The 67,569-nt window shown below is 42.5% G+C and overlaps 3 protein-coding genes across 4 annotated transcripts; 2 read left to right on the top strand and 1 right to left on the bottom strand.

Annotated features, from left to right (window-relative positions):
• The first annotated feature begins 4,720 nt into the window (after positions 1-4,720).
• SH3BGRL (SH3 domain binding glutamate rich protein like) lies at positions 4,721-35,797 on the top strand. Its single transcript, XM_033137953.1, has 4 exons — positions 4,721-4,955; positions 28,016-28,201; positions 33,051-33,131; positions 35,497-35,797. Exons 1-4 carry the CDS (start codon positions 4,911-4,913, stop codon positions 35,527-35,529), a joined length of 345 nt encoding a protein of 114 aa, XP_032993844.1. The 5' UTR covers positions 4,721-4,910; the 3' UTR covers positions 35,530-35,797.
• Positions 35,798-42,653: 6,856 nt separating this feature from the next.
• On the bottom strand, positions 42,654-45,528 carry LOC117040076 (SH3 domain-binding glutamic acid-rich-like protein 3). The gene is made up of 3 exons (XM_033137622.1): positions 45,390-45,528; positions 43,292-43,459; positions 42,654-42,795 (listed from the first exon to the last, which is right to left on the bottom strand). Exons 1-3 carry the CDS (start codon positions 45,435-45,437, stop codon positions 42,694-42,696), a joined length of 318 nt encoding a protein of 105 aa, XP_032993513.1. The 5' UTR covers positions 45,438-45,528; the 3' UTR covers positions 42,654-42,693.
• Positions 45,529-52,164: 6,636 nt separating this feature from the next.
• Positions 52,165-57,506, top strand: LOC117040378 (protein CXorf21 homolog). 2 transcript variants are annotated; one of them, XM_033138111.1, is made up of 2 exons: positions 52,165-52,182; positions 56,447-57,506. In XM_033138111.1, exon 2 carries the CDS (start codon positions 56,498-56,500, stop codon positions 57,410-57,412), a length of 915 nt encoding a protein of 304 aa, XP_032994002.1. In that variant the 5' UTR covers positions 52,165-52,182; positions 56,447-56,497; the 3' UTR covers positions 57,413-57,506. The 2 variants fall into 2 exon arrangements, with proteins under 2 accessions (XP_032994002.1, XP_032994001.1); XM_033138110.1 differs by lacking the exon at positions 52,165-52,182 and adding an exon at positions 53,514-53,870.
• Positions 57,507-67,569: the final 10,063 nt, after the last annotated feature.

Below are 67,569 nucleotides of genomic sequence, written 5' to 3' on the forward strand. Positions count from 1 at the left end.
TGCAGTGCGTTTTCCTACCACTTTCCTTATTGCAAAGTTTCTGATCTTTCAGGGAAGAGGACTTATTTTGCACAAGATTTTCCAATCAACTGTAATTGTACAACCTGAATTTGCCAGTACAAAAGTGAATATCTGGCAGCACCCCTCAATCCTCCTTACAAATTTCTCTCGAGATAAGACATCTGCTTTCCACTTGGAAGCCATTTCAGTCTTTGCTATAATCAACATATTTATTACTGGTCTCCATCTTTTTTTAATCCAATGAGTAACTTTACCTTCCATTTAAGAATATTTTATATATAATGAATATATCACAAGAAGCATGCAAATAAAGTAATGCACGGCATTGCCATAATTATTAGCAATAGGTCATCCATGAAAAAGATGAATTGCATGTGAGGGGTAATTAGGGAAGGGATTAAACTGCCAATATCATAGCACTTTTATGCAAACAGATCATACAACTACACTTGAAATACTGTGTACATTTCTTGGGCACCACTTCTCAATATCGTAGAGATATTGTAGAGCTGGGAAAAGTGGAAAGGAGATCACAGCCAAATTGATCAAGGGCTGGAGTAACTGCTATGAAAGGGGTTATTTGGGTCTAGTTTGGGGGGGGGAGTGATAAGCAGGAAGGCATGACAGAGGTGATATAATTATGCATGGTGCAGAGAAGGTGGGCAAGGGAGAAATTTTCCTCCCTCTCTCATATTAGAACCCTGCATCAATGAAGTGGAATTGTGGGATTCAGGTCAGGCAAAAGGAAGTACTTCATACAGCACATAGTTACTGCAAGGTGTGTGATGGCCACTGACTTAAGATGAATTTAAAAGGAGTTTAGACAGATTCACGGAGGATAAGGCTGTCAAAAATCTGTTAAGTCATGGTGGCTAGTTTATTTGCTGCGTCAAGGATTAGAAGCACCATCAAGGATGAGGGCAGCTGGCATCACATCATGTTTGTGCACTTCTAATCTTCTGGTTGGTCCATTGTGGGAAGCAGGATGCTGAACTAGACAAGCCAGGGCTATCCTAAATATCACCAGGTCTAATAATACCCTGAAAGTTTATGAAACTTAGGTTAATGGCAGCAATGCTTGCCACTGGACAACGAATGCATTGTGCTTAACAAGGCTGGGCTTAGGTTTTTTTAAACTGAATTATCTAAAAAATAGTAGCAACATAAATTGGAGATTTTAAATTTAAACTGGGTTTTGGGATTTCAGTTGTATTAAGTGCCCCCCCCATTAAACCTGATTTATATTCACATAAAGATGCAATATAAGCTTAAGAAATTCTGCAGCTGAATCCATGGTCCTCTGCCAGCTACATCATTAGTGTGCTTTTCCGTGTAAAAAATAATAATGAACCAAGGCAAAAAAAAATGTGACTTTTTAGGTCAAGCATAAATCACCACGTGTTATGTTATAAACATAACACGTGGTGATTTATTGTGTAAACTCTGAGTAAGACTTTGTCAACTAAACAACATGGAAACTTCCTTTCCTTGTCATGAAGAAACGATGTTCCACCCACTAACAACTAATCTTTGCTTCAGGAAAGTTTTAGGAATTTGAGTCTTTTTCGTGTCCTGTTTGGAGACTGAATTCCTTAATTACACAATTGATATAAGTTCTGCAGCACATAATGTAGGTGTTGGCCAGAGGTTTTGCTTGAGGTTTCTTCCCTTTCCCTTTTGTTTTGTTTCTGTTCTGCTCCTTTCCTTTTCTCCTTTACTCACATTATTCACTACAAACTTTATAACAGAGTCAAAGGTACCAAGTGTTTAACTTCAGGGATTGCCCTAATCTCTCTGCAAGTTATCCCGATTAGGGAGGTGATAAGACCTCTATGGAGGAGGTTTGGGCGGCTGTCCAAGTAGAAATTTTAATTATGCTAGGCCAAAAGAGCAGCTGCACTGCAAGATTCTGATTACTAGCTTTGCAAATCTGGAGCACAGTAACCTTAAGGCAAAAGCAGCTGTTCCAAAATGTGTATGACCAGCCCTGTGTCAACATGTGGCATCTTTGGGCAGTTGCTGTAGCCCCAGTATCTGGGGAGGACCTGCTGCTGATGCATCCAGATCCCAGGTTCAAAGCCCAGCATCTCCAGGTTGGGCTGAGAGAAAACCCTGCCTCAAATCCTGGAAAGTTGGTGGCTGTCAGTGTAAGGCTGTAAGCAATACTGAGCTAAATGGACTAAGTGGTGTGGCGCTGTGGTCTAAACCACTGAGCCTCTTGGGCTAGCCAACAGGGGTTGGCATTGGCAAGGCTTACCTTGCCTGAGCCGGTTCACTGCTGAGGAGCCCCCTTCATGGGCTGGATTGTGTGCGTGTGTGAGAGTGCACACCCGCGATTTCCGGCGTCTGCGTCCACGCGATTTCCCTGCGCCGGTTTAGCACAGTGCACGGGGACTTGCCGAGCGGGCAGCTCAGTTTGGGGGCGGCTCACGGGCCGGTAAAACAACCCCCATGGGCCACTTGTGGCCCATGGGCCTTAGGTTGCCAACCCCTGAATTGGAAGTTCAGCAGTTTGAATCCCCGCAACGGAGTGAGCTCCTGTTGCTCTGTCCCAGCTTCTGCCCACCTAGCAGTTTGAAAGCATACCAACGCGAGTAGATAAATAGGTACTGCTGCTGGTATCTAAAATGTTGCTGTGTGTGTGTTTTAACTTGTTTTAAGTTTATTCGTAACTTTTTGGACAATTTCAATTGTTGTTTTTAACAGCTTTTACCAATAATTTTACTGCTAGTAATTTTACTTTTGTTAACTGATTTGAAGGTTAATAATAATAATAATAATAATAATAATAATTTATTATTTATACCCCGCCCATCTGGCTGGGTTTCCCCAGCCACTCTGGGCGGCTTCCAACAGAATATTAAAATGCAATAATCTATTAAACATTAAAGGCTTCCCTAAACAGGGCTGCCTTCAGATGTCTTCTCAAAGTCTGGTAGTTGTTTCTCTCTTTGACATCTGGTGGGAGGGGGCTCCACAGGCCCTCTGCCTGGTTCCCTGTAACTTGGCTTCTCGTAGCGAGGGAACCGCCAGAAGGCCCTCGGCACTGGACCTCAAACCATAAAGCAGTATATGCATTTTATTAAATTAAATTAAATTAAATGACTGTAATTATGTTATTGAATGAGGCATTTTTTATATTTTGTATTGTATATTGTTTTACATTTTCTGATTGTGATTGTTTTCATCTGTTTTATCTTAAGCCACTCTGAGAACATAAGGAGAGCCTACTGGAAATGGAATAATAATAATAAGAAGAAGAAGAAGAAGAGGAAGAGGAAGAAAAGAAGAAGAAGAAGCGGATAGTGGAAAGCGAGATGCACTATGTCAGTCACATCATTGCAGCACCTATTATGAACAAAATTGGGCCAAAAAGACAATGATCTGTTACAGCCCTTAAGCCTCGTCACAGCTCACTGTGCCCTTGGCAAACTGTATCTCTTAGTTCAGAAACATCCAATTGGGATAATGGAGGTGAAGAGTCTATGCTATAAAACACCAAGACCCTGGTTTAAATCTGCCATGAGACACTTTCTCTCTGCTTCAGCTCCTCTTTTGCATCAGGGCAGTAATAATATTTACCCAGCTTTCTGGGCCATTGTAAGGGCTTTTTGATCAGTTTCTTGAGTGCTGCTTTCTGGCCCATCAGGAGTAGACTTGAGTTGCAATGGCCTCACTTACGTACTCACTGTTAAGACTGTGTTCTTGATTGGCTACGAGTGATCACCAAAGAAGAAGAAAGAAGGTACCAGGAACAGGGCCTTCTTGGTGATGGCTCCACATTTGTGTAATTCCTTCCCACAGGAAATGCACATGTAGCCTTTTTAAATTTTTGGTACAAACTAGAAAACGCTTGCTTGACTTTTTTGCGTTCTTTTTTTGTATTTTTATGTAGAGCACTGCCCTGTGCTCTTTGGATGAAAAGTGCTGTACAAATTTAATAATAATAATAATAATAATAATACAACTCTTTTAAAATGAGGTTTAATACTGTATTTTATAAATCAGAATATTTTGTTATACATTTCTTGCACAGTCTTGTTGGTGTGCCCTTTATTCAGGCATTTAAAAACTGTATTTAAACAAGGCATTTGAAACCAAGAGCCAAGCATTATTACTCCAGACCAGGCTTTCTCAACCTTGGTCCCCAGACGTTGTTGGACTACAACTCCCATCATCGCTGACTGCTGGTCCTACTAGCTAGGGATGATGGGAGTTGTAGTCTAACGATATACGGGGACCCAAGATTGAAATAGGCTGCCCGCGACCTAATGCGAACTTTCCCGATTGTAAGCGCCCCGAAGCAGGGGCATCTCTTGCGTTAAGTCGCATTCACGTTGATCGGTGCGGTTTTTGAACGCAAGCCATTTCATTTTACAAATGCCTCGGAGCGGCTTTGAAGGTTCTGGGGCTTGAGGATTTGTAGCCGAAAGTGAACAAAATAGCTTCCCCGTTCCCGAAAAGAGAGCTTTACCACTAAATCAGCAGCAATGCGTTCCCCGCCCCCCATTAATGACCCAGGCCCAGCATATCCGGCGCGGTTAATAAGCGAGCCCAGAAGCCTTCGCATTTCTGCTTCGGATTGTATCTCCACTGCAATTTCCCCTACTTCCTTTCGATTCTGCGATACAAACATGCTCTCCCTCTCAGCTTCGTCCGGGGTTTGGATGATCAGCGAGCGAGTCCCCTGCGTAGCAATAGCAGCAGCTGCATCTCGTAGGAGGAGGCGGAGCATTCCGTGTTTCCACACTGCACGGCGCTGCGCCTCTTCGCCTGCGCGCTTTCTCTCTCTCTCCCCATCCTCCTGCGCTCGCTTTTGGCTGAGCTACTGTTCCCAGCCTCTGCGCTCGTTCTGCCATCGCAAAGAAGCGCCTGCCCCCTTCTTCAGGATGGTGATCAAAGTCTACATCGCTTCTTCATCGGGTTCCACAGCGGTAAGGAGAAGCCAGCGGCCCCTGCTCCCCTCCCTCGCCCAGAAGCTGTTCTCTTTCCTAAGTTTTCCCCACCCCTTTGTACTGAAGGAAAGTTGCAGCAGCAGACTCCTTCCCTTCCTTCTTTCCCGTTTCCCCCTACAGTTACTGCGATCTCTTACATTCAGGGCATTCCCCCATTTTTCTTCCTTATTTCTTTTATTTCCTCAGCTTGGTTACAAAAAATATGGGCTGGGTGGCTTTTGCAAATTGTAGCGCGCAATTCAGGACAATCTTTAGCAGGGTTTATTTTATATGCCATTTTATGATGGGGGGGGGGGCAACCCTACGTATTATCTGCATCTTCCAGGCTGACAAGATTGTGATCCTAAGCAAGCTCCGATGTGCTCAGTGCGACTTCCTGCCTTGCAAGTGTGCGTGCAAAGAGCTTGCAGTCTCGGCTTCTCATACTATGAACTAGCCTAAGAAAGCTGATGCCACAGTAAGGCAACTGTCTCTGTGCTTGATTTACCTGGTGGGTAATTTCCCACTGAAAACAACTGGATCAATTCATGAGAAAACATGCAGTAGGATTGTTTTTCTCTTCAGTTGCCACAAAACTCTGACAGTGCAATCCTTATGTACATGTTTATAGACATCTCAGAAGTAAGTTCCGTTAATTTCATTTTGTCTTGCTCCCAGGTAAATGGGTATGCAGCTGTTGTCTATAGCTGCCAAAGCAACACATGGATCCCCTTCTGGAATTTAACTCCCCATTGACTTTAATAGGATTTGCTTCCAGTGAAGCATACATTGGATAGTGCTCTTTAGTCTTCGAAGTTCTTTGCAAATACCCTTGAGGAAGGAGTACTCTAATCTGTACCGATTACTTTGCATGCTCCAGTACTGAATCCTAGTATTCAAGACTGCTTCTGCTTGCTTAGGGTGATCCTTCCAGCCCCCAAGTTTTTTTTTTTAATTTTAATTGTATTGATTTGTCACAGATAAATGTACAAACACGTAACCATGTAAGTTCTTTTTTGAGATAACCTGTTTGCAACCTAGCAAGATTTTCACTAATAACTCTAGGAAAAGCTTAAAAGTGGAGTAAACAGGGTAAACTTCTGCTGCGTTTGGTGATTCATGGGTTGCAGCAGCAAGTCATCTTTTGCTTACTTTAACTAGAAACGGCTTAATCTGAACCTTCAGACCTTCTGCTTACAAAACTATTTAGCTGGAATGCATGAAGGCATAATGTGAGTGCATCTTAGCATGTACAGAGTGCATTTCCCTTACATTCAAGTAGCAACCACCAACTTCCATGTTTCTGGGGTTAGGCGAAACTTTATCTAGGGAAGGAATGGGTTTCAGTTCTTATTCTTTTCCCTTTTTGGCAAAAGCACTTTTATTTCATGGAGATTATCCAGGAGGTAAGCATCCGTTTAATCCACTTAACGCCACTCTTCGGGCTTGTCCTGCTGTTCAGAATACAAAGGCTTGGATTTCCCCCTCTGGTATAGAAATTAAGCATTAACCTCCCTCATGCTCGTTTCCTGTTTCGTTTATTCCCCATTTAGCATCCAGTCCCACAATCTTGGATGCTCTTGTTCTTATTACATTTCTGTATGACCTCACTTCAAAGGGTGTGTTTGTGTGTGCATGTGCAAATCTTGTTATTCTCCAGACACGGCCTGTGTAACTTCAGAAATAGAGCTAAATCAGGTGCCTGATTGTCAGGTGTGTAAATCAGGTGTAGCCCCTGTGGCTTTGTTTGGACAAGGAATTGGAGGGTCCTTTAAGAAGTAAATTTGGTACCAATATAATTTAGAACACAAGATACCTTAGTTCTAAGCTCTGCTTGGCCACTAAGTTCAATGGGTAGCTTTGTACCAGTCTCTGCCTACCTCACAGGGTTGTTAGGAGGATAAAGTGGGGAAATCCCATATATGTCCCCACTCCCACTCTTTGAAGGAAGGATGGAATTCAGATGTGATTAATAATATGACAAAGAACCTGAATATAACTATGATTAAATAAAGCCTGCAACAAAATGTTGCAGTGTGGAATGATTCTGCTTAGGATGTTCAATTTCATCCTTTCTCTGTTTACTGAAGATGTTTGTACTAGCTCAAACCTTGGGGTTTCCTGAACCTGCTTATAACCTCTTCCTAATGCATGGATTCTGTTATTTCGGGTGCATAAGGACCCAGCGCTTGGAAAATTGAGAACATTATTAGTGTATGATTATAACACTCGGGCTCCAGAACAAGCTGGCTTTTAAAAAGAAAGAAATTCCCAACTTGAAATGTACTTGTGGCAGATCTGCCATGTGAGTGGCCCATTCTAACCACAAAGCACAATTTTGTATGCCAGTAAAGGCTTTTTTAAAGTGCATCCTAGGAGCTGCTTTGTAAAAAAAAAAAAAAAAAAAAGTCAGACTGTTGGTTCATCTTGCCCAGTAGGGTCAACTTCTGTGATAGACAGCAATTAAGGTGCTTCCCATATTATTTCCCACTGATCTTTTAAACAATAGACGCTGGGGACTGAATTTTGTGCTGTCACTGGACAATGGCCTAATCAATGCAGATCCACAGAAATTTGAACTCAAGACATCATCAGCTGCATGCAGTTGACTAGAGGCACCTGGTTTTGTAGTATGCAATCCCAAGCCGGAGGTAATATTGCCTGAAGAAATATCAACAACCTCAGATATGCTGATGACACAACCTCGATGGCAGAAAGTGAGGAGGAATTAAAGAACCTTTTAATGAGGGTGAAAGAGGAGTGTGCAAAATATGGTCTGAAGCTCAACATAAAAAAAACTAAGATCATGGCCACTGGTCCCATCACCTCCTGGCAAATAGAAGGGGAAGAAATGGAGGCAGTGAGAGATTTTACTTTCTTGGGTTCCATGATCACTGCAGGTGGGGACAGCAGTCACGAAATTAATAGACACCTGCTTCTTGGAAGAAAAGCAATGACAAACCTAGCCAGCATCTTAAAAAGCAGAGACATCATCTTGCCGACAAAGGTCTGTATAGTTAAAGCTATGGTTTTCCCAGTAGTGATGTATGGAAGTGAGAGCTGGAACATAAAGAAGGCTGATGCTTTTGAATTATGGTGCTGGAGGAGACTCTTGAGAGTCCCATGGACTGCAAGAAGATCAAACCGATCCATTCTGAAGGAAAACAGCCTTGAGTGTTCACTAGAAGGACAGATCCTGAAGCTGAGGCTCCAATACTTTGGCCACCTCATGAGAAAAAAAGACCCTGATGTTGGGAAAGATTGTGGGCACAAGGAGAAGGGGATGACAGAGGATGAGATGGTTGGACAGTGTTCTCAAAGCTACCAACATGAGTTTGACCAAACTGCGGGAGGCAATGGAAGACAGGAGTGCCTGGGGTCACAAAGAGTCGGACACGACTAAACAACAACACCAAACAAAATGCCACCTCTAACAACTGGACAATGTGCAAAGAATACTTTTTCTGAACAGCGAGGCATGGCGCAAACCAAATAAACAAATGTGAAGCAATTGAGGATAAATGAGCACACTTTTTTTGGAGGGGGTTATTGTCTAGTTCAGGCACCACCAACTTTTTTGTGCCTATGGACACATTTGAAAAATTGAGAACATTCCATGGACAGCACATAATGACTGCCATGGGAAGGGTGGTGGCGGTGGCAGCATTGAGCAAAGCAGCCACTGTAGGGGTGACCAAAAAAAAAAAAATGGCCGCCATTGGATTTTGGCGTAATGCAAAATGATTGCTTGCATCTAAAATAGTGGGGAACTCCAAGCACAAAATGGTGTAGCCATGACACAGCTGTCCCATCAATAGGGTTAAAAGGTCACCAGTGCAGTCACTCACAGAGCGAAGTTCTTTGCACCTCTCCTCTGGATAGGGAGGGTAGGCACTCAGTCTTGGCACCAAGTGCGATGTGGGCATTTTTAAGGAGATGTGTTCAATGTAGGAGAGGCTGAGGCAGTACAAAGCACTGATTCTTGTGCTCTGTGGATTTAGAGGGGATATAGACCTTTCAGGGTTTCACAGAAGTACCAGCAGGCAACATTTCCCCTCAGTTAGCAGTCTCTAGTGTAGTTTCTGCTCATTTGAACATGGTATTTACTACTGGCGGTGATCTCTCCCCCTGATCCCGCCCCCATACTTTAAAAATATTCTCTGGAAGTAGTCCTGATATTCTGACTAGATGAATGTTTTGCCCAGTGAAATGACCCAGCAGAACAATGACTTAACAAAAAAACAACAACCCTAACAAATGATTAGCTAAGGCATTTGGCACAGCTTGCAGTTTTCCTTCTGGGAGGCAATCTCCCAGTCACACCTTTTAAATATGACTTCTGTCCCTTCCCCTTTCTTCTGTTGGGTGTGGTCACCCATGTTTCCTCAGTCCTTTACAAGGCATGGCTTAATCCTGCGGGGTACAGTCTCCTTGTAAAGTTGCCACAGGTTATTAGGGTCCAGAAGAGCAATTTTAAAACACACCAATAAATATTTACAGACTTAAACCCATAATCTTTATTGTTCTTGAGATGCGGAGGGGCAATATAATGTGATCAGTCTGGTACTAAATCTCATTTGACAAACTCACTCAGGCTTAAGGGCTAATGCCACAACATTCAGAGTTCTGTTTCCCATGCACAGCAGGTGAGGCTGTGCACCACATTGTGTTTCCAGGGAAGATTAAGGATGATAAAGGAAACTTAAAGGCATTTCCTTTCTGGAGAAGCAAACTCCCCCTCCTCTGCCCCTGGTCAAGGGTTACAGTACTCAGTACTGGTCAAGTTATTTATTTCTATGCACCCCACCTTTTCAGTTCAGGAATTCAAAGCAGCAAATACAACCCCCTTTCTACAAATATTTTTTTTTAATCATTGCAACAACCCTGCAAGGTAGCTTGAGCAAAGTTGTAGCAGCTGACCTAAGGCAAGCTAATGAGCTTTGTGGCTGAATGGGAATTTGAACCTGAGAAATCCCACAGGTACTTCTCACTGCAAGTAAAAAAAATTAATCAGTAACCTTTTGTTGCCCTTTCATGGTACTCAAAACCACCAGCTGCACTGGCTTCCTCACTCTGCCAAAGGATAGGAACAGCTCTAAGTTACACCCCCCTACTTCACTATATATATATATATATATATATATATATATATATATATATATTTGCAGGGCAATGTTAACAATGGCTAAACAATGAAGCTATTGTTTTGTCATAGATTTGTTTAAACTGTGTGATAGACCCTGCTAATCCTTTAATTAGCATGTGTGACGGCTAATTAAGTCGGACCCTGTGTGCTGGACAGCTATCCTTAGTTCTGTGAAATCAACATGGGTTCAAATGTAATGGAGTCAGCCTAATTTCCTTCGAGGTGAGAGCCTGGGGGGGTATGAGCACAACAAAACATCAAGTAACTAGGTGTGAGAATACAGATGAGCAGGGCTTCTATCCTAAAACCAGGGCTTAGGATAGCAAGGTGAGAACAGGTGAGAGGTGGCTTTTCTTGGGCTGGGCTCTGGGGTTGGGGAGGCAAGCTGCAAGGCAGGGATGCTACTTACTGCCTTTGGAAGAAGCTGGTGCTGCTTGGGATGAGATGCTTGGAACCACCCTCCTACAGGAGGCTACGGTTGTAAATGTGTGTAAACAAACCATATATCAAAGACACCCATAAAGACTGTGTCCCATTGTCCAAAAGTGAACACAGACTCTGGGTTAAGGCACACCTGCAACCCTTGGAATCTCGCACCGCTTGGAGATTGAGGTGGCGCAAAGCAGTGTTGTGCTAGGGAAAGTAAAGCAGCAGGTGCTGGGAACCTTGCAGAATGGCCGAGACCTTGATCAAGGCTTGGTGTGAAGGGCGATGTCTGTTTCCTCAGGTCCAGAAGGCTGGTGCCCCTTCCTTTTTTAATATATATATACTGTATATGTATGTATGTGTATGTGTATGTGTATGTGTATGTATATATACATTTCATTTTATGGGATGTGTATGTGTATGTATATATACATTTCATTTTATGGGATATAAAACACATAAAACAATTACAAAAACAAACATAACACAAACAACACTTATATCAACTTTCCCTTTAACATCTTAGGGCGACTTCCCCCGACCTCCCCTTTCTGGGTATCATTACCATTCTTATTTTAGCAGTTTTATAATTGTAACATAAATTTGCCAGTGTGGTGTAGTGGTTAAGAGCGGTAGACTCCTTATCTGGGGAACCGGGTTCATGTCTCCTCTCCTCCACATGCAGCTGCTGGGTGACCTTGGGCTAGTCACACTTCTCTGAAGTCTCTCAGCCCCACTCACTTCACAGAGTGTTTGTTGTGGGGGAGGAAGGGAAAGGAGAATGTTAGCTGCTTTGAGACTCCTTCAGGTAGTGATAAAGCAGGATATCAAATCCAAACTCTTCTTCTTCTTACCATATTTAAATACTTATTAATTTGCTATCCATTGTATTTTCCTTTAATCATTTATTTAACTCATTTTTACCCAATTTAATACCAGAAACCTTTAATTACTTCCCTAGGATTTCAAAAGATTTAAACATTACAATATTTTTCCATGTAGATTTTGAATTTCTTCCAATCTTCCTGCACCGTTTCCTCCCTCTGGTCATGCAGTCTCGCTGTCAGCTCAGCAAGTTCCATAAAGTCTATCATTTTCATTTGCCATTCTTCCACTATTGGTATAGCCTGGTTCTTCCAGTTCTTTGCAGTTAGTAGTCTTGCTGCTGTCATGGCATACAAAAATAAAATATTGTCCTTTTTGGGGATTTCCTCCCCTATAATTCCCAAAAGAAAGGCTTCTGGTTTCTTTAGAAATGTGTTTTTTAACACCTTTTTCATTTCATTATAAATCCTTTCCCAGAAGTCCTTTATTTTGGGGCACGTCCACCACATATGGAAAAAGGTTCCTTCCTTCTCTTTACACTTACAACATTTATTATCTGGTGTATGATACATGGCTGGTGCCCCTTCCTGGCTTAATCAGCCCTTGATCTGCCTGGCCCATTGTCTTCTCTGCTCCTGCTATGGCCCTAGGACTGGGATGGGGAATCTCTTGTCCCGGAGCCAGATTTGGCCCTCCAGGTGTCTCTGTCTGGCTCTTGGGAAATGTCCCCAGACCACACCACTCACTGGCCCTGATTTGCACCGTGAGTGTTTTTGTCGGCTAGAATGTGTTTGTACTCTGAGGGGGCAGTGCAAGAGTCAGCTAGAAGCCCAGGCAGATGGTGTGGGGACCTCCATTCCTGGGGTAGGGAAACCCAGATCCCATGGCTTCAGAGTTATTGGCAGAGTCTTCTGGGCAGATCTTGCTCCTCATCATGTTTGAGGTCTGGGCATAGGTGAACCATGGCAGGCCACAGCTGCATTCACCCTAGATCTGCAAATACAGTACAGACGAGCCTCCTCTGTTGTGTTTTGGTTCTGAAATCCTTTCATGACAAGTGTTAAGGACCTTTTGGTTCTGAAAATTGGGCCACATCTGCACCATACATTTAAAGTACTGCAATACCTTTTTAACATTTAGTCCCTCTTTGCCTGGAACTCTGGAAATGGCATCTCCGTGAGGGGAATAAGAGACTTCTAACAACTCTTGGCACCCTTACAAAACAACATTTCCCTGGATTCTTTGGGGGAAGCTGTAACCATTAAAGTGATATCACTTTTGTAAATGTGAGACTTTTTAGATCTCCACCTCTGATGTTGTGGTTAGATATTAGAGGTTCTTGACATTGCTGCTTATTTCTTCCATTCTACTGCTGCTGTTTAGTTTGAATTTGGGTGCTACTTTAGGTGCTATCATTTAAGCTTCAAGAGCTACCATTTAATAGAAATGTACATGCATTGTTTAAATCTTCCTTAAGCATTTTCTTAAAGAAAGCTCAGGAAAGGTGGACTAATCGTGAGATTTTGGTAATACTGGGTAGCATTACTACCTATTACTGAGATACAGCTGTGCCTGAACAATATCTATATATGTGGGTTAGGTCAGTAGGCCTATATTTTTTTATTTTTATGAAAGGCATTCATTGTTCAAGTAACAGCACAGAAATGCACAGCAACCAGCCTTTGGGGAAACACAGTTATTTTAATATTTCTGACAGTTTCCTGGCAGACCTAAGCAACCAGCTGTGTTAAAATCCCGGCTTTTAGATACCTTAAAATGCCATTTTCTATATCTGTTGTCGTGAGCTCTTGATTTTGGTGTAATGACAGTTGTACAACACTACTCAGGACAGTGTGGAAATGGATATACAGTACTGTATTTGCTTCTACAAAACTATAAGAAACTCTTTTTTAATTTCAGTTGTCTTACCAGGTTCTGGGACTCTTAAAAAAATAACCAACCCTCAAGGAATTTTCACTACACAATAACCGTCTCTCTCCCACTGCATATACACCCAGTCCTCATTCTAAAGTTCCCCAGGTTCACTGGGAAATCCCAGTAGCAAGTAGGCTACAAATGTGGAAATCTGTGGCTCTCCAGATGTTGTTGGATTTCAGCTCCCATCAGCATCAGCTAGGGTGGCCAATGATTGCAGTTGATGGGAATTGTCCCCTAGCAACATCTGCAGCGCCACAAATTCCACAGGCCTGCCTAGAGGGGAGGTTAAATCAAGGGTTCATAGTCTGACTACTCTGTCCATAAGTTGCCTTGTGTGAGAGTTATACCTAGGTCCCCAGCAGTCAAAGTTCTGCACTACCAGTTGCTCCTTTGGGAAAGCTCCAACCTTCATTTTTAAATGTTAAGGTCCTAGGTCAGGGGTTGGCAACCTAAGGCCAATGGGCCACAAGCAGCCCACGGGGGTCATTTAACCGGCCCACAAGCCGTCCCTGAACCAAGCCGCCCGCTCGGCGAGTCCCCGCACGCTGCGCTAAACCAGCGTGGCACGGGGACTCACTTCCGCTGCGCCGGAAATCACGTCTGCGCAGACACCGGAAATCGTGCGTGCGCCTGTGATCCGGCCCAGGGAGAGATCTCCGCTGGAGTGAACCAGCCCAGGCAAGGTAAACCTTCCCAGCCCCTGCTCTAGGTGGATGCCATGGCTTTTTAAAAAAGTGGTAACCAAATGGCCTGGGCCAAGCCAGAATCCCCAGAACACAATGGGGATGTAGTAGACAATGTGAAGGCAAACTTATAGCTGTGTTCATATTCCTTTGGTGAACTTTTAAAGCAGTGGATGGATCATGTTCTGTGAATGCCCTCCAGCAATTGTTGAGGTTTTATGTGGTGTTTATTTTGGACTAGGCAAAAAGCCGTTTCCAGGCATGTAAAAGTCAAACATGGTTTGGCTGATTTCAGAGACTGCCGAAGGGCAGACTCTTTTCGCATTGAAAAGCAGTAATTGGGGTTATGGCTAGGATGATTTGGGAGGTGCTCAGTGCTTTAAAAAGAAGCAGGAGGCTCTGGAAGGCATCCTTTTGAAACCTGATAACTTTTTGCCACATTGCATTGCAGACAGAAGTTAGTTGTTTTGACCCAAGCGTATGCTTGTTTTATTTCTTCTTTTTTTAAAAAAGTGCTTTGTTTCCAAGCATATGTTTTAAGGAGAGGAACAATGGCGTGTCTGATGCTGGGTTCTGCAATGGCAACATGCAAACTCAAAAGGCACATCCATTAAAAAAGAGAGAGAGAGAGAGAGAGAGAGAGAGAGATTAATCAGGTTTTCTAGATATTATGATTTCAAAGTCAGGCATAAAGTGAGCAATTCAGCTTGAAATTGCGGGGGGGGGGGAATGGAAACGGGTAAGTGGTCTAAACCACTGAGCCTAGTACTTGCCGATTGGAAGGTCAGTGGTTCGTATCCCCCGTTGTTTGGTCCCAGCTCCTGCCCACCTAGCAGTTCGAAAGCACGACAAGTGCAAGTAGATAAATAGGTACCACTCCAGCAGGAAGGTGTTTTCATGCGCTGCTCTGGTTTCGCCAGAAGCGGCTTAGTTATGCTGGCCACATGACCCGGAAGCTGTACGCCGGCTCCCTTGGCCAGTAAAGCGAGATGAGTGCCGCAACCCCAGAGTAGTCCACGACTGGACCTAATGGTCAGGGGTCCTTTTACCTTTACCTTAAGATGACCAAGCAGGGCACTTGGCCCCACCTAACCAGATGGAAAGCATTATTAAAGGTAGAATTATAGCACATAGAGAGGAACTAAAATTTGGCATCCCCCCCCAGTCCTTGCACTACTTTCCCAGAGGTGGGTAAGGAGGTACCTGGCTTTGTGCAGGAGGCACAAAGACTCTGGCAGGGACCTAGAGCCCTCCCATCTCCTTCCCAAAGCTGGGAAAGTGCTAGTTAGGCTTTGGAACAGAAGCAGAAGGACTCTAGGACCCTGTCAGAGAAAGTGCTAGTTAGGCTTTGGAACAGAAGCAGAAGGACTCTAGGACCCTGTCAGAGCCTCATGCCTCCTACCTAAACCCCAGCACCTAGCTCAGTGACCACGGTTTTTTGTTGTTGTTCAGTCGTTCAGTCGTGTCCGACTCTTCGTGACCCCATGGACCAGAGTACGCCAGGCACGCCTATCCTTCACTGCCTCTCGCAGTTTGGCCAAACTCATGCTAGTAGCTTCGAGAACACTGTCCAACCATCTCATCCTCTGTCGTCCCCTTCTCCTTGTGCCCTCCATCTTTCCCAACATCAGGGTCTTTTCTAGGGATTCTTCTCTTCTCATGAGGTGGCCAAAGTACTGGAGCCTCAACTTCAGGATCTGTCCTTCTAGTGAGTACTCAGGGCTGATTTCTTTGAGAATGGATAGGTTTGATCTTCTTGCAGTCCACGGGACTCTCAAGAGTCTCCTCCAGCACCATAATTCAAAAGCATCAATTCTACGGCGATCAGCCTTCTTTATGGTCCAGCTCTCACTTCCGTACATTACTACTGGGAAAACCATAGCTTTAACTATACGGACCTTTGTCGGCAAGGTGATGTCTTTGCTTTTTAAGATGCTGTCTAGGTTTGTCATTGCTTTTCTCCCAAGAAGCAGGCGTCTTCTGATTTCGTGACTGCTGTCACCATCTGCAGTGATCATGGAACCCAAGAAAGTGAAATCTCTCACTGCCTCCATTTCTTCCCCTTCTATTTGCCAGGAGGTGATGGGACCAGTGGCCATGATCTTAGTTTTTTTGATGTTGAGCTTCAGACCATATTTTGCGCTCTCTTCTTTCACCCTCATTAAAAGGTTCTTCAATTCTTCCTCACTTTCTGCCATCAAGGTAGTATCATCAGCATATCTGAGGTTGTTGGTTCCGTCTAACTAACAAGTGTTTCTCAAACTTGGGTTTCCAGCTTTTGTTGGAGTATAACCATCATCCGTTGCTAGCTGGACCAGTGGTCAGGGATGGTGGGAATTGTAGTCATAACAATAGCTGGAGACTTGAGTTTGAGAAACACTGAACACTTCTTTTGAGAGTGTCAACAAGCCTCTAAGTAGAGGTGATTCAGTCAATACTGTGTTTTTAAACTTTGAAAAAACTGTTGATTAATCACCACCCTGAAAGACTCCTGATAAGCTTAGCAGTGATTGGGTGGGTGGGTGGGTGAGAATAGTTCCTCTTATACATCAGTAATTTTAACCACTAACTTGTTTAAGAAAAAGTAGAGAGTAGGGATCAATGGGCAGTTCTCACAGTGGAGGCTTTTAAGAAGTGAGGTCCCTCAAGGATTCATATTGGCACCAGTGCTTTTTTATGTTGTTCATAAATTAGTTTGGGTTGAGCTACTTGGCAGCCAAGTTTACTGATGACACTCAGTTGTTACTGGAGGTAAGAACAGAAGGGCATTGCAAAGAGCTCTGAAAGAATCTTTTCACAGTGCATGAATGGCAATTAAATTAGCAAATGTTATTCAATGCAAGCAAGTGCAAAGTGACACATACTATTGCAGAAAATAAAATCCACATACAGTATACGCCCATGGAGTCTGAACTCCCAGTGTGTGGCAGCTGCGAAAAAGGTGAATCTCAGGTAAGGAATAATTAGGAAACAGATTGATAATAAAACTGCCAGTATCACAATGTTGTTAAACAAATCTGGACAGCACAAACGCTCAATTTAATTTTGCAGAGCCTGTGTTGCCTCCCACCTACTCAAAGGAATACTGGCTTCCTCATGTTAAATACACATGCATCTTGAAATGGTGTCAACTGAGAGGCCCATCTGACAATCTCTCTCCCTGGAGTAAAACCAGCTGCTTTTAGTTTACTTTCTTGTCAAGTTATCGGAAGCAATGTGATCTTCTGGGTTTTTTTAAAGCAGAACACAACTCTGCTGTTCTTCCCCTACACTTTTCTTTTTCTAAGACAATAAGAGGTTGTGCTCGTATCATACCAAATTAACTATTTGACTTTAGGTAGTGTATATATTTTTATTTGTGTTTTTTAAAACACAAAAATACATGTTTTCAAGACGTGAAAGGTTCTTTGCTTTCCTTAAGAATAAAATTAAAATATGCACATTTTAGTAGTATAATTATTGAATATAAAACTGAAGCCTGAATGCATCTATCTGCAGATAAACAAATGTTTTATGAATATTAAATGCACAAATATTAAATGTTCAGAGAAATTCAGCATTATTCAATGCAAGCTGCTCGTTCATTCCAATTTAATTTGTAATCTAATCACAGCACTAAAAAGAAATTACTCAGACCAAGCACAATTTGTAGACAACTTGAGCTTGGATATATTTAAGTCTTTATCTCCCCGAATAACTTATATAGATCTGTTGTCTCCTTCCTGTATCCTTTCATTCCAGTTGATATGAAATATGTTCCACTTTTCTGTAAATCTATCATCTTGCTGCCTGCCTTCTCTAATCCTTATTATATTTGTAATTTGATCATCTGAATACAATACAATACAATAGCACTGTGATACTGCTTTAAACAGTCATAGCCTCACCCAAAGAATCCTTGGAACAGTGTTGTTTTTTGCTGCTGCTGCTAATTTATACCCTGCCTTTTTCTTGACATGACTCAAGGCAGCTTACTGATAAAAACAAGAATCTTTAAAAACATAGAAAAATCAATCATTAAATTACAATTAAATACTGATAGAATTAAAACTATATTCAAATATAAAATTTGTTTAAAACATGCCAGTAAGTACAGGTGGAGACCATTTTAGGCTTGTCAAATTGTGACGTGCTATTACCGCCATGTGGGTCCTTTTGGACCCAGAAGAAGGCAGAATGGTGTGGGGAGGGGTGGGCCGGGATGGAGGATGCTTCTATATGCATGGGGGCTAGGAATGGAACCCTTGTGTGAAATGGTCACTGCCTGTACAATAAAACCAGCACACCAGTAGCGCTTTAATTGGAACAAGATAATCTTCACCTGCCGGCGGAAGTACAACAAGGAGGGAGTCAGTCTAGCTTCTCTAGGGAGGGAGTTCAAAATTTGGGAGCACCCACCAAGAAGGCTCTTGGTAGCTTGTTAAGGGTGCTGAGAGTTGTTAGAAGGCAACCCACCCCCAATTCCCCCGACAGAGCCACAGTTACCAGGGTACTTTAACAAGCAATCTTTTCTTCCCAGGGAACCAATGTATATGCTGTGATTTATAGGAAGTAGACCTATTAAAACTAATGAACATGATTAAGGTAGTTCATTAATTTTGTGACTCTGTTCTTAGTTGAATGCCACCCGCCGTCTCCATGGAAATTTCCCACATGTGTTTAGCTCTTCAGAGAATAGCTCCTCCGAACTGGCCTGCTGAAATTGCAGCATGTCTCAGCATGTGGAAATAGGTATGTCCGTATCATTTAAATCACCAGAAACAAAATAGCTGGGTGAGGAGCAAGTGCTCAAGTGAGGAGCAAATGGATGCAAAGGCGAAGTGACAGAGACTGCCCACGAAATGCCACAACAGGTAAGACAGACTCTGTCCTCTCCCCCAAACGCACTAGCAAGCTTCCACGCCAGCAGTGACTACAGATGTAGAACACATTTTTTATTATTGATGGATTCTCTGTGATGAAACACAAACCCATATTATTATTATTATTATTATGTTTAAATGCCGCACACTGGCATTTTGTTGAGAATTATGTCATGTGGTGCAATAAATCTCTGGAAGCACCCCAAGTGGTTTTATGCAAGTAGAGCCTGTTTCATCACCTGGTGACTGCAGGATGCACCTGATGCCATCTCCCCTTGATTCTGGCCTTTTTGCAGCCTGGCAGATACTCCTCCACCAGTTCTCCCACTGGACCCTCCTCTGGCTTAGCTCATGAGGAGAAGGAGAGTGAAGATAAAGATTCTGGATCCTTTGGAGCTTGTCCTTTGGAGCTTGTACAGGCTTGTCCAATGCCCATGGTGAAATGTCTGGGCAAGCTGGGTTGCTTAACATGGTTCTTCAAGTGTACTGGGGTTTTCTGCAGGCCCAAAGCCTCTTTTTTGGATGAAGTTCTCCAAGCGTCTGGGTCTGAGGGAAGCACTGTAGCTTAGCAGTGGCTTTGTTACAGAAGGTCCCAGATCCCAGTTCTGTACTATCCTATCTATGGTAGGATGAGAACTTTACAGAGGCTGATGCTCATGTAGCTTAAATGTGCCATGCCCATTACCATTTGTGATATTCCCTGTATGCACCTTCAAGGCACACACATGAAGGGAAATGGCTTGGTGACCTTGAAGCTAGTCCACTGCTTGCATCATCAGTCCTGAATGTATCCAGTCTTAGCAATTCACACTTGGTGAGGTGTGTTTAGTCTTCAATAAAAATGTTCATCATCTGAAACCATGACAGCTTTCTTTCTTTCTTTCTTTCTTTCTTTCTTTCTTTCTTTCTTTCTTATTTGTATTTTCTTATTCTCTCAGTACAACTCCTACCTGAACATTTTGGTGCATTGCATATGCATTTCAAAGCCACCATCAAACACATATACTGTATACATGTGCTTTTTTGATTGTCCACTAGTTGCCCAGAATGTTTTGTCGCCAGCTGCACAAGCTGTTGCAGGTAACATGACTTCATGTGTGATTCTTGGCTCAAAAAAGCCCCAGTGCCTGAGACAGCAGAAGCAGCAAGAGTTCAGCAGTAATTATCCATTTCTAAAAATAGTCATGTTTTATCAGACCTCATGCAATGCAGAGCAACAGGGAAAGCGCTTGGAGCTCTTTGCTGCAAATGTCCTAATGGTGCTTGAATGCCCTATGGTCTTAAGAGATGTCAGCACCAGCTGAGGGTACTCAGCACCCTATTAGCAGGATTGCTAGAAGTCTTTGGGAGAGTTTTCTTCAAGTGGTGACATCAGTGGTGTAGTAGTAAATTTTGAAATGCTGGCACTCTTTGTGACAACCATAGCCACACCCCTTCATGAATTTTGTTTGTCCAGTGCATACTATGGCTTCAACACCAAGCTAGAGCTTTTTGCACATTTTTAGCATTTTTCGCTCAAATCCTGCTTTGCTTAACATGTAGCCTGATGAAGACTACTGGTGGACTCAAAAGCTTGTTCACTGTTTTGTGTCATTTTGCTTGTGACTTTGGAAATCCTTCTCCACCCCCTCCCTTTTATTCATGCATGCCATGCCAATCTACCTCTTTTTCTGCCTAGCTTCCTTGATGGGTTTCTCTCAGAATAAAGCCTATTTATTTGGCATGCTGAAGATTAGCAAATAGCACCCCAGGAGCTGGCCTTGTTCCCCTGTTGTTAAATAAGTGACAGAACCTCATCCCTACCTGCCTCTGCACCACTGAGTGGCATTTTCTCAATTTAGACTTCACACTAAACCATGGATTCCAATAATCATAACTTAGAACCCGGACTATAGTTTCAGCTTCCAAATATACAACACAAACCACAGTTTAGAAATTCTTGCCTGCTTTTGTTTTCCAAACAATGTGTACTCCTTCTCACAGGCTATTCCACAGAGCTCCAACCATAGTAAGTTGGTTCAAAAGGAGGTGTAAGCCAAGCTGTGACTTAGCCCGAAAGCACTGGCTCCTGGAGCAGAGATTGACATCTCTTTGCTTCTCTTCCAGCCCTGTTGCTGCTGCTAGTGGAGCAAGACAAACCATAAACCCAAGTTCAGATGACAGGCTAAACCAAATCATGGCTTAGCACAGCAGCAGCGGGAAGATTAGGGGAGGAGCACAGTGATCATGATCTCCTCTTGAGGAACCTACTTGTTTGTGCATTCTCCTGAAGCCATAGTTTGGTTTAGCATTAGGTGTGAACTGGCTGTATGTCGGGTTGGCAACGTTTTTTGAGGCCAGTCTGGTCCACTCCCCGGCAGACCTCTCGGTGGGCCGGAGCGTGCATGCCCATGCGTGCACTCAAGCTATTTCCGGCGCTCTTCCGACTTGGAAGTCGGTCCCCGTGGCGAGATAAAAAATGGCACTGCGAAGAAAAAGAATCACGGAATCCCCACGCTGATCCACGGAACAGCCGTGGGCCGGTTCCAGGATGCTCATGGGCTGGAAACAGCCCATGGGCCTTAGGTTGCCGACCTCTGCTCTATGCCTTTCCTTCTGCACATTCAAAAGACAGAAAACTTGGCCACAAGCTTTTAAAGTTTTCTTTGGCAGATTAATAAACTAAAGCATTAAATGATTGATAGATTTGGTGAAGAGGTTAATCTGTAGGGTTGATAATTGAAGAGCACCATTGTTCTGCTTTTGAATCAGTTTTCACTCTGGTTTGCTACTGGAATAGAAAGTGAAAAAAGTCAAAGCCAAGATGGCATTTTGCTTCAAGCAATGAGTGCTGTCTCTTGATTTATTGCAAGTTTACCTCTTGCTTCTCTCAGTGGAATGTTGTGAAGGTCTGTGCAACCTGAGTATCTGTAAATGGAAATGGCAGAAGAAAAAAACAACTTGTATTTATTAATGTTCTCTTTAAGGAAGGAGAGTGAGCTGTAATATTCCAGGGTGTTATGTTTATGGAGCCTTCAGGAAACTCTAAATCTAAATACTCTAAATCTTGTGGCACCGGTTGGCACTTAAAGGTTGCCAAACTTCTTGTGAGATGAGCTTGTTTACTAATGCATCATAATATACATCTGCTGAAGTAGTCTGTAGCTAACAAAAGTTTCTGCAGCAGTAAATCTGGTAGTCTTTAAGGCAGGAGTGGGGAGCCTGTGACACTCCCCCCCCCATAGTGTTGGACTCCCAACTGCCACAATCCCTAGTCAGCATAACCAGTAACAGGGGATGTTGGGGAATCTAGTCAAGCAACATTCAGAGGGGCTCAGCTTCACCAGCCCTTGCATTATTATCTTGTCCACACTATAGCTAAACAATGACTTTTCTATAACCATCAGGTTATGCACTTACCTTGTTTGAACCATCTCTTCCAACAGCTCTAACTGAAGGGTTGGTCGCTTTACAAAAAAAAATCCCTAAGGGCAAATTGGGTATATTCATGTCCTCCACAAACTATGTCTGAACCCAAGCCCTTTATGTTTCATTGAGGACAAAAGGAGGCAACTGTCTCAGCTGAATGACTTTATAGGCTTGGAATACCTTGGCTGGTCTTTTTTTGGTTCAATAGGCTAACATGGCTAGTCTTCTGGATGATTTGTTTATGTGCCCCACATCATTTTTACAGGGTCAGTTTCTTTGTAAGGAGAAAGTTTTGGAGGTTTGTGCCATGTTTATCTCATTTGATTTACAAATATACAAGTTGATGGGAAGGGAGGAGCAGGCATGCACACAGGCTAGCAAAATTTTCCAAAAGCAGCTATAGAGAAGCTCAGCCCTCTAGATCTCTCTTTCCAGCCTTTGGGATTCTTACCAGGTCACTCTGGTCCCCAGCCACCCCTCCTTTCTCTGGGTCACACTCTCACTCGCCCTGCTTTGCATCCTTCTTGTGTGCCTTTGCCAGGCAGGATGGGTCTTTGAACTCTGAAACTGCCTCTTGCTTCCCTGGAGAGAGATGGGTTTGTGAGTGTTTATAGGCTACTGTAGGAAGCCAAGCCTACAGTACAAAGCTAAAATTTGCATGTGTTACTCTGCCCACTTCTGTCTTGAACCCTGCACACTATAAGCATGTGAGCCCCAGAAGGTTTCCCAGAAGAGAATGTGGCCCTTGGCTTGATAAAGGTTCCTGACTTTTCCAGAAAGTGAAAAAGTTGCCTTTTCAAAAAGTGAAAAGCCCAGCTAGACTCAAGCAGCCACATCAAATTCCAGTTGCTACAGAGTTTCCTTTTATTTTGTTTACAGTAATGCTAGGAAATTCTGTGCCCTTTAGAAATAAAAGTTCTTGGTTTTCTTTGTTGCATGCAGGTTAACTTCTTGGCTGGTTTTGTGTTCGTTTTAGACTCTGAAAGCACAACTGTTGTTCTCAGCTGGGCACTTTCGTAGGGTGCTCTTTCAACTTGGAACGGTATGCGCATTCCTGGTGTTCTCTGGAATGTCAAAACGACATGCAGTTAGGACCTCCAGACTGGCTCAGTTCCCTGTGGATAAATTAATTTGACTTGGCAGCAGCCCATCTCTCCCTTGTTATCGCTCCACTGAAAAGCGGCTCTCTTCTTCTGAGTTTTATCAACAGCAATTCAGGCAATTTGAATGGACAGATCCTGTGGGCTGGCACCAAGGATGCACTGTACAACTTAGTGGTATGCCAGAAACAATGAGTGTCTTTCCTGGTTGTTGTTGTTGTTGTTTTTAAAATACACCTTTGGTACAGCTCATATTGAAAACTAATCCATGGTTACTGCTGTAACCCTCTCCAAGGAAACCTTGGGAATTGTAGTTCTGTGAGGGTGCTGGGTGGGCTTACCTTCAGTTGGGTAATGAACCCATATACTGTACAGTATTTGTTTCCAAAGTGTGGGTTTTCTTTTGCTGCAGGATGTGAGACAGGAGGAAGACATTCACCTTTGAGTAACACACAAAGGATCTGTACTAGCTATCTATAGGCTACAAAGTCAAATTATTCCTCTTAATACACAGTCTGGGACCAGCTTACCTTATCCCTAGCCAATATTTGTCTTCAACCAGAGAGGCACTATTGAGGGTGCCTTGCTCCTGCAAGAAACAGGATGTTTAGTGCATCTGTGCCTTGGTTGGGGAATTTGTTGCCTAATTAATAAAATATCAAGCCAGCACTTTGTTTCAAATGCCTGCTTCTGATGTGTCTGGCTCAGTTGCCCAGAGGTTAAATTACTTTTGTGTTGTTTTTATGGATGTGTTATGATTAGCTCCAAGATACTTTGTTTGTTTGTTTGTGGTATTTAGGTATATAAAGCAAGCAGAACAAATGATAACTTGTAGCTGGGACAGGTTGAGCTAGCCCTAGGCAGAGTAGGCCCAGCAGAGACCTGGCTGCACTTGATCCTGAACCCTTCCCCGCTGATCTGAAATGAGGGCAAAGCTGGGGCGAATTTATTTGTTCTGGCTTCTCAGTCTGCAGCTCTCCTAAGCATTCCTCAGGAAACAGGGCTGCTGATAGGCCTACCCAAAATAGCTTCATTCTGCTTCATGGCTTTTCAGACCCTTTTGTTACTGCACACTTCTGTGACTCTTACCTGAGCCGTGGACACCTCGTTTTAGGGCAGATGGGGTGCCAACCTGCTGTCTTATATCCAGTCCAAGAGATGGTACTGGTTGCCAGCTTATTATTCCCCCTTATCCTCAGTGTCACCCTCAGTAGGTAGGAGAATGGAGACATAACTAGAGTTAGCTGGCTCTGTCGGTCATTGTCTCTGGTTCCCCCTACTACCGGGCTCCTTGCCTTTTGCCCTACCTACCACCACTATTCCCGAGTTCACTGTGTGACATAAATTTCTTTTTCCACTCTGTCTTGCTGTTGGTCTGACTGTGTTCAAGAATCATTCTGTCTTGTGCCTGCTCTATAGCTGATTGGCACTCTAGAAGCGATCATGCCGAGACTTAAAGCCCTCCTTTCCCCCACTCCCACTGGAAGGACATTTTGCCAAATACAGATTTTTAAAAAGCACACAGCAAGTTGAAGTGGGCTGTTGTGTGGGTTTTCCCTGTGCTCTAGAGAGTGATCTCATTTTAGCATGTTTATTACTCTTGCATTTAGTAAGCCAAGCTAAAAAAAAAACCTTTGAAATTGTCAAGCATTCCCATTATTTTATTTGTAATTGTCATCTATTTGTTGTTACTAATAAGCTTATGATACAGAAAGCACTGGAAAATAATTCAGAAAATTTTCGGCTCTGTACTGCCGGCTTGCTGCTTTATTAATTAGAGAAGAGTGTGAGCTAGGGTATTGACTACACAGTGTTTCTATAAAACACAGAGCAGTTCCTAGCTTGAGGCAAGCTTATTCCAGAGAGCAGAATCATTTCTGGATTGTTTAATTCTGAAAGTATTCCACAGTGTGACTGGCCATCCACACAGACCCTTGACAAAAGGTGTGTTTTTTGTTTTTGTTTTCTCTTTAAAGGTCTGTTTCAATTTTCTCCTCTATGTCTATTCTTTGACAGTGCAAGTTACATTCCCTTGCTTGCATGACCCTGTACATTCGTATTTCCTTTCTGCAAAAAAATAATAATAAAAATCTGAGGATTAGTCAAGGCAGCCTTGCAGCCTCCTAGCAGAGAGAAAACTAGGACATCAGAGAGGTCATTCTAGCCAAGCCCTTTGCCTGTTGTGCTGGTTTTCTATTTGCAAGGAGCTGTAATGCCAAGGCAGCATTCAGACTTGCAGTCTCAATTAGTCCAGTCCATTTCCCCATCTTGTTCTGCTGCATGTGCAGACCATGCCTCTGCCTTCATCCTTCATGTCACTGCAGTGTACATAGCTCAATGAGCATCCTACCAGAAGCTTCAGACATGAGAATCAACTTGCATTTCTCCCTCTTGCTTCCCCTTTCAGCCTCTATACTCCAGCATGCCAAGGAGCTCAGCTACCATATTTGGAGCTTGTCTGCCTATCTTCTGACCTCACATCTGCTCAGTGGAGGATTTGGGTGTTTTTACTTGTCCAAATATGGGAAAGCTGCTTGAAGAGTCCAGCATCTGGCCTGAATCGGAAGTACCACAGTGTTTGTAGTGCTGCTTTTCTTAACAGTAGTCTCATTAGCTTAAAGCCAGCCTCTTTTTTTAGCTTATTTTCTAGTGACAGGAGTTATCTGGAGATGGGACAGATGTGCTGTCTGAATCCTACAGTTTCATTATACCAACATAGGAAGCTGTCTTTATACTAAGACCACTAATCCATCTTGCCCGTATTGTTTACACTGACAGGCAGCAGCTCTCCTGTCCCTACCTGGAGATTCCAGAGACTGAGTCTGGGATCTTTTGCAAGCAGAGTAGATGTTCAACAACTGAGCTTTTGCCCCTTCCTGTAAAGGAGTGTGTCCTCTATTGTCTCTCAAGACAGATGGATGCCAACAACCCAGGATATTATCCAGTCATGATTGAATAAATAATGTAGGTTACATTTGGGTGAGAAATGGTAGTAACCATGGTTAGATACTCCTGTAGGCCAGGAGTAGTTCACTTTGTTTATTTGTATGACAGCCTATCCTTAGAAACCTGCCTGTGCATTATGATTGACCTTGGAGAACCTCCTCCCATAAGAGCAATTTGGTTGCTGGTCACCAGCTTAGGTTGGTATGCCAAATGTGCCCTTTCCTGGACAGGGATAGCTTGGCCACCGGGATTCATGCACTGATAACTTCACAATTAGACTGCTTCGGGTGGCGCTGTGGGTTAAACCACTGAGCCTAGGGCTTGCTGATCAGAAGGTTAGCGGTTCGAATCCTTGCGACGGGGTGAGCTCCTGCCCACCTAGCAGTTTGAAAGCACGTCAGAGTGCAAGTAGATAAATAGGTACCGCTCCAGCAGGAAGGTAAATGGCATTTCCATGTGCTGCTCTGGTTCGCCATAAGCGTCTTTGTCGTGCTGGCCACATGACCCAGAAGCTGTACACCGGCTCCCTCGGCCATTAACGCGAGATGAGCGCTGCAACCCCAGAGTCGGACAAGGCTGGACCTAATGGTCAGGGGTCCCTTTACCTTTACCTTAATGCCTTCTTTGGGGGGCTTCCCTTGAGACTGGTCTATAAGGTGTAGCTAGTGAGAACCTTGTGGCCATGATGTTGATTGTAGCACCCAGTCACATACATTATTGCACCTGTGCTGAGGGAACTTCACTGCCTGACAATCAGTTACAGGGACATGTTCAATATATTGTTACTAATATATCAAGCCCTGAATGACTTGAGACCAGGTTACCTGAAAGACTGCCTTTCCTTCTGTATAGACTTGCAAAATCACTGGGGAGTTTTTACTCATGGTACCTCTCACTACTGTACAGAGTATTACAGGGCGGTATTATTAAAAAGGTCCACCAGAGGCTGTATTTCCTGCGTCAACTAAGGAAATTTAAATTGTCCCAGGAAGTGTTGTTCCAATTCTACAGAGGCATCATTGAAACTGTTCTCTGTAATTCTATAACAGCTTGGTACGGTACAGCCTCCAAGAGAGACAAGAAAAGGCTCCAACGAGCTGTAAGAATTGCAGAAAGGGTAATTGGTGTTAGCTTGCCTTCAATAGAGACAATTTATGCTACCCGAGTTAGGAAGAGAGCAGAGAGAATTGTAGCAGATCCTTTACATCCCGGTCATCATCTGCTTGATTTACTTCCATCTGGACGTCGCTACAGGAGTTCATATACAAAATCGGCCAGGCACAAGAATAGTTTTTCCCTTGTGCCATTAAATTGTTAAATTCATAGTTGTATAGCTGAAGGGGGGGGGGTAAATTATGGGTGGGGTTTCCTTGCTTCTTTGTATTGTGAGAGGAACAGTGTCTGTATGTTTACATTGCAATGTAGCTGAAACAAATTCCAAGTATGTTGGAAAATGTACTTGGCCAATAATAAATTATTCCTATTATTCCTATTCCTATTCCTAAACCAAAAATGGGCACTTCCCACCATTGCTCCTGGACTGTGAGGCACTTCCTTCCATTGCATATGAAACATCATCCATCAATTGCTTCAGAATGTCTTGTAAAGACGTACTGTATCTCTCCCGCCCCCCCGGCTTTCCCTGATCTACGAGATTTGATCCTGTTATTACTAAATTTCTATTCCTGCCTGATTCATATATATATGTATATATATATTGTTCCAGATTAAAAAGCAACAGCAGGATGTGTGTGGCTTTTTGGAAGTCAACAAGATAGAGTTCGAGGAGAAGGACATCGCGGCCAATGAAGAGAATCGCAAATGGATGCGGGAGAACATCCCCGAAAACTGCCGGCCAACCAGTGGGAATCCTTTGCCACCACGAATCTTTAATGACAGCCGGTACCTTGGGGTGAGAACCAGGCCTCTCTTACCTGATTTTTGGAAGGATACAGTGGGAAATTCTCCTGTGCAAGCCCTCAAATTAGGGCTGAGAAGAAATCCTCCATCCTAGTCCAAAAGTGCACATCCCATTTTCAGGAGCCAAATTTCGGTTGGGGGAGGGTATTTTGACAGGGGGCAGCGGTTTCTTTTTCTTGTCCTCCTTTTTTGTACTTTGTATTAAAAGTTTGGCGAAGGGCTGTAGCTCTGTCGTACAGCATCTGCTTTGCACACAGAAAGCCCCAGGTTCAATCCCTGGCATCTCTAGGTAGTCAGTGTAAACAGTGCTGAGCTACATGGATCAATGATCTGACACAGCATAAAACAGCTTCATATATAAATAGTTACAAATATAATAGTTACAAACAGGTTAAAAAGCCTGTCAATCTCCCTAGACCCCCGAAGTTTTTCTGATTTAATTTAAAACCATGTCTTCTTCTTCTTAGACAATCACTCATAGCCAAGTAAGATTGTCTTCCATGAACACGGTCTTAACAATGAGTCCGTAAGTGACTGTGGAGGCCAATTCTGGGTCCACACATCCTTCCACAGTGGGGACATGGGTTTCTGGGCAGGAGTTGATCACGGTAAGGGTTTACCAAATGTGCCTTCATCTTAGCTCATTTCTCCCTTTCGTCCTGAGTTTGAGCGTCTTCAAAGCCCATGACACCTTTAGTAAAGGCTGTTCTCCATTTGGAGCGCTCGCAGGCCAGTGTTTCTCAATTGTTGGTGCTTATAGTACATTTTTAAAGATTTGCCTTGAGGGAGTCTTTAAACCTCTTTTGTTGTCCACTGGTATTTCACTTTCCATTTTTAAGTTGGGAATAGAGTAGTTGCTTTGGAAGACGATAATCAGGCATCCGCACAACATGTCCAGTCCAACGAAGTTGAAGAATCATTGCTTCAACACTGGTGATCTTTGCTTCATCCAGTATACTGGCATTAGTTTGCCTGTCTTCCCAAATGATGTGTCAAAATTTTCAGAGACACTGTTGATGGAATCTTTTGAGGAGTTGGAACCTTTTATATGTTGTTTAACTTTTATATGTTGATATTATTTTATATTACTCTAATAATTGTTGAATGTTACTTTTTGATGTAGGTTGCTTATTTTAAAGTTTTGTTTTATTATCACATTTTTGTATTGCATTAGATTGTTATAAGATGTACATTTTTTGTTTCTTCTGCTTGTAAATAAGTTGTAATGTAATAAGTTGCCCAGTGTGTAAAAACCCTGCAGTATGCTCATATACGGACACCTTTCTCCTGTTTCCTTGTGGCTGATCTGGAGCTTTCTGTGTTATTCCCTTGGTACTCATAAGAGGAGACTTTGCTTTAGGTGCCTGGCCTTTCTGACTTGAGGACATGCAAAATGTTTTGCCCTTAATGGCAGCTCCTTGGCTAACTTCACTTTGGTTCTCCCATGTGACCTGCCCGAGATTTGTGATCTTTGGTGGGGGAGACTTTGCATTAAAGAGCTAGGCTGATTACATCGCAGAGGGAATTGAAAAACCTCCCGCTGGCTCTGTTAAACACTAGTATTTTCTCAACTGCAGTTGCAAAATTACTGGTTGACTCTGTCACACTTGGCAGTATAGAGTCAACCTGACTGAATCCAGCAATGTGTTGTGTGTTGCTGATGATGCTTAATTAATAATAATAATTGAAAGGAAATGGTGTATCTGGGTGGTCTATTTTTCATTATCCTTTCCCTTTCAGGGGTCGGAGCACCAGCTGTCACTTGAAAACAGCAACTCTGCCTTACCAAAATACGTTATACTGTATTTGCTTAAGCAGTGTACAGGCTTGAACTTTCCCTGGCTCAAATTGGATCCAGTCTCACTAAAATGTGGAAATGTGTAGCTTCCCCTTTTGCTTTTGGCTTCCTGTTTGCGTTAACTTAGATTTTCATCATTCAACACACAGAAAGCTTTGGGATTTACCAGTGTAATCCTATGCAATGCCTACTCAGAAATAATTTCCATTCACTCCAGGCAAATCTGTACAGGACTGCAGCATCAATCTCCTCCCATGTTTTTATTCTAGTTTTTCGTTTTTAAATAGGATGCTGATTATTATCATTTTAAAGAAAAAGAGTACTGCTCCAAAAGCTAAGATAGTGATTTGACTGGTTTTGTTGTTGTTGTTTTTTTAAAAAAAGATTTATACACCACCTAATTTTTTTTTTTAAAGAAACCAAATCCTTTAACTGGTTTGCAGTTTTAAAAACTGGCAGTTTTAAAAACAAATATTGGGTAGCTTTCAGAAGGTGTTGAAAACAGTACAGTGAAGGTGCCTACCCAGAGAATAGGGGAGTGTGCCACACTAAAAGACTGATTCATTACAAGCGCAGAAAAATTATGGAAAGATGCATGGCCTCTCCTTTGTGTAGTACAACTTGATGACAAGAAATGAGATGCTTACGGTTGGCATCTTCCAGAGTGTCAGTTGGGCGGTGGCGGGGGGACGGGACACATCTGTGTCTTCTGCAAGTATCAGATGTTGTGCCTCTTTGGTCCGAATGTCAGTGGAGCCTAGCGGGCAATTATCCAAACCTTTTAGCACCTGGAGGAGGAAGAAACAGAGTAGGAGTTTAAAGATGCATGTATTGCTGTTGCCATGGATACTGAGACCTACTGTCTTGGCACCATGTTCAAGTTATACACTGTTAATGTTAGAAATTTTGGAGCTTAATGCTGTATTTGGGAACCAGACATTCTAATTCCCAGCCCGCACTAGATATGACAACTTTTCAAGGAGGCTCTTCTCATGAAGGGTGGGTAAGAAATAGAATATAATTATAATAACTATTACACACACACACACACACACACATTTTTTTAAAACTGTCCTGCCTTTTTATACACTCAAGGTAGTTTATAAAAATGCAGCTTAGCAATTAAAAAAGGGGGGATCCTAAAAAAAGTAAGATATTATCTGCACTTTATTTGTATGCTGTCTTTCCACAAAACATAATTATGCTTACAATAGCGGTGTGTAGCTTTTATCAATGAAAATAGCAATACATCATAACATCAACAATTGCCAGAACAATTTCATAATAACACCAATAATAAAAGAGTAGTGTAGGCTATATGTTACAATAAAAAAACTGTTCATTCACATCCAAAAAAACAAAACAAAACCATATCCCAAGTTTTTTTTTAAAAAAAATTAGCTGGCCCGACCACGCGTTGCTGTGGGGTTTTTTGCTTTTTAAAACTCTGACCCCGAAAGTATTCTGGAAGCTCCTGTTTTCGTTCTTCCCTGTCCCTCTAGAGCAGTGTTTTTCAACCACTGTTCCACGGCACACTAGTGTGCCGCGAGATGTTGCCTGGTGTGCCGTGGGGAAAATTGAAAAATTACTTTATATATAGTCAATATAGGCACAAAGTTAATTTTTTAAACATTTTCTAATGGTGGTGTGCCTCGTGATTTTTTTCATGAAACAAGTGTGCCTTTGCCCAAAAAAGGTTGAAAAACACTGCTCTAGAGCAGGGGTCTGCAACCTTTAAGACAAAAAGAGCCACTTGGACCCGTTTCCAAAGGAAAAAACAACAACTGGGAGCCGCAAAACCACTGCGACATTTAAAACAAATATAACGCTGCATATATTGTTTCTTACCTTAATGCAATAATAATAAATAACATATAGGAGCCAATGCAAAGTATAATTAGTAAAAACAACAAGAATAAGTTCTTACTTTTTTGCATTGAGTCAGGGGCGTACCCAGGATCAAAACTAGGGGGGGGGGAGCCATGGTCGTTCAGGTTGTGACATTTCAGCACGGAAAGGCGAATGAAACCAAAATTTTAGGGAAATTATATATAATTATAGCAGTGCTTTATTACAGTAGTTATTACAATTATTTGCTTGGTTTTTTTTTTTTATTTTTGAACTACATGTCTTATACCAGAGGTGGCTAACTCCCAAGAAACTGTGATCTACTTTCAGCAGTGATCTACCCCCGTTTTTTGGGGTTCAGCTCAAAGTTGTTTTGGGGGGGGTGTGGTGGGTGGGAGAGAGGGCTTCCCCCTCTAAGATAGGTTGGCAAGCGAACTAAGAAAGAAAGAAAAAGGGGGGGAATTTGGTTTAGAAAGGGAGACTCCCGGACACAAAGGGAAAGAGAGAAAGGAAGAGACGGTAGAAAACAGATGGGGGTGGGAATGGAAAAGTGGGGTGGAAAAATATAAATTGGGGGTGGGATGGGGTGGGGTGGGGAAAATATCTATTAAAATATGTAGTAGTTTAAAAAATAAAAATAAAGGGGGCCAACTGCTTGCTTGGGGGAGCCAACTGCATCCTGCTTGGGGGGGCCAACTGCATCCTGAATAGCATCAATAAAGCCCAGAATACGCCCCTTGCATATCTCAAAGACTATTCCAGGGTTCACCAGCCTTTTTAGATTTTGGGGTGAGTGCCTTCTGATTACTCCCTGCTCCTCCAGATCAGCCACTCCCTGAGAGAGTGGGGGGGGGGGATAAGCAATTAGGCAAGCATTTTGCTTTTCCAAAGTGTAAACGTTGGAACCAGTAGAATTAATCTGAGTCTTGAAAAGGATGTAGAGTTGAAAAAGGAAGTGGGAAGGAGTGTGGCTTTTCCAACTTCTTAAACTTTTCAATGGAGAAGAAGGTAACCATCTTCACAACCAAGGGGGCATTGAGTGAGAATGGTTTTTGTGAGTGCCAAGGGAAGACTTCAGTGGGCTCTACTGTGCCCAAGGGTGCCGTGTTGCTGACTCTTGGATTAGCCATTCTAACTGGATTGTTATTGCTGGAATGTTGATTCTCTTTCTGCTTTTTTTTTTTTAATCTGAAAGAACTATGAAGATTTCTTTGAAGCTAGAGAGAATAATGCGGTATACGCCTTTTTAGGCTTGACTGCCCCACCTGGTTCCAAGGTACGTATAATTTCATCTTAATGCCTGCTTTTTTCCAGACAGGTATTTGCATAAATATTTTCACTTCTTTAGTAAGACATCATAGTAGTTCTAAAGGAAGATTTCTACTTGCTTTCAGAAAGTCAAGCTATGTGCTTTTGCAGGAAGCATCTATGAAGGATCACTATCCAGATAATGATTGCAGCATTGGGGGCACCTAACCCTCTGCACCATTGTCCCACTGGAAATCATCCCACCTACAACACACACACACACAAAGAGAGAGAGAGAGATGCTGCTAATTGCCCCAATGGTGCTGTGTATTGCTGGTATACCCTTGATGGGGCAGTATTGCAGGGAGGAAAGGGTTAAACCTCTTTTTCTCCCCCCACCTTAGCCCTGATCCAGGTTGGCTGCTTTTTCTGGCAGAAAGTAGACTGCTTAAATCCTGTGCTTACCATAATGTGTGGGAAAGAGAGGAGGTAGGTAGGGAAACAATCCACAAGAGGGAATAGGAGAGGGAATCCTTAAAAATCAGAACTTGCTAAAGCGTTTGTTATAAAGGTGAATGTTAGCCATGAAATATCTGAACATTCTTGGAACGTGCTATCTCTTTGTAATAGACTTTTGCCTTAGGTACTTTACAGATTTGTTTTCCGTAGCTGTCTAGGTTAGTTAAGCACTGGATTCCTGTGAGAGGACTTGAAATGGGAAAATTCTTTTCTGATTTCAATCAGATGAGATAGGACTAGCTTGCCTGCTAGCATTCTTATGTAAACAGGTTAGAAGACTCATTGATTCGCTATCAAGTGTTCACAGTGCTATATTTTCTCTCCAGCCCACCTTTTGATCTGATAAGTTGGTTCTTAAGGTTATTGTTCTTAAGGTTATAAGCTGTCGTGCTTATTGACTTCTTGAATTTAAAAGGGGGAGGATTTGAAAATATTTGTATTGTGAATCATTGCTTTTTGTGTATGTGTGTGTTTTGGTTATATCTCTTGCACACAGAGACACACACACCAGTTTCCCTGAAAAGAAACCGTGGGGGATATACCTTGACTTTTCAAAACCTAGCTACTGAATTGCTGATTACAGGATTTGAGTATACACAAAAAATGTTCATGTGATGTCATTGCAAACACACCTGAGAGCCAGGATTGGGCCTGCCAAGTACATATCTGCTGAAAACCTGGGTGGTTGTTTTTTATACACACACACACACACAAATTTGTTTAAAACATACCAAAAGCATACCCAACAACTTAGTGCAAAATAAAAAATCAAGGTTTCTAAAATGGAAACATCTAGAAATGTGCTGGTTTAAAAACTTATCCCCAACAACAGCAAAAAATGGAGCTCACAATCCAGGAAACACATAAGAATGGAGCCTAGGAATGTAGCTGTTGAGCATCTCTAGGGAGGACATTCTGGGTTTGCTGTTGCACAAATTAGAATGCAACTTAAGACTTTTGACAGATGTAGGATAAAGAGACATTGGAACAGGTTCTTCCAGGGGTGCTGGTTCCTATTGGGACTAGTAGGGCAGTAGAAAGGTAGGTAGAGCTAGAACCAATGATAGTCAGAGCCCACTAATTTTAGCTTTGTACCCATCCTCTTCCTTCCTGCTGAGCTCTCCAAGGGGAAGACCAAGACTAAGGAGGAGGAAGCTGGCAGGCAAGGCCAGCCCTGGCTTGGCCTATAAGTAAGAAGGCAGGCAGGCAAGTGGGGGTAGCTGAGGACGGACTGCAGTTGGTGGGGCAGTGTCCTGTCCACCATAAAGGATCAGCCTCTATTCAGATATGCTCTGAGCCCACCTTGAAAGATGAACTTTCAGGCATTTAAGTGACTTAGGCTGCGATCCTAACCCCACATCTCTGGGTGTAAGCCCAATTGAATTCAGTGGGACTTGCTTCTGAGCACACATGGTTAGGATTGCACGGCCAAGTACTAGCTGAAGCCCTGCCATCTTGCCCTTTTCCACTGGTTCCGTGGCCTCCTACTGCCAGCCATTCCCTGCCCGCTATTGTTGCAGAAGGCAGAAGCAGCAATGAGCAACAGAGCCAGTGTGAAAGGGGCAAGACTATGCAGTTCTAGCCGGTGTTTGAGCTCGTCTGCCTTTCATGTCCTATACACCTCCTGGCTAGCAATGTGCTAGCACAAAGTGTCTCCTTGGGACTGTGAGTGATAAGCTGAGATCAGTGGGAATTCTGCCATTTACACAATGTGGCTTTGTTATTTGCCCAAGTTGTGCCACAATTTTTCCTTTATTGTCCGTCATCAAAACAAACACACGTGTCCAAGTTGTCATTGTTTTGTTTTAATAGTAATAACACCGTTGTTGTTGTTGTTGTTGTTGTTGTTGTTGTTGTTGTTGTTGTTGTTCTAGGAGGCAGAAGCCTTGGCGAAGCAAGAAGCATGAATATTTTCCCCTGTGCCTGAAGCCTTAAATGTTCTGCGAAGGGAAGTTTCAACAGCTTTTTGATACGATAGCAAAATTATCTATGCTTCAAGAATTCCGCCCCACCCCCACCCCCTGTGCTGATTGCTGCACACTGCATCCCACTATACATGAATATAAAATGGAAAATGCCAAGTGAAAACTCAAACTTGCCATGAAGACAAAGGATGTCATTAAAGGAAGTGTTTAGAAATCATAAATCCCCCCCCCCACTTGTTCACCCAAGTGGTGCAATTTTCTTTTTTGGCAATTGTGTAATTATTATTATTTTACTATTAGTAATGCAAATCTGTAGTTATACTTGTAGATCCAACAGCTGAAACAGCAGCAAATAATTCCATTAATCAACGCCAGTGCCTCAAAAACATTACTGAAAAATAATGTTGGTGTCTCTTTAAATGTGATTTTTGAAATAAAAAAAGTTAATGTGTAGTGTAGTAATAGTTGTAGTTGCTTGCTGAGGTTAGGGTATTTCTTCATTTGTAGGATGCATTTTGAAATTGTCTACTGTAATTTTTCAGCACACAGCTAGACCTTTATTAAAAATGCCTTATGATTCTCATTGGAGTGACCAATGTGAGGAATGCTCACAAACTCGAGGTTTGATTACATTATATTATATCTGCTTCTCAAGGACCTGAAAATGCCTACTTGGGCAAGATTTTAGTGCAGTCATGGTGAAAGGGGCATAACAAACCGTATTACAAATAAGCCAGGGGGGAAACCCCTACAAGAAACAAATATGCTCTGGTCCTCATCTTCTGTAAAATTTGAAGCCTTTCGTGTGACATTTTGAAGGAAAAAAAAATCCATTCCACTATGCTCATGTATGTTTTAGAACTTGAAAAGCATAATCAAGTTATTGCTATTTGGAATAATAGTCATTCTGAGTAAATCTTCGCTGCTTTGTAGAATGAGAGATACAGAGAAAAAAATGCCACATCTACAGATTTGTCAGCGTGGATTTGCAATGCCATGAAGCTGCTTTTCAGCAATCTTTGCTCATCGTGTTGATTTTCATTTAGTGCAATATTGAGCTGTTATCATGCAACAGGCAATAACCTCACTCAGAAAGCATTCTGGGGAAGTGATTCATCAAGGCCTCTTAAGTTAGAAAGTAATCTTGAAGACTGTGTGCCAAAGCTCTGATCCAGTGATACCTTGCCACACACGTTTGGTCTACTGGCCACAATTTATCTGTTGTCCCCTTGTATGTTGAATAAAGATGCTTTCTAAACTGTTGATTTTGACCTTAATAAATAGTCTACTTGATGCTTGTTACCAAGTATCTTCTTTTCAAGGTTCTCCCCCCCCCCTCCATTTAATTGGTGTATTTATGACTGGGATTCCTTCCAATTTGCAGGACTGTCTACTGTATGCAAGCGCTCTGAGAATCAGGCTTCCTTTTTAGACATAGTGTAGCTTGTCACCATCTTATCATTTGTTAGACCTGGTTGGTGAGCTTGAGGAGTAAAGTCTCCATACTCCAGAATATTTGAGAAGACGGTGGAGTTTAAGAGAGAAAGCAGTTATGTGACTTCCTTCACTGACCTTTGTTTCCCCCCAATAGAAAATGTTGAATGCAGTGTTTGAAGAAAAGGGTGCATTCCAAAAGCAGCTGCTGCCTTATTTTACAAGCTCTGTAATGTAAAAGAGTTGGAAGCACAGCAGTATATGGAGTAGCTTTCACTATTTGCTTTAGCCCAAATGCTGTTTCTGAGCAGCTTTCTTAGTATGAGCTCTGTTTGGATTGGAAAATATGTTTCTTTCTCCCCTCTTCTGCATGGATTCTCCTTTCTGTCTTTTGGGATGTGATATGGGTTGCAAACCTACGTCAATCCATAGTCTCAAATCATTGCTTAGAGGGTCTTGCTGTCCATTCTTTTCCTAATTATTCATACCAATGAAACAAGAAACCAGGACCACTTCCAGACAACTGCAGTTGGGATTCAGTTGCATGCCAGCAAATCTAGGCTACACCTTTAATGTGGATTTGGCACTCCTGAACAATAAACCTACTTCCCCCACTCCAAATGATTTTCTTTTGAAAGGATGTGATTGGAAAGTGCACTGTAAAGTGTAGCATAACAGATGTTTGATGTTTGATACTCCCCCCCAAAAAAAAACCCCAGAATGAATGCTTGACAACAGTGCACACCATATATCTTGCCCACAAACTTTGTGCAAACAAATCAGGTTGAACGCCCAATAGGTCACTTGTCTGGAAGTGAGCTAGGAAATGGAAGCACAACCAGTGCACAGGATAGAAGGAGGATTACAGAAATCCAAAGCATGTTCTTCATTCTCTGGGACTTAATCAGGGGATGAGGAACCTCAGGCCTGGGAAGCAAATGTACCTAACCTGTGGGACTCTTCTCGAGTCACATCTATTTAGTGTTTTTGCCAGGATATAATCTGCTCTTAAGCTCTGATCATGCTTCTTGCTTTCCTAGATGAAAGATACAGAGGGATATGTGAGCAATTTAGCATTTGTTGTTCTACTTTTGCTTCTGTCATCACCCACCACTGGCATGCGGCCCCCAGAAGGTTGTCTAGAAGGTCATGTGGCCCTTTGGCTGAAGTAGGTTCCCCACTCCAGATTAATCATTCATGTTTCAACCAGATTAGGGATATATAGGCTGCAGTTTTAGTAACTGAAACAGGTGGCCTACACCCATGGGGACCTGATTCACACATTGTATTTGCCCATGTGTGCCCAAAGTGATGCAAGACTGCAGAAAGTAAGGTGAACCAATGCTTTGTTTCCATGTTTTGCCATACAATAGGAAGCTATCTCTTTTTGCCTGTCTCTTTCTTTGTCCTCCAGTGAATTAGCATCTGGAGACGCTTCAGCTCTAACTGCACTCTGTAGTAAATTGAGTAAAGGGTGGGATAAGATAATTCCTGTTGGAAGGACAAAAGCATGAACACCTTGCATAAGAAAGAACTGGTGGCCTATTGGAGTTGTGGTCCATGTATTGAGCTTGAATGGAGTTTAAGTTTCCTGCATGCATTTTAGAAATTTTGGACTGTGTTGTGGATGTTGTTTTTCAGGTGCTCACTTTTACAAGTGGGATAAAAAAAATTGCTTTCCTTAAAAATGTGGCTGTTTTAGGACTTGTAAATATAACTTGCATGGAGTCAGCATTGGGGAAATAGTGCTTCTAAATTGGAATTTAAGTCCCCACTTCTCTCTGTGTTGAATGGTGTGCAGTGGTACAAGATCTTGGGTTCATGAGTCCCCTTACCACTGTAACTCTCCTTCCCAGGAATGTGGCTTCTTCCAAACACAGTATGGGAGGGTGGGAACAAATATCCTTATGTGAATCATCATAATTTGGCAGTCTTGGGGGTATCACAGCAGGTGATATCACAGCCAATTTCAGGAAGCAGTTTAGACATTTCCTTTTTAATGTCATTTCTACAACCAGTAAGGCAACGAAACATCTTAGATTGTCATATTGACTCATGCTATAGTGCTGCAATAAAGCAATTCCAAACAGCCTGCAAATTTAGAATTGTTTGTGTTTGTTTTTTAAAAAAAGAATTTGCAAACCCATCAGAACCCCTGCAAAAACAGCACCTGTGAATGTTGGGTTAATGTATTCATAGAATATTGAGACTTTTCCAGTAAGAAGCAATGGCTAGTAGTTGGTACCATCACATTATAATGGAATTCTCTGTCTTAGGGTATAGTTACGATTGCATCTTAAATGAATTCAACTGCCAATTAGATAAATTCACAGAAGGCAGACCTATCCATGCCTGTTAGCTACAGTTGCTAAAATGGAATCTCCAGCTGATCTCTTGAGTATCAGTGGCTGGGAGCCGAAGTTGGGCAGGATAGCTGCCTACACTTCCTGGAAGCTTCCAACCAATCACTATTTGGAAATCAGATGCTAGAAGAGGTCTTATGTTCATATCAAAGGTCAATAATGTAAAGTAATACAGGCTTTTATCCGTGCTGTGACCCGAACCCTGCTGTTGCTGCTAGGATTCAGTTTTGTTCAGTCACAGCCATTGTGCCCAGTTTTGATCTTGGTCCTACTGTGAATCCCAGTTCAGGTCAACTTTATCATCTGTTCTGGGAAGAAAATGTTCAATTCTGAATGCTAGTGTGCCATTTATTATCCCTGGACTGCTTTGCAGGTTCAAGTAGCAAGCACTGATTCGAGGAGATCTGGTGATACATCTATAACAAGCATTATTGCTAGCTTGTTAAAGAAAAGAAAAAAAGATTGAGTAGCTTAGGCTGCATTGATGGCAATCTTAGGGCACAATAATCCAGCAAGAGGCTAATTCTCATTGAGGAATACCCCTTTAGGTGATTCATTGTTGTCCCATTCTAAAATGCTAGTACTACTACAGTGGTACCTCGGTTTTCGAATGTAATCCCTTCCAGAAGACCGTTTGAGTTCCGAAATGTTCGAAAAGCGAGGACTCAATAGCCGACAGCTATCTTGCACTCAACGGAAGCCACGTAGCATGTTCGACTTCCAAGGTTTGTTCGAAAACCGAAACATTCGACTTCCGAGATGTTTGAAAACCGAGTACTACTATATAATTCATTCTGCGACCATAGGCCATAAGTAAAGTAAAGGTAAAGGGACCCCTGACCATTAGTTCCAGTCGTGTCCGACTCTGGGGTTGTGGTGCTCATCTCACTCTATAGGCCAAGGGAGCCGGCGTTTGTCCTCAGACAGCTTCTGGGTCATGTGGCCAGCATGACAAATCTGGTTCTAGCGAACCAGAGCAGTGCACGGAAACGCCGTTTACCTTCCTGCAGGAGCGGTCCCTATTTATCTGCTTGCACTTTGATGTGCTTTCGAACTGCTAGGTGGGCAGGAGCTGGGACCGAGCAAAGGGAACTCACCCCGTTGAGGGGATTCGAACCACCGACCTTCTGATCGGCAAGAAAATTCCCTGTTTACATGGAGGGTGTGGTTTGTATGGAGTGGCATTCAGTCATGCATGGCACACCTGCATCTTGAAAAAGTAGGCAACTCCAGATGTGCATTCAGCACCATGATGAGAGCTAAGCCAAAATCTCATTTGTAAGCATTTGCCTTTAAACTGCTTTTTGAGACTTGGTAAAAATGAATTCTTGTGCTTTATACTTAAAACCTGAGATAATGTACTCTTTCCTCAAGTAAGGACTTACTTGTTTTTATTAATAATCAGGCTTGTCATTTTTAACAATCTTGGGGTTGTTTTTTTAAGGGTTTTTAAAATAATGACTGCCTTTCCTGTTTTTAATGGGGTTTAAAAAATCCTTCTGTCCCCTTCTGTGATCATTCTGGGTCCTGGATTAGGAAATCAAGTCACAAGATGTTCTGGTTCTCTCTCAGTATATATATTTTTCACAAGAATTGCTGATTTCTTTGAAAGGTATTTTGGCTTTCTGCTAAGTTAGTCTTAATATTGGTAATCAGCACACAGCAATGAAAAACGATTTAAAAAAACACCTGTAGTAACAGTTGTACTTCTGCATCTTTCCGTTCACTCTGTTTTGTTACAGTAGTATGAATTTCATAATAAAGATTTCTACTTGACACACAAACATACACAAGCTTTACTGGTGTCTTGTTTATTTGTAATATGCAACATGCTTCCATGTTAGACTGTGGTCTTCAGCTTTTCTCTTTCCCTTTGCTCCAGCCTACAACAGGGACCCCACTTCTACTCTGTTCTCTTATATTTAATCATGTATTCTAAAAGCAAACAGAAATGAAGCCCACATGGGCCACTGAAAAACAAGAGGGAAATATTGGCAAGTACTGAAAAACCCTGAGATCTGCTAAAGTGTCCACCAAAAGAGTCACAAAATCTTAGATGATGTTGGGAGGAGAATGGCTTGCAGTAACTGCACAAGAGAGTTCTGGTTTAGGAAGTGGTGATGAACAGCAGCATTTTGGTCTAAACTGTGTGACATTGCATACATATTTTTGCATTCAATACACATTAAAAAACAATAATTCACAGAGCAGCCCCAGGGTAGTGCTGATAATTACTAGGGTCAAATTAGCTGAGGAGGGGAGATTTGACCCTTTCATAGGCACAAAGCTTTCTTATACCAAGTCACACAAATGGTCCATCAAGTTCAACATTGTCTACACTGGCCAGCAGTGGCTCTTCAAAGTTTCAGGCAGGGAACATCCCCACCTGGAGATGGAACCAGGGACCTTCTCCATGCATGCAAGCCAACCCACACCTGCAGCCTACTTTCCTCGTATCTAAAATGAAATGCCACAAATAAATGACAAAGGAGGAAGGACACATACCCAGGCTCCTTTTCATCTGAACCCCAAACCATCCTGAAGCTCTTGTCTTAATTCTGTGAGCTATATCGTGTTGTATATCATGCAATCTTCCATAAAATAATGGTTCTTTCGGTTTGTTTGAAATAGTTCTATGAACTGCCACGTTGGGCATATTTGAATAGTTAAAACTATGAAATTCGCTTACACAAGAAGCAGCAATGTCTATCAATTTGGTTGGCTTTAAAAGAGAATTAGACACATTCATGGAGGGTATGGCTATCATGGCTACTGAGCATGGTAGCTATGCTCTGCCTCCATAGTCAGAGGCAGGATGCTTCTAAATACTGTTTCTGGAAACCACAGGAGATTGCATTCAGATCCTACTTGTGGGCTTCCCACAGTATCAAATGGACTACTGAGAAGAGGATGCTGAACTATAAAGGCCACTGGCCTGATCCAGTGGGCTCCCATGTTCGTAATGGGCATGAGACATTAATGGACTACTACCCATAAGACAAAGGACTGTTAACAGATCAGTTGATTTTGTATAAACTTTGGCTGCCGTTTTAATTTAATAATCCATCCAGATGAGCAATATTTTCCAGTACCTATACTCAAATGTTTTTTTCATAGTTGAAAACGATGTGTTTCCAGTTAGCTTCTGAAGAAAGTAGTGCTGAACATTGTTTCAGAGAAGACGGCGTGGCACTTGAAGCAAAAGTTATCCAAAAAGCTGATTTGTCATTTGTGCAACTAAGGTATTTATGTCTTGGAATTTTTTTGACACGCAGAATTCACAAATTTCAGCTAACTCAAAAACACAACAGTATTTTAATATCATTTGAAGTCTATGTGGAGCCACATCTCAGATGGAAATCCCTTCTCTTGCAACATTGTCTACCCTTCCTATCTTCAGGAACTTCCTAACTTCTTCATTTTCAGTTGCTTCATACAGCATCTCAAAATCCTAAAAACAAATGCAAACAGCCCATTATATAGATTCAAGAAACCAACAAATCTGCTGTTTGGTATGCGTAATGGTTACAGCCACCTTACCCAAGATAGTGTTCTCCAGATGTTGCTGAACTACAACTCCCATCATTGCTCACCATTGTCTAGAACTTACAGGATTTGTAGTCCCCAAACAGCTGGAGAACATCAGGTTGGGAAAAGCTTGGATTCAAATCTCCACTCAATTATAAGGCTTGCTGGACCAGTCACTATCTCTCAACCCAACTTGCCCTCCAGGATTGTTGTAAGAATCATTGATGGAGGACAATGGTGCTCAGACAAAATGCAATAAACAATAGTTCAAATGGATAAAATATAATTGTGGGTTAGCTACTGTGAGAACAGAGTGCAGGACTACATGGAGCTTTGGCCCAATCCAGCAGGTTGTCTCTTACGTATCTTGGCAGCTTTGTGTGTGTGTCTTTGTGTTTGTGTAGAGTCTGATCTCTTACCCCACAATACTCCTCTCCATTAAATATTTGAGGTGGAATCGCATCTGGCTTCCCAGCTTTGTCCCTCATCTCTTGCAGCAAGCTTTCACTGATGGACACATCCACTAACTGGTACTTCATACGGTTTCCATCCAGAATGCGAATGACATCAGACTGCCTTTGCTTCACCTAGGCAGAAACAAACATTCCTGTTGAAGATGGTAGCCCTGAATCATGGGGCCTCTCTTACATGAAGGACATTCGGCCACTACCCCATACAGACCTCTAGGACCAGTTAGAATCTATTTTCACAGTTCAGAGACACATTTCAGCCACAAACAAAAGCACTCTAGGAGGGTGAGGAGTAGAGCAGATGAGGGAGTGTGGCCTGAGGAGAGGGGAAAGTGGTCTGGGGGATGTGCTGAGAGCCAACTTAGATCATCCAGGGAAACATGATGATGCCACAACCTACAGGATATCTTAGAATGGTGACTCGTTAATTGTTGTTTCCCACTGTTGCTTTGGAATGCCATTCCCTGTGCCATTTGTGAAGCATTGTCAATTATTTGCTTCAGTTTCGTAAAGACTTTTTGCCCAGTTTTCCATGGATCCCTAAAACTGGATCCTCTATCATTTGACCGTTTTTAATTATGCTGTTTTAGTGTTTTATGTTAAGCGGTGCTTCCTCACAGGTAAGTGGGGTTAGCATGACAGTCTTAGTTAGAAGTGCAAGGTAGCTTTGTCATCATCATAATACCCTAATATCTGTTGGAAGCCTCCCAGAGTGGCTGGGGAAACCCAGCCAGATGGGTGGGGTACAAATAAATTATTATTATTATTATTATTATTATTATTATTATTATTATTATTATGCATGCCGCTATCTAAGGAAGAGCTTCCCATTTGCTGAAGGGACTTTCTCTCCCTGTATTGTTTTTTCTTCTTCTGTCACAGGTGAGGCAGTGTGTGTGTGTGTGTGTGTGTGTGTGTGTGTGTACATTCTTTCAGCAATGTCAGATTGGAGCTGGGTGGTGATGGTGGTAAATCAGTTCAGTTAGAAGAAAACATACTGCATAATATTTGGATTTTCTAACGGAGTACTCAACTATTTGCATGTTGACACAAAGCACTGGGGTTCCAGGGACTTAGCAAAGTGTGGTGTTCTGAATCAACTGCTCTGAAGAAGTGCAGCACAACCCTCCCTTAGAGGCAGGTCTGGTGCTCTCATTAGGTCAGCTAGGCAGCAGCCAAGGATGTAGACTTCCAAGAGGTGGGTGTATAGTACTGACCTTTGATGGACAGTTTTATACAGATTAGTTTTTGTTATAGCTTATACATTTTTTATACCATTTTGCTTTTATGTTTTTGAGGAAAGTTTCTCAAAGCTCAAAATTTATAAAAACTTACATAGGCTCAACAATATTGGCAAAAGAGACTACCGATAGTTGGCTTGGCAACTATATCAATCGAACATGCCCAAACTTTGGCACTTGACCTGGAGGAATCAGTTAGGTTTTGATGTGCCTGAAACTGAAACTTTTAAGAGGCATAAATTTCAACATCACAGTTCACAAGAGTATTTGAAATGATTTGTGTGCTAAAACACTTTATTTGAGGAATATAATCGAAGATGGTTGTATGGTTTATTTATGCAATCTAAAATGTAGCAGTTTCAAGTTTTCATATATATTTTTTCCTACAAGGTGCCTGTTTTTGAAAATTGAAGTTAGCATTTTTTAATTTGGGGGGGGGCAGGGGAAAGCAGCGCACCCAAGTAGTTAGCCTTGCCCAAGGTGTGAAATAGCCTGGCACCAGCACCACTTAGAAGAGAGCAAGGTTTGTGCGTGCGCCTAGATAGATATGTACAGCCAAAAGTCAAAGTAGCTGAGAGTAAGGAATAGGCTCCTGTTTTTCCAAAAGGTGCATTTGATCATGTGCAGAGGGCCTTCCGAGTAGACGTGCCATGGGGTTCCTCCAAGTCAGCCCACACCTGTGCCACGAGCCCCTCTTATTCCGCGCCAGATGATGGACACCCGCCCTCCATTTGGTGGCTCTATCGGGGCATCCCACGGGGGGGTGGGAGCCGCCTCTACCTCTCCTCCTCTAAACCCTCTCTCACCTCCCTGGATCCTGTGACACTGGTGTAATAGACCCGAATAGTGCCCATGCTCACACCGGCTATGGGCACCGATCCTCGTTCATCCACCTCCTCCGCCCACTTTAATTTTATCTGCTCCGTCCTGGATAAAACTCGCCCGCCCGCCTGAGCCACAACCCTCGCAGTTGCTATGGAAACGCAGCATCTCCCGCGCTGCCTGGATTTTATCCCCCTTCCCCGTTCTCCGCCTGTATGCTCACGGTACTTTCGGATTGGTCTGCTGGAGCTGCCACTCAAATAAAAAGGCAAGCCCTCACAACGCAAGCCGATACGCTCCCACGTCCTTCCGCCTCCTTGGTGGTTGCTCTCTGGCGCCCCCAAGCTCGGCTTGCGAGGAACGGCAGGGTTTTTTTTTGTTGTTTGGAGGAAAAGGTTGCGGGAGGGCGCGGAACAACGGTGCTTATACCTTGGCCCGCTGCAGTAACCATTCCTTGCTCTGGTGGTGGCCTCACTGCAGAAGGAGTGGGCAATCTGGTGCCCTTCAAGGGTGTTGGATTTCCAACAGCGTCAGCCTGGTATGGCCAGCATTTGGGGATGGTCAGCGAGTTGTAGTCCCAAAACCGCCAGAGGGCGCCAAATGGCTAATCGTAGAACTGTCCAGTTGGAAGGGACCCAGGGTCATCTAGTCCAACCCCCTTTTGCAATGCAGGAACCTTAACTGAAGCACCCATTGCAGATGGCTGTCCAACTTCTGCTTTAAAGTCTCCAGCGAAGTTGGAACTTGTGGTGAATGGGGGAACAGCCACAGCTCTGTGGTAGACCTTCTGCTTTGCATGCAGAAGGTCCAGGCAAGGCTGGGATTATAGATGAGAATGTAATAATCTACTGTGGGAATACAGGAAGTAGCCTAGTCAATAATCTAGTAAGACAAAAAGGAAGGAGAAAAGTTTCTGTGTTGCAAGGAGCTTGGAAGAGGAAATGAGCCAACTGTTTAAGGGGTTCTAAATGTTACTGGGTTTGTGCACTCTCATGGAAAAAAAAACTTTACTAGCCTTCACTGTATACATTGAGTATCTCTAACCAATTGGCCTCCCAGTTCTGCAAGACACATTGGGCACACTCCAGTCAAAATTAAACATTTGTAAGTCTTAATGGTTTCAGTGAGGTAGATCTAAGCACATGTTGGAATATCCCATTGAAATCTAGAAATATTATATATTGTAATTATATTAGCTTTGGCTTAATTTGCTTAAAATGCTCCAACTTTTCCTTTCTGACTCTGAGCAATTTATTTCTTAATGCAGGTGAACCCCTACACAGACCACTCTTTTGTGATTAGGCTTCACAATATCATATAAATTTAATGAATAATAAAAAATAATAATTAGGGAATGCTTCTGATTGTCTATGATAATTAGTTAATGTATTTTAGATCACCCTTCAACTGAAGATCCCTGGCAAGCATGAAGTTTACATTAACATACAGAATAAAATATCAATAAAAACATAAAACTACAATAATATAAAATTAGGCAGGGCAACACACAGCAACAGTTGTATTATAATCTCCAGTTCCTAAAACAGTTGTATTATGAACCCCTAAAGTCCAGGGAGAATGGATATGTTTTTAATTGATAGGTATCATTGAGGATAAATCTTTTTTTTTGCTATCTCCACTGGGAGATAATTCTACCTGTCTTGAATGAGTGCATCTGTCACATGACAGTCAGTATGTGTTCAGACATTTAATAAAATAACATTAGCATTCATTGATAGCCGTAAATCTCCCTCCCTTTTGCAAATTATGCTTTTCAGCTAATGGGGTGGAGGGACCAAAATTGTGTAAAGAAGCTTGCATCTGGAGAGAGAGAGAGAGAGAGAGAGAGAAGGCAAGTGAGCTGTGATTTATTTTACTTAAAGTGATGCACTTTGGAATGCAGTTGCTGTCTTTGGAGAAAGGATGACGAGTTGTCTGATTTTAGGAGCCTACTTGCTTCCATTTGGCTCTGTTTGTATATCTGTAAATATACAGCTATTATATAATAAATGCCCAGTATTCATTCTCTCTCTCATCCAACTAATCTGAATTCTCCAATACAACCCTGCCCCCAGATATCTCATCTTTCATGGAAGTTGAGGGTACTTAGCATTGGTGCCAGCAGTGGAAATGAGAAGAAAGTAAGACAATATCTGTGGGATCAGGCCGGAGACCCACCATCATCCAGCATCCTGTTTTAAGAGTGGCTAATCAGATGTCTGTAGGAAATCTGAAAGCAGAACCCAAGTGCAACAACAACAACCCCTCCCATTTGATTCCCTGCCACTGGTATTGAGAGGCATACCGCCTACAGTGATGGAGGTAGAACATAGCCATTGTGGCTAGTAACTACGGATAGTCTTATCCTCCATATAAGATCTCTTTCCTTGGGTGAGTGAATCCAGGTGGAGCAAACAACAGCACTCAAAAGAGAAATCATATTCCAGCAAAGCCCAAGAGCCTCAGTGGGAATTAGAATAATCACAGTGCTAGTTCAAGAGAAGCCCAAAGGAGGGTCATTGGAAAGTAAGATGAGATCCTTCATGAGGAACCTTCTGCAAGGGATTAAAACTGACCCGGAATCCCAGCTACAATTGGGGTTGGTAAAGAATCACTGTGGATGGACACCTGACTATCCTGGACTCTATAAGTCTTTCAGTTAGTATCTGGAATCAAGAGGCTTTGGCTAACCCAAAACAGAAAAACAGACAGTTAAAAGATATCAGGAAAAGAAACTGCAAGTAGTAACAGTCAACACTGAAAGTGGGTAATTTGGGGGTGGGACCAGCTGCAATCTGGTGAGGGAAAACCTCTTACTATGCAAACTGATGCATTCAGAAGTCAGTCTCCATGTGTTCAGGGGAGCTTACTACCAGACCCAGTGCAGGATTACAGACTTATAGACTGTGTTCACATTGTCAAGACCTTAATAGGAGGAAGCCAGCCATTGCAGTTTGTTTAGCCTGGAGGTGCAGCTTTTTCAGAGGTATGCAAAATAGATGTATAAAATGGGAGATACTCTTGTTGACTGTGCACTAGCTGCATTTCAGGACTAGCCCAGGTAGTAATGGAGAACATATACCCCAGACAAGAGACAAACATATTGGTGACAGCCAGTACTATATAATATGGAATAGTGGGTCACTTGGTGAGGCTCAGTTCAGAAGTCATGGGAGAATACTGTTGTAATGGAGCATTTAGTTGGTCTGAAAAGGAAACAGCTCCCTGGGAGTGAACAACATCTAGAAAATGAGGAAAGCATTACCTTGCGGAAATGAGCCTCGATTAGAAGGAAATGGGAGAGCCTCATAATCAGAACAGAAACTGCAACTCTATTACTACCTAGGTAAAGATAAAGGTAAAGGGACCCCTGACCGTTAGGTCCAATCACGGACAGGGGCATAACCAGGATCAAAACTAGGGGGGGGGGGGAGCCATGGTCGTTCAGGTTCAGAAACAAAAACAGCTTCAAAAAACAGAAAAACTTTCCCCCCCAAACAGAAAGCCCCAAATGGCTGAAAAACTCAGTTTCCCAGGATCCTCAGTCCTCGCAAAGGAACTACTCACCATGCAAGGGAACTCAGTTTCCCAAGCTCCCTTGCAACGATGAATCCAGGCAAATTCAGAAACTGTTCCTCTCTTGCCAGCACGATGTAGCATGGATACAAAAAGCAGGCAGACGAGGAAGGATGAGAACCCAGGCTAAGACCATGGTCAGCCCTCGGATTCGCCCCCCCCCCCCGACACTGCCCAAGTCTCAGCCTGCATCCGCATTTGACCAAGCATGGTGCAGGCTAGGATCCGGTCTCTGATAGGCATGCCAGCTCTTTGTCGGCATGAGGGAGGGGGAAACAGCCGGCGGAACACACACACACACACACACACACACACACACACACACAGTGGCCAATTGTGCCTCGGCAAGAAGGCAAGAGCTCAATTGTTATTGAGATTTTGGGAGGGGGAGAAAGACCAGCCGTTGAGCTTTTATTCAGGAGGAGAGCTTTTTTTTCCTTTTAAGCTGCCGATAACCATTAATTTTTTTTTTTGCTTCGGGGGGGCAGCTGCCCCCCTGGGTACGCCCATGGTCATGGATGACTCTGGGGTTGCGGCGCTCATCTCACCTTACTGGCCGAGGGAGCCTGCGTACAGCTTCCAGGTCATGTGGCCAGCATGACTAAGCCGCTTCTGGCAAACCAGAGCAGCGCACGGAAATGCCGTTTACCTTCCTGCCGGAGCGGTACCTATTTATCTACTTGCACTTTGACGTGCTTTCAAACTGCTAGGTTGGCAGGAGCTATTACTACCTATCTGTGACTAAATCACATTGATATCCAAGTTTAAAAAGCCAGTCATATTGATTTAGGAACACACAAGTTCCTCATTTTCTACATCCTCAGGATGATATAGGGAACTGGCAGTATTTAAGCGCACATCCTGAATAAAGAGTACTCACTGCCAGGATGAGTTTTTGCTGCATAACGTGGAGCCCAAATCTTTCCACCTACACAAGCAAAAGTCTTGCTGTACTGTTCAGATACCAATTTGCACCTTCATCTATTCTATTGCCCCCTCCAATCCACACCAATCATGCTTACTGTTTCCCTCTGCTTCATGGTAGGCAGTGGAGGCTGGTCCTTTTAGGGCAGATAGGACACTGCCCTGTCCCCCTCAACCAGCCTTCTTACTTGCAAGCTGTGCAGGAGGTGGTTCTGCATGCCACCTTCCTCCTCCACCAACTCAGTGCTGCCTTCATAGAACCCAACAGGGAGGAGGAGGGGAAAGCTAGAACTCATTTGCTCTTTAGCTCTGGCTCTACCTACAGTTCGCCTCCCTGCCTTTCATCCTACCAACCCCATTGGGCACCAGCCACAATTAATGGTAGGGCTGCCACTGGTAGTACTGCAGCAGAAACATCCCAAGTAAACTCATTCTCCATTTGCTGATTCTTATGTAATAAAAGTGCGCTGCTCTGGTTCGCCAGAAGTGGCTTAGTCATGCTGGCCACATGACCCGGAAGCTGTACACCGGTTCCCTTGGCCAGTAAAGCGAGATGAGCGCCAAAATCCCAGAGTCGTCCACGACTGGACCTAAAGGTCGGGGGTTCCTTTACCTTTTATGTAATAAAAACAGAATCTACATGCAAGAGGGAACTATTCACAGGCTAACTATGGGAGTCATAAGATTTGCAGCAGGCCTTTTTTCTTTTTGGAAGGAGGAACCCCACCCCCCCAACCAAACAGCCCAGACTGAGCATACTCAGTGGGCATTGAATTGACTGTTGAGAGGAAGAAAATGGAAAAGGGAGCAAGGAATGGAGTTTCCTGGAAAAGGATTAGAAACCTGAAAAGGTGCATTGTATGCAGCAACATTTTATTGCAGATCCCACCTGCAAACACATAGACAAATCCCACCCTCTTTCCTTGTCACAATAATCCTTCCAGTCACAGCATATACAAGCAACACACCCCAGCAGCAATTCCCACTTTGCATATAAGAAACACATTGTACTGAGAAGAGTGAAGTGTAACTATTGTTTCAGTAGTCTTCTGTATTCTGCACAGGGCAAAGACAAGAGAACTGGGCACAAATCTAATATCAGAAACAGCAATGCTCAAAAACCGGTGAAATAATATGACTTCAAAGAGAGAATCCAGCATGTAAAGGCTGAATTCATCGAGAAGTTCAGTTCTATCATCAAGAAAAGAAATTTTTATTCTACTACAGGTATTAATTGGCTTGTTAGAATGCATGAACATCCACACTGCTTTGTGACTGACCACTATCTTTATTTTGCAAACACAAAAGCTTTAATCTTTAGTCAAAACTTTGTGCAGAAACCTGTGGACGATTCAGTATAAACTTGGCTATGGGCCCCTCCAGACATCCTTTTCATTGCACATTTATGATGCTTTGTGCTCATGATGCTATTGGGTCAGTCATAAGCGATCCTGTTTTCAGTACTGTTCGTGCTTGCAAGAGTTTTGGGCCAGTCACACTGCTTCGTTTCCAATCAGTGCACATCCTGTAACCTGCTGAAATCTTGTAACTTTTTATACAGATGTTGTGCTTTATTTTAGTTCCGTTTTTTGTTGTGTAGCCCTTCCAGACGGCAATAATGTAAAAATAACATACAGTATTCTTCAATAATGAGGAAGCATCGCAGAACAAACTAAAGTAGAACATTTTCATAACTAATGCATGATTATTGTGCCAAAAACATGTTGCAGAATATACCCACAAGAAAGCACCTGTGTGGACAGGCCCTGAGACTGACTTTAATTGTCATAATCTGCAGTTCTTACAGTTCATATTCCTCTGACCTCACTGCTTATTCTCTCTCTCTGCTGACTTAGCATTCCTTGCATCTGACAAATTAGACCTAGTTTACTAAAGCTTCTGTCACAATAGATCTATTGGTGTTCAAGGTGCCACAAGACACTTTGACGTATTTGCTGGAACAAACACTTTGACGTATTTGCTGGAACAGAGCTACCCCTCTGAAAACAGGAACTGCAGTCATTGAGAAATAAAAGATTCTACATCTGAATCCATTGAATTTGGAAGTGGCTGAGTGAACTACCAAGGTTCTCAGTCACTGAGTTTGTACACAGTTCACAGCCCCATAGAAAACATCCATGCAGACCCTGTAACAGAGAGAAATGAGATTTTAGACATTTGTGGTAAAGAGCAAAAATGAAGGAATGTAAAGAAATCTGCAGATATGAAATAGAACTACCCCCCCCCCCCAGTTGCCCTCCAAGCTCTGGTGCTTGAGTAAGTAAAAATCTAATGAGCAAGTCTTCCATTACATTAATGAATTCTGCAGACGGGATATTTATTAATAACTTATTATGAAGAAGATATAAGGGACGTGGGTGGCACATCTTGGGCCCATTTACCGTAATCATTACTGATTTAACCTCTGCGTCCTTTGTCTCCCATTCTAGCAAGATACTGTAAACATTCTTCAACAACTTTACCTTCTCTTCTACCACTTCTTTTTGGAATCTCAAAACAATATAACTAAACCCTTTTTATTATCTTCCTTGTACATTTCATTTAATTGTCTATAATGTAACCAACTCTGAACATACCCTTTTTTCTCCTCATAGTCTTTTAATTTCCATTTTCCATCTTGGTCTTTCAGTAAATCTCTGTATGAAGGCCATTTTTCTTTTTCCCAAGTGGTTTGAGCAGTAAAGCCTCAACTGGTGATAGGCACCAAGGTGTTCTTTGTTCTATTAAATATTTGTACCTTTCCCTCTTGTACCTTGTACTCTCATTAATGATCTCCTAATTATGTGATTATAAAATCCTTTATGTATCTTTCCTTTCCCATACCAAAGATATGCATGCCATCCATATCTATTATCATGACCTTCCAAATCCAAAGCTTCTTCCTTTTCCAGTTTTATCTAGTCCCTAATCCATATCAAACAAGCCGCCTCATAATATAATTTAAGTCTGGAAGGGTGAATCCTCCTCTTTCCTTTGTATCTGTAAGTATCTTATGTTTAATCCTTGGCCTTTTGCCCTCCCAGACAAATTTAGATATCCCCTTTTGCCATCTTTTGAGGCAATCATCTTTAACTATTACTGGGACTGTCTGGAAAAGAAAGAGCATTCATTTTTATCACCACATTTTTGTTTTTGAGGCTTTTTCAGTTAATTTGTTTTTGTGACTGTGTGGAACCCAGTTCAGCTACTGAGTGATTGTGTGACTGTGGAAATAGATAAAAGCCCCCCATCCAAACAATGACTATCATCAGTGCAGTTAAGCTTTTTTTAAAAAATAAAAAAATTATCATTTACAATACTGTCGTATTTATTTTATAGTACAGTACGTTGATTATTGCTTTCATTTTATGGATCAATGGTCTTGTTAGATAGTAAAATTCATGTCAAATTGCTGTTTTAGGGGTTGTTTTTAAAAGTCTGGAATGGATTATTTCATTTTGCATTGCTTTCTATGGGAAAGCACGCCTTGGTTTTGGAATGCTTTGGTTTTGGAACGGACTTCCAGAACGGATTAAGTTTGAGAACCAAGGTACCACTGTACTGCACATTAGGCTTGCAGGTCCAGCTTCTTGCAGAGCAATGAACTCAGTTCACTTTCGTTATTGTCTGGTTCCCATTTCCATGGACTTACGAAATTATTCAAGTAGCAACCGTCACTTGGAGAATATGAGTTTTGTTTGGCTTGTTGCCCAATACTCCTTTGCTTTAAAAAATAATGATCATATCCTCTTTGGGGTATGTTGTCACTGGAGGTTAGATCACATATTTTTCCATGAGGGTTGCATTCTGTACTAGAAGAAAAGGAGAACAGGATAGCTCACTAGACAGTTAGTACTCAGAGGATCTTTGAAGAAGGTAGAGACTAAGGAATCCTCTGCCTCCAGCTTTGCTTCTGTTTACATTACTTAATTTACAGAGCATGTAATTCTCGCCTTCCTGCAAAGGTATGTTGTGTACTTTTATCACTATTTATTCTATTTAAAACAAAAACAAAAACATTTCTTGTACTTACAGTGCAACGCTTCTGTTCAGAAGAATGTCCCACCTTTTCCAATGGATTTTACTCTCTGACCATTTGATTTAGTTTGGTAATTTCATCTGCTAAACTGTGTTTATGTTTGTACTTTTGTACACAAATTGCAGTGGCAAAATGGCTGATGCACATCTGTGTGTGCATGTTTTTTCCTGACAAGTGTGTTTAGGATGGCAGCTTTCAACACCTGAAGGTTGCAATTCTATGCTCATTTCTAATTTTGAGCATAAGTACTGCTTCATTATTTTTAATAATCAGTTACACATATTCATTTGTAGATGTGTAACTGTATCACGAAGAGTCGGACACGACTGAATGACTGAACAACAACAACAAAAAACTGTATCACAGGAGTATGAATTGGTTTGATTTGCAGCTAAGATTCAGTTTGGAGCTAAGATTGCTGCTTCTTATGTTCATCAATGAGAATCTTTTCCCCCCTTTGGCTTTGCATGCATATTTTAAAATGTATACATACTTTTAAAGAATCCTGGGAACTGTAGTTTGTTATGGGTGCTAAGAGATGTTTGGAGACCCCTAGTCCCCTCACAGAGCTACAATTCCCAGAGTTCCCTGGCAGTGGGATTGATAGTTAACCCTCTCTGGGAATTGTCATTCTGTGAGGGGAACAGTTGTGCTTTAACAAACTCCCAGTTCCCTTAACAAACCACAGTTCCCAGGATTCTTTGGGGGAAGCCATGACTGTTTAACATGGCAAGATACTTATTTAAATGTATAGTGTAGATGCGGCTTAAAAGTATTTTGATTTATAGATGAGAAACTGGGCAGAATCTGATGTTTCATTTATTTATTTAGTTGCTTATATTTTTGTATCCCACCTTTATTCCATTCATTCATTTAACAAGAATGTGAGAAGCCCAAGTTCAGATCTTGCCATGGCCCACAGTGCGGTTTGGGCAAACTGAATATTTCTGGCCTCACTTTCCACAGCTGATTTCTTTTTAAGGGAACTATTGTGACTTACCTTGCAGGGCTGTGGTAAAGGTGAATAAGACAGCAGATGTGATATTTGCACTGACGGTTCCCCCCTAATTTGCTTCGCTGTTTTTAAGGTTTACATGACCAACAGTAGCTGGGTATAAAGGCTGCAATCCTTTACCTACTTTAATGGGAGTAAGCCCCATTGAATTCAGTGGGACTTACTTCTCAGTGCACATGTAAAGGGTCACACTGTAAACTATTGTAAGATCCAACTGAAGTCTACTGCTGTTTCCACTGGGATGTTAAGAAGATCCCAGGGAAAATTCTGGAGGGTATCTCTCAATTGTCCTGGGCAGAAAGAGTTGGGGAAAAGTGACCTTTTCAACTGAAATAGATTATTGGATGAGTGTTATTTAGTACCCGGCAAACAAAGTGGTAGTTAATTTACACGGAAGTAAAAAGGCAACAGCTTAGGGCAGGTTTCCTCAAACCAGATGCTCTCCAGTTGAAGAACCACTCTCACAATAATCCCTGATTATTTGGTTGTTCTGGCTGGAGCTGATAGGAATCCAACAACATCTGGGGGGCACCCAGTTGAGGAAGAGTAGCCTAGCTTGCAAAGCAAAGTTCTCCAACCTGGCACCCTGCCCCAAAGTTTTTGCACAGCAGCTATTGTCAACCCCATCCAGCATGGCCAATGCTTAGCTTAGAGGTAATGCGAGTCAGAGCCCAACCACATTTAGGAAGCAGGTGGGTTAGGGAAAGCTGCTGTACAGCATTTTGCTGCTTGAGTTCACCTGCGTGCTGCAGGACTGGGAAAAATATTTGTTTGTTTGTTTGTTTTATATTCTTTATTGAAAAATAAAAAGTACATAATCACAAGTACACAGAGTAAGATAAGACACAAAGAAGAAGGAGAAGAAATCGTGCCCATATAAAAAACAAAAGAAAACAGAAAAAGAAAGAAATTGTATACATTACAAAAAGAAAAAATATGTTATTGTAGTTAACCAGACCTTAACCTAATATGGTATTTATAAAAATGAATTCCAAGTATCATTAAATTTGCCCATGGCAAGTCTATGTTTGTTTGCAACTTGTTCATATGTAGTGAGTTTGCGCATACCTTTAACCCATTCGTGGAAAGGAACCGCATTTTCGTTTTTTTACAGTTCACCAATACATGTCTTTTTGCTGTAGTAAGGGCCCAGAAAGTCCATTCATATTGTCCCTTTGTTAGATTCCATGTACTGGGTATATAATTCAAAAGGATATTTTCCTCTGCAAATTTCAGATTATTCTGTACAGTCATATTGATTGTCCCTATTACCTTCCGCCAAAAATTTATCAATATAGGACATTGTACAAACATATGTTTTAGAGAAGCATTATCCCTGTTACATCTCCTGGAGCTATGTCTTAGATAGTCCTTTCATAAACAAGCATAATGGAGTCGAGCCCAGAAAGTTCTAAATGTTATTTTTTTTTTGTATGAGTCTTAATTTCCAAAATGACTTCATCTGCCCCTCACTTTTTTTTTCAAAGGAATATTATCTACACTACGAATTCGACAGCCTGCCTCAATTCTCAGCCAGAATGCTAGCAGAAAGCATCCTCATCAACGTTGCCTACCAAGAGGAATGGCCAAACAAGCCCCACCAATCCCAGACACTAAGAGAAGTTGGAGAAGACCCCTGGCAAAAGCAGTTTAAAGATACAGATGCAAACGGAGACTTTTGTACAGAGTCCAAGAAGCAGTCTGCAGAGAAGGTGGCATTGATGTGCTGTGACAAGGAAAGAGGCCAAGAAGTTCCCCAGCAGAATTCTCTACAAAAGCCACCTGCAAAAGGATGCAACAATATCCCCCAGTCGACTCCTCAGTGCATACCAAGACAAGAGCAACACTGTGAAAATGAGCTGGATTTGTATAGATCTTGGTCATGCCAAAGCCTTTACCAGAACTATCCTGATCTGCATATCGGAGGAGATCACATAGCTGACCATACGTGTGATTCAGGTTGCATCATGGACCAGACCTATGATGGATTGTCTGCTGGCCCTGTTTTGTTCTCAAAAGATATCCCATTAGGACATTCCCCTCTAAATGAACCTGTGTTGAAGTCCAAGTCTGTCAAGTTCTGGCACGGGGAAGAGGTTGGGGAGAAAAGCATGACTTTCCACAAGCAGCCTCTTTCAAACTCCATACTCAACAACTACATGGAGGCACATGTCCAGGAACTCTATAAGCAGTTTTTGGAAGAAAAGCTGACCAGGTGCAGTTCCTTAACTCACTTCCTGACATCGAATATGCTGGTGAATAACATCAGTGAGGTGAACCTCCAGCTGCCTCATGAAAAACATGGTGAAGCATCCAAAGCAACACAAACTCTTTTCCATTCCTTAGCTCGGCTTGGTTTGCAAAACACTGGCAGTGGAAACAGCAGTGAATTTAGCACTCCAAATTTACAAATCTCAACACCACATTGCAGAAGGAAGCCCTCTGTGATGTAGGATGCATCATGACAGAAATACATGGTAGAACTGTTGATTTGTAAATACTGTTTGGTTTAAACAAATTAGCCTTTAAGGTAGCAGAGGGCTCTTGCAACAAAACCAGAAACAGGCTGACAATCACTGTTTGGTGCTGAATCTCCAACCATTGTACCCTGGCCATTGAAGATGAGCTTGTGATACATGCAGAAACTAGTTACACTACTGGAGTTTTCAAACAAAACATATTAAAACCTCTGCTTAGCCTATTAATGGTTGATTGTGAGCTGCTATGGAATTTCAGTGCTATTAAACATCTGCTTTATACCATTTATTGTTATCCAGCTGAGATTTCTTATAAAACCCAATAGGTTGAAATGGCACAAAATCCAGTTTCTAACATTCTCTGTTTGCATGTTGCTTCTGTCTATGATAGTGATTTATAAAGGGCCCCTCCCGACATCCTTTTTTTTTTTTTGCCCTTTCATGATGGTACCAGGGCAGTTATATGTAACCCTAGTTTCAATACTGTTAGTGCCTGCAAAAGTTTTGGGGAGGACATACTGCTTTGTTTCCAACTGGTGCATATCTTGTAACTTTCTGCTGAAATCCTGTAATTTTTTATATATACCACAAAAGATCCAGTTTATTCTTTGTCCTGCTTTTCATAGGCTATAGTGCAAGAATGCCCCTCCAGATAGAGGAAAGATCGCAGAACAGCTTATAAAGCGGAATGAGGTGTTGATGGTCCAGTATAAAGCTGCCACTAGTGGACTGTTGTATCACTGGCATGTTTCAGAATGTACCCTTAAGATATACTAGTCTTTAGGAGCCCTTGTAATGTGCATGGTGTTCTGAAGAACAGAAGAAAGCAGGGTCCTGGCCTGAAGTACTTACAATCTAAAATTCAACATAGGAAAGACAACAAAAAAGGCGAAGGCGATGGAGGCAGGGGTAAATGTGAAGAGTATTGGTTCACTTCAGTTACGGATACTCACATCATTATAGACTGAGAGGCTATGCCACAGGAAGGCTCATTCAAATAAAGCTACTTCTAGATGTAAATGTTTTACTAAGGATACCCCAGCAGGTTGATTGGGTGAGTTTCCCCAGGGGGTTTTAAGGATGGCAGATAGGACACCCTTCCACTCACAGATCTTTTCCTGCCCTCTGCAAACCTCTCCTCCTGCAGCTGCTTGGTGTGTGGCAGGGATGTGATTTCAGTTCAGTAGGTTTTAAAAACAGTCTTGCTTAGGGCATCTGGATTTGAGGGAGATGATTCTAGGTGGACTTTGGAAGCAGTCATTGCTGCCAGTTTTCACTTCATTTGTGTTATGGAAAGTCATAATGGAACTTTCCCAAGAAGCCCCAATGTGCTTACAAATAAATAAATCCGAAGTGTTCTACTGAAATACGAACGCTTCCCCATCATGACATGTTCAAATATATATTTATGGAACAATTGGACTGCTTAAGGTCTTGTGATCTTTACAGAAAGACAGAGGAACAGAAACAAACACAAACCAGGACTTCTCCTTTCCATAGCTGATTTTGACATGCCATATTCTTGTCACTGTGGAAATCCTTTTTATAGAGCTCTTCTGCTCTTGAAATGCAAACCCTTTTCTCCATTGGGCAGTATTTAGTGAGGATGTAATCTTTCTGGGCACTGTGACAAAACAGCAGCTGGGAAGTGTTGTAGGTTAGTGATAGCAGAGGTGAATTTAGGGCAGCACGACCAAGGCACTGTGCTGAGGGAGAGCCTTCATGTCTCCTTCCCAAAGCCCTGTAAGCACTTGCCCAGCTTTAGGGAGAAGGCAGGAGGACCGGAGCCTCTGCTCCTCCTTCCTCAAACCTGGCACCTTGCTGACCTGGTAGGGCTAGGCGATATCTGGTTTTCAACTTCGCAATATATCACCAGCTAAACTTTGTGATATACCAATATATTACAATGTCTGAAATAAGGATAGAGACATTGGCTGGCTCCACGGTTTTCCCCGCATTGTGATTTTGGCATAACACACACACACATCATGATTCATAATATATTGCCAGGTCAAAAATTATGAAACAGATATTATGATATGGACTTCAAACCAGTTTTGGACAATATATTGATATATTGCCCAGCCCTATTATCTGGTGTTGGGAAGGTGGTACAAGAGGTAGGAGTGTGTGTAAAATTTGGGCTTTGCACAGGGCGCCATATTGCCAAGGTCCGCCGCTGGTGCTAGAGCATTTGCTTTGCAATTGCCTGAGGTTCATTCGTTTGCATTTCCTGATAGGGGTGGAAATGTCCCCTGTCCAAAATCCAGGAGAGCAGCTGTCAGTCACTGTAGACTAAACTGAGCTAGATGGAGATTACTGGACTTGGTATAACACAGCTTCCTATATTCCTAGCTGGTATTTTGATTGTGCATCCAAGAAATTGATCTATGGTTGGATGATTCACTTCTGGCCATATGTTTTAAAAGGGAGGACCATAGATCCTTATAAAGTTTTTAGCACAGGTTTGGGAGAACTGCAATGTTGAATGATTCCTGATCTTAATGGATGAAAGAATTTTGAGCATGTTAAAGAGAGAATGGAAGTTCCATAAGGACTGATTCAATAACCAAGAAACCACATTTAAAGGTCACAAGTTATAGAAGAAAAGTAGGTTTAAAAAAGTTTTATTTTATTAATTTCTTCACTCAAAATATTGATTAAATGGACTTTAGCAGGTAGAGGATACAAAATATACCCCTACCTCAGAGTAAGCCTCAATAAACCCATTTACCCTTGTTTCCTTCTAGATTGCCAGTCTGGCTGAGATTTATTTACTTACTTAAGGTATTTGTACAGTATATCGCTTTTCAGGCAGACCTCACAAAGTGGTTCATGCTCCAAATAGAGGTGGATGATCCCTTATAAAGTGGATCCCTTATAAAGGAGGTTACTACCTTATTATGTCGTCCTTTGTACATGGCTGGAATTACTACCAATCCTAGGACTGGGAAATTTTCTCTGGTTTAAGTTTTTAATTTCACTATTGTCATAGCCAATGAACTTGGGCCTCCTCTGTGTTGTTGATCATTAATGAGTGTAACAGAACTCCCCATATTTATTTCCATGGCTACTGGATGATTATTGGACAAAACAACTATTTTATAAGGTTCCACTATTTTTTCCTTTACACAGTAAACAGTGTAGACCTCCTCATGTGCTTCCTCTCCCTCTTCCTACTATAAATGATAGGATTTTTGTTTTCTTGACTGTCTCTTGCCCTGACTTGGTTGTGCAATCAAATGTCTGCCTCAATTGTGCAACCAGATAGGTCTCTTGCTAAATGCCCAGTTTTCCTGCATTTCTATCATTGGGGCATTTTGTGTCTATAGAGGATGAATGCATTCCACAATGACAACACCACTCCAGCTCTCTGTGCTTCTGTTAAGACTCATTTTGAGAGCCTTTATTTTCATGATGCAAGTATTGCAAATATCTCACTGCTGCATCCATGGTTCTTGCCACCTTATAGCTTTGTCCCAGGTCAGGTTCCAAATCAGCCTATCATTGCTTTTGAATTTAAATATCGCCAATCTGACACACAAATCTCACCCTCTCCTCCAGAACACCCCCCAAAGTAGCTTCCAGTAAGCCTTTTGAGATGAGCTATATAGTCTGATATAGATTCAACTCCCTCCGTCCTCCTGTTATGAAATTTGAAACAGCCACAGTCATGATTGGCCTTCAGATGTGGTGGTCAGACAAGATTTTTTGCAACTCCAACCAACTTTTATCTCCTGGTTTTTCTGGTTACGCTGAACTTCTTAAAAAGATGTAAGTTTCACTGTTGCCCAGACATTGACACTGCCAGTGTGGTGTAGTGGTTAAGAGCGGTGGTCTCATAATCTGGTGAACCAGGTTCGCATCTCTGCTCCTCCACATGCAGCTGCTGGGTGACCTTGGGCTAGTCAAACTTCTCTGAAGTCTCTCAGCCTCACTCACCGCACAGTATGTTTGTTGTGGGGGAGGAAGGGAAAGGAGAATGTGAGCCGCTTTGAGACTCCTTTGGGTAGTGAAAAGCGGGATCAAATCCAAATTCTTCTTCTTCTTCTTCTTCTTCTTCTTCTTCTTCTTCTTCTTCTTCTTCTTCTTCTTCCTCTTCCTCTTCTTCTTCTACCGGTACCTCTTCTTCTTCTTCTTCTTCTTCTTCTTCTTCTTCTTCTTCTTCTTCTTCTTCTTCTTCTTCTTCTTCTTCTTTCTTCACCCTCAGTGATTTCATTAGCAAAGACATAGTAGCCCAGTCATAGAATCATAGAATTGTAGAGCTAAAAGGGGACCTGTAAGGGTCATCTAGGCCAACCCCCTGCAATGCTGGAATCACAGGTAGTGTTTCCTTCATTTTCCCATAGGCTGACATGGTCAGAGTTTTCTCATTGCCGCCTTTAAGTTCTTATTTAATATAAGGCAAGTCTATTTACTTTGCAGACCCAGAACAAGAAACTATACTGTACTGGTGTGTGGCAATTTTTTTAAATAGGGGAACAGTTAGGGTCAGAGGTGCCACTTTGTGAGGGTGATTGGGGCAGGCATGAGCATCACTACTCCCTCCCTAAACTGGGTAGAAGCTTCCGAGGTTTTGGGAAGGAAGCCCCAGGGTTTCATACTTTAATACTCTAATTTACTGGGAACATTTAGGGGACTTGCCTGGTCCCCCTAGTCCACCGAGAACACACCACTGGTTTACTGGTGAGCAGGCTAACATAGAACAACATAGGGAAATGAAAGCAACCACAAAAGCAAGCTAAAGGGTGGAGCCTTAGCTCCAACACATAGTAACAAGACGCAATATTTAATTATATGATTATCAGTTACTACATTAAGCCAACCTGCTTATGCAGGTTGCCACTATTTCCCCCCTTAGCACTGAGATTTTCAGAGTATACTCCATGGAAGGGGGAAACGGTGGAACAGTCAAGAACATCTATACTTGGCCCTGCCTTGTTTTGTTTTTTAAATGACACAGTGCAAGGCCAATTTGATCAGGGATAGATTATCGAACGAGCTAACAAAGCTCTTGCCTAGGACTTGTGATTAGCAGTGCTTTTTTTCTAAAAAAAATGTTTAGGGGTACTCTCATTTTGACTCAAGAAAAATCACCATTTTATAGTTCAAATCGGGCAAAATAAATACAGTAAATGGACAAAACTACGAAGATTAAGAAAATGTTTAGGGGTATGTGTACCCTTGCGTCCCCCCAGAAAAAAGCACTGGTGATTAGCAAAATAACAGCACCAGGCTGGTGCTGGTGGTGTTGATAAAATGTATTATGTATGTGCTTGATTAGCAAAAAAGTTCCTTCAGCTTAGCAAAAAAGTTCCTTCAGTGATTTGTTCTGCCACCCAGCAAATTTCAAGTGGTCTGCAATTTGAAACAAAAATAAAAATTGGAGGACCACCATTCTAAGCACACTCTTGTGAACAACCCCATTTATTTTGCAGACGCAGATGTGGTTTTAAAACACAAGAGGGCAGCCAACAACAATCCAGAAGAAATTCCATTCCCTTTTATTTCAGTGTTTTTTTTCTCCCAAAAGGAAGACAATAGCTAGGATCTAAATTCCATTAGATCTAGTCCTGCCCAGAGCTTGGAGAGTTCATTTTAAAAAAGACCTACTTCTAGTCCAAGTCCAATATGTCCAAAATGGAATTCCAGTACACATTCAGCTATTGATCTGCCCTGAATCTTTCAATATTAAATTTCATTTGCTGGTCCTGAGTTCTGTCACAAGAGAGAAAAAACCTTCCGTTTCTCTACCACGTGCACAAGCTGTTCTGCAACCTCTTAACGATAGTTTGTGCATGTTATTGTATGTGTCTTCTAAACAAACAACCAGACCAGAGCACCACGCAGCTACCAGCAATGTGATTATACAAATACCCTTCTTTGATTAGTGCAAAGGTCCATCAAATTTCCAACAGTGGCCAGTCAGATACCTCTGGGAAGCTCACATACAATGGCACAACGATGTACAGGTACTCCATTATTTGTCCCCAGGGTCTAGCAGCCAGGGGTATTCTGCGTCTGATCCTGGAAACTCCATTTACCTGTAAGGGCCAATTGCCAGTGTGGGGCAGTGGTTATGAGTATTGTACCAAGACAGTGGAAGCCCAGGTTTGAAACCCTGTTCATCCATGAAGCTTACTTGCTGACCTTGAATCAGTTTCTCAGCCTAACCTGCCTCAAAGCATTGTTAGAAAGGATGAAATTGTGGGAAGGAGCACGAAGACCATGCTTCAGCTTCTTGGAGCAGAAGGAGGATTTTAAGGGCCACATTCCCTTCTGGGGGCCACATGCCAGTGTTGGGTAGGACCAGAAGCTAAAATAGGCAAGGTGTTATGTATTGAAGTTCTCACCCTAGGCCACTAGGGGTGTTGTGTATATAGTTTCACTCTGCCCACTGGGACTGCAGTTCTCACTCAGGTCCACATGCAAATGAAGGATTGAGAGTGCTGTTCACGGATTGGGTAGCTAGAGAGTTGTTACTGTTGCATGTTACTGAGTACTATATAAGCAGGCTGGCTCAGCCCTTCAGTTCAGTTCTGTTACAGCCTGAGAATAAAGAGAGCTGCTTGGAGAATCATTGTGTCGTCTGCTATGTCCACCCACTACTTAATACAAGGGTCTCTGTCTTCCATCCAGGCAAGCAAGAAGAATGATCAAAATTCAATGTCATATTGAACTGAACTGAAAACTTTATTTGCATAGCCAGCAGCCATTGCAACAAAAGATACACAATGTACAGTTAAAAACAATAGTGGGTAAAAAGATCGATCAAATGGTTATGATTGTCGTTCAAATAGTGGCCCTTAATTTCATTGCGCCCTCAATAAATCTAGCAACGTTTGTTGTCGTCAGCTCATTTTGATCAGATAAGAGAAAGAACAACGTATTCGCAGATGGACGGCCTGGGATAGTGAGTAAGAGTGGAGTAATAAATTCCAACCTCAGATCTTTATAGAGGGAGCATGATCCACTGCTTCCAAGTTGCCGTTTCCGCAGGGGCAGAGTCTTTTTTCGATTGGGATCTTTTGAAATCTGCCCTCGAGTACCGCTGAGGGCAGCACATCCAATCTAGCTAGCGTGAAGGCGCGTCTGAATTTTGGAATGGTTAATTTGTGCAAATAAGATGGCAAAGAATCAAACTGGGAAAGGGAAAAGAAGGTGTACCAAGGACAGCGTTTCTTTATAATCGCCAGATTATTTTGTTGCTCAAGGTCCTTTAGACGCTGACCAATTAGGCTCTTTGCCCTAGTGTGGCCCATCGTTAGGAGCTGATGTGGGTGGAGACCGCAGGAGAGAAGTTTTTGACGCACCGAAGTGGATCACGTGCTTTTGTGAGTGTCTTGTAACACTAAGGGTAGAAGGCCGGAAGGGTTTAGGTTTATACGGAGCCAGTAGTTAAAGGTTCTTAGCCAGGATTGAGTTTCTACGGAGGGAAAGCTTGCCTCCAGGCGCAGTGCAGCATTTGGGACGCACGGTGGTACTGCGAAAATCAGCCTTAGGAATTTAGACTGAACAGTTTCAAGAATGCTACAGTGATTGCCTGTACAGATTAGGGCACCGTAGAGTAACTGAGCCAGCAGAGCAAAATCCAGTGCGGTATTGGACTAGGGCCTGAGAGACTAGGGTTCAATCCCAACTTGACAAAGAAGCTCATAGGGTGACTTTGGGTTAGTCACACTGCCTTTCAGCCTAACCTACCTCATAGGGTTGTTGTGGGGATTGAACGATGAGAGAGAGAACAATGTACACTACCTTGGGTTCCTTTGGGGAAAAGGTGGGAAATAAATGCAATAATAAACAGATAAAATTAGTAAATAAAAAGAAGGTGCAATGAAGGTGCAAAGCAATGAGGGCTGGGGCTGGGGAGGGTGCATGTGGCCTACAAACAACCCCCAAGGGCCAAATAGAGAGACTTGGTAGACCACATTCAGTGCCCAGGCCTGAGATTCCCCACCCCTGTATCAGATAGCGATATAGATAATGGTAATAAAAATAATAGCTGTCAAAAGATTTGTACTCCATCAATATGTCTAATTCCTTTTGAAGCTGCCTAAATCAGTGGTCATCTGGTGGCATGGCAGTGAACTCATTTAGATAATTATGTGCTATGCAACTGACACTGGGACTCTCTTTACACAGGAGCTCAGGCACATCCTGTAAGATGCAAGTGGGAGATTTGTTTGCATACCTAATTGTATTTATATTAAACAGACCGACTGAGTGCACAAACATTGGTAAACAGTGCTGACAATGAGCTCTCTGATTAAAATTACATGGTGCAGTATGGAATGTTTACATTTTCTGCAATGGCACATAACATTCCTGGATAAATGCCTTGAAGAACGGATGCAAATCAAGCTCTCAGTGTTGTTTGTTACCATCTTAGAGGCAGGAAAGTGTGTGGGCTGTGGGGAAACCAGACTCAGAGAGGGGAAGCTTGACATCACAGGGAGAAGTCCCTAACCAGAGCTATGGAGTGGGGAAGACAAGGATTTGGCAATCTTCCTTTTAATGATGTGTGTTGGTTTGATTGGCAGTAGCTGAAAATAGAGCATCTGAGCCTGGCTGAGACGAAACACTGCCACTCCAACTAACTGTGTTTACTTTTAACAGCTATGAACATTGAAATCAAGTGTTCCTTCTCCTCTCGCGTGCCTGGGTTGAGCAGAGGCTTTCTGGTTTGTTAAATCAGCTTCCCGTGACATTGATGCTGGGGAACTGTAGTTTAAGCACTGCCCCAATGCCAAGCTTTTAAAGATTAGGTGGGGTGATCTCACTCATGGGACTCTCACACCCTACAAATCTGCTACTCTCACACACATATGCTTCGTCTGGGTGGGCACACCTGATCCCACCTGGGCAGCAGGTAGCTAGTCAAAGCCCTTCCCCATCCCTCATGAGGCTATGTGCTCTGCAGGTGAGAAGGCCAGCAAATCTGCTTCCTGTGCTCTGGCATCTAGAGATAGAAGGGAGGACTTTGTTTGTAGAGGTACAGCCTCTAAGAGAGACAAGAAAAAGCTCCAACGAGCTGTAAGAATTGCAGAAAGGGTAATTGGTGTTAGCTTGCCTTCAATAGAGACAATTTATGCTACCCGAGTAAGGAAGAGAGCAGAGAGAATTGTAGCAGATCCTTTACATCCCGGTCATCATCTGCTTGATTTACTTCCATCTGGACGTCGCTACAGGACTTCATATACAAAATCGGCCAGGCACAAGAATAGTTTTTTCCCTTGTGCCATTAAATTGTTAAATTCGTAGTTGTATAGCTTAAGGGGAGGTAAAATATGGGTGGGGTTTCTTTACTTCTTTGTAATGTGAGAGGAACAGTGTCTGTATGTTTACATTGCAATGTAGCCGAAACAAATTCCAAGTATGTTGGAAAATGTACTTGGCCAATAATAAATTATTCCTATTCCTATTCCTATTCCTATTCCTATTCCTATTCCTATTCATCCCTGGGTGCCTGCCTCCTGGCACCTCCTTGCATCTGAGGTTGCCAGGTCCTGCCGTAGGCAAGGGGCACATGACACCCAGGTCCACCACTGGTTATCTTCTTGAACAGCTTTTTTTTTGGGGGGGGGGGTTGCTGTTGTTACACTGTATGTGTTGCTCTTGATTTTTTGTTTTAGAAGTTTTCATGTTCAAGAACATTGTTGGCTACCTGGGATGATCTTTATGCTGGAAAGGTAAAAATGTCAGCTCCTAGTCTGCAGGGCTCATTGGCAAGGTTCCCTCTCATTTATCTTTGGCCACAGGCATCTCTGGCAGCTGTGTGGGGTGGTGGTGACTATTTTATCCCACCCACTCACCCCACTCAGAAATGCCTGACATGGCAACACTCTGGAGTACTATAGGAAATTTGAATAGCCTCTGATTGCTACCAAGTGAGACCATGCTGAGGTGCTCAGTAGTGCAGATGTCAGGGCTGATGGGCCTTGGTAGGGTCCAGTAAGGTAAAGGGACCCCTGACCGTTAGGTCCAGTCGCAGATGACTCTGGGGTTGCGGTGCTTATCTCGCTTTTTTGGCCAAGGGAGCTGGCGTATAGCTTCTGGGTCATGTGGTCAGCATAACTAAGCCGCTTCTGGCGAACCAGAGCAGCGCACAGAAATGCCATTTACCTTCCCGCTGG

The sequence above is a fragment of the Lacerta agilis genome, chromosome Z (assembly GCF_009819535.1).
Source record: "Lacerta agilis isolate rLacAgi1 chromosome Z, rLacAgi1.pri, whole genome shotgun sequence".
Lineage (NCBI taxonomy): Eukaryota > Metazoa > Chordata > Lepidosauria > Squamata > Lacertidae > Lacerta > Lacerta agilis.

Excerpts from the sequence above, each read along its gene's own strand:
- LOC117040076 (XM_033137622.1), bottom strand. The coding sequence starts at position 45,437 with ATGGGCACTATTCGGGTCTATTACACCAGTGTCACAGGATCCAGGGAG. Across the intron at positions 43,460-45,389 it reads GTGTCACAGGATCCAGGGAG|GTGAAGCAAAGGCAGTCTGA; the intron begins GTGAGAGAGGGT and ends GTTTCTGCCTAG. Across the intron at positions 42,796-43,291 it reads ATGGAGAGGAGTATTGTGGG|GATTTTGAGATGCTGTATGA; the intron begins GTAAGAGATCAG and ends ATTTGTTTTTAG.
- SH3BGRL (XM_033137953.1), top strand. The coding sequence starts at position 4,911 with ATGGTGATCAAAGTCTACATCGCTTCTTCATCGGGTTCCACAGCG. Across the intron at positions 4,956-28,015 it reads CTTCATCGGGTTCCACAGCG|ATTAAAAAGCAACAGCAGGA; the intron begins GTAAGGAGAAGC and ends ATATTGTTCCAG. Across the intron at positions 33,132-35,496 it reads CTGCCCCACCTGGTTCCAAG|GAGGCAGAAGCCTTGGCGAA; the intron begins GTACGTATAATT and ends TTGTTGTTCTAG.
- LOC117040378 (XM_033138111.1), top strand. The coding sequence starts at position 56,498 with ATGCTAGCAGAAAGCATCCTCATCAACGTTGCCTACCAAGAGGAATGG.